Source organism: Molothrus ater, chromosome 17 (genome assembly GCF_012460135.2).
Source record: "Molothrus ater isolate BHLD 08-10-18 breed brown headed cowbird chromosome 17, BPBGC_Mater_1.1, whole genome shotgun sequence".
Taxonomy (NCBI): domain Eukaryota; kingdom Metazoa; phylum Chordata; class Aves; order Passeriformes; family Icteridae; genus Molothrus; species Molothrus ater.
In genome coordinates, this window is record NC_050494.2 from 8871828 (window position 1) to 8942487 (window position 70660).

Sequence of the window (70660 nt, forward strand, 5' to 3'; positions counted from 1 at the left end):
CCATTTAAGCTGAGAACTGCAGCCCCCTTTCCTTTTGTGCTCCCTGTCCTGCACTTTCCTGGGGGAATTTGGCCAGGTAAGAGCTGAGCTTGGTGCCTGGGGTTGGGGGAAAGCTTGAAAGAAATACTTTAGCTAAGACAGCCTTCCTAAAATCAGTAACATACAAACTTCACAGGGCTAAAGGGTGTGAGAATGAGTTTCCCAAGCTTTCCACATGGAGTTTCTGATCTCCAGACTCTCCCAGGCAAGTCCTGGTTTTGTTCAAGTATTTTGACTATTTGTCTGTGAAAGAAGAAACTTTATATCTGCAGTGCTCACTAGAGTTTTTCTTATGGCTTACAAAACACCTTAATTTTGTTACAAACTTACCATGTTTTATTTTATAATAGGCAAAATGCAATATATATAGCAAAGATATGGCACAAGTAGCATAAATTTTCTCTTGTGAAAGAAGGACCAGTCTCTTTATTTCCCCATGAGGTTTATTTCATTACTCACTCTTAAATAAATATGTATTTGACACTTAACAGGAACAACTAGCTCAAAATGATTTCTAACACAAGTTCTCACAGTTGTTATAGTATTTGTATGGTGTGCTGTTTAGCACTATTTTTGAGACTCAAATCTTCCTTTTGGTCTAAATTTAACAAGTCAGAAAAGAGAAAATTTGTGGTGGGGTGGAAGATGGACGATCCTTCAAGATGAAAAGGAAGCCATAACACACAGGAACATACATGAACATTAAAAATAGTTTCTTTTCTCTTCCAAATACTTATCCTCTGTTTTACTGATGTTTCATTGAAAGTGCTCATTAAACAATTCTCCCTAATAACTCAGTGATAAAGAACTGAGCTTTGCACTCCTCTGGAAATTGGTCTCCAGCCTGTCTGTGCTGTACAGCAGATGGCAATAAAGGACCACTCTGTGGCAGAAGTACACCCCTGAAAAGGAAATGTTCTGCCCTTAATAATTCAGAGGGTGAAATTCAAAATCAGGGTCTAGAAATGCAACTCTGAGAAGCTGATAGGAGCAAAGAGGGGAAATACAAGAGTTGCAAGTGGGCAGGACAAACCCTGCTGCTGCTGAGGGTTACAAACAGACCACACATTACATGTAAACCAAACAAAGACATTGTGCATTCATTGGCCACTCCTACAGTCTGCCAAGTTTCTCCTGAAAAACCCTGGAAGGAAGGGACCTGCCAGCCCCAACCCCCTGTTCAAGAAGTTCTGCATTCCAGCAACTTCCGGAAACTTTTCCGAAAACTGTCGTCCAGGAAAGCGTACAAGAAAGGATTCAAGCACGAATTGGCATAGCTTAGGCTGGTGATGAAGTAGGATATCCAATGACCATGGAGGTCTGGGGTAAGTCAGTGGTCAAAGCCACGATGGTGGCCAGGTGGAAGGGGGTCCAACAGAAGAGGAACACAGCCAGGACTATGAAGACCATAATGGTGACTTTCTTCTTGGCTTTGTCCAGGGCTCTGGCGTTGGAGTTCAAGTGCATGTTCCTCAGCTTGTAGAGCATCATGGTGTAGAGGATGCAGATGGTGGATACTGGAATGGCAAAGCCAAGGATGAGGGTGTAGATCCTGCTGGCTTTGAACCAAAACCTCTCAGGCTTGGGGAAATTGAGACCACAGCTCTTGATCTCCAGGTCGTCGGTGTAGACATTGGCAAAGATGATGAAAGGGAGGACTATGATGGTGACCAGGATCCAGATGCACAGGCTGACAATCCTGGCTGCTCGGTACGTGCGGTGGGGCATCCTCTTGGACCTGACCGTAGCCAGTACCACCAGGTACCTGTCTATGCTCATCACTGTCAGGAAATAAATGCTGGAGAAGATATTGTAGTGGTCTATGGACAAGATGACCTTGCAGAGGATTTCTCCGAAGGGCCAGTAGCGGAGGAGGTGCTCTGCAATATTGATGGGCAGGACAAGGGTGAACAAGTCATCAGCGATAGCGAGGTTCAGGATGAACATGTTGGTCACAGTCTTCATCTTGGGGGCCTTGAGGATCACATAGATGACAGCAGTGTTGCCTGTGAGCCCCACAGCACAGATCACAGAGTAGATCACGGGCAGGACAACGTAAAAATCAGCTGCCTGCTCTTGGAGGGTGAAGTTGAACCTCATGCTGTTTTCCAGATAGCAGCTGTTGCCTGCATTGCTGCAGGAGCTGTTCAGATCATCCCAAAAGGAGATGTTTCCCATGCCTATTGGTCACAGACCACCCTCAGATACCACTGAAAGCCTTGCTAGCCCAGAAGTGAGAGGTTTTTTGTTTGGTTGGGATATTTTCCCCCTCCTGTGAGAAGCAGCTGTTACCTCATTTAGATGCAGCTTATTTTCAAAGGTGAGTTGTGAGGCTTCATGCACCACCTAACTTACCTCTCCCCCCTGTTGGAGAAGTTAGATTTTGAAGTGATGATGGGAGAAAAAATGTTTGGAAGACATAAGGCTCCATGAACCAAGAAAACAAGAGAATAATGACTTTCTAAATAAATCAAGGAACTCTTCTTTCCGAGAGCATTCCGGTGAGCTTTGGCTTTTCTTTGCTGGGGGAGTTGAGCGGCTCCTGTTCAGCTGTCTACAGTGAGAGTTCTTCTGGGGCTGACAGGAACAAGGAGGCAGAAGGGGGAATTTCGTGCCTGGCTGGCTGTTCACAGCCCTTGGAAGACCTGAGGGATGGCTGCTGTTTCTCTGGCACAGCTCTTGCTTTCCATGCCGCAGCAGAAGCGTTCCAGTGGTTAATTAGCGCCTGCCTTTGTGTCGGAGTTCAGGCTCTTCATGGACTGGGATTTCACAAACAATGAAGAAGTTTCTGACACTGCTACTCCCCACTCCCAGGGTCCCCTAGCAAAAGAAGGAGGGGGAAAATAGTTCAGGGAGTATTTCTGAAATTAATGGTTAAAGGGGATTACCCTGCAATCAAAGTTCACCTTTAAGCAAGGGTGGGTTATGAACTTACTCACTCTGAAAACCACCCCCAGTACAAGCAACTGGCAGCACCCCAAATTTGGCACAGACGGACAGACAAACCTGTGAATCTCAGAAGTTGAGGATTAATCAGGGAAGAGGGAGAAAAGTACCCTGAAAGCAAATCCACTTTAGAGACACAGCAGGAATCATCCCACCTGTAGCAGTTACCACATCCATCACTATTGCCTGACCCATACTTCCAAGGATTCCTCCACAGGGAATGAACAAACAACCGACCCCTATCCCCCCACAGTGAAGATCAAAGGTTTGGCAACCGGTCCCAGGCTCTGCGAAGAGAAGTGCCTCACTTCTGCCTTTTGTTGTCGCACAGCAATAAAGTGAGCGGGACTGCGGGCGCTGGGGATGGGGAGTGAAGTGCCCCTTACCTGGGAAGCGGCTCCTCTGCCTCCTCCAGCACCTGCTGCTCTCACTGCTGAGCCTCTTCCCTCTGATCCGAGCTGGAGGAGGGTCTCTGGGCTGCTGACGTACCGGGATTTGCAATCAGATCAACACGCTGCTTCAGTGTGTGCGTGTTGTGTGTCTGACCAATTAGCACTTGCTCAGATCAGGGAAGGGGGAAACAAGGGTTTTCTCTCTGCAGGGTTATTGAAATAGTAAATACAGTGGATGTTTCCTTCAGGAATGAGGGAGATGCTGAGGGACACAGGCAGCACCCAAGACTGGCTGAATGAGGGATGCATGAAACGGTGGGAAGCAGGGGATTAAACTGCTTCAATAGGGAACAGTGGCTGGCTTTAACAAAGGGAGCAGGAGGAGGGTGAGCTACATTACAACGTGCAAAATAAACAGACGTACCTTGCCAGATCTGTGCCGTTTTCAGCTGCTCTGGGGGAGTTTGGCTGAGTTTCTCCAGCTGGGTCTCTGATCTGGCTTTGGAAATTCAGTGAAATCCTTCAGATGTGCTCAGGAGGTGCAGGAGTCCCGTGAAGTTTGTCAGAAATGCACCCCAGGTTATAGAGCAACAACATAAGATCACTTTACCAGCATGTCCCTAAAGAAGAAAAAGAAAAAGGAAATCAAGAGTCTTTTCATTCTCCTTTAGTCTTTTAAATATTGCCTGACCTCTGTTTGGAGACAAGGCAAGGGAAAACACAGGAATCCATCACTGCCATGCCTGGCTGAGTGCATTTAACTAGGAGGGCCAGCTCATAGATCTGAGCCAGTAACCAAGAAGTGTGTTTGACTTTGCTTCTCTTCTTTGGATGTTTTTATATTCTTCTGGCAAGATTATTGTGCACCAGTAGCTGGGTGGGAGTAAAACATTTCATTGCACTTCTTAAGGCTGTGGCTATAACTGACTTTTCAGCAGATGGGATTTTTTTTTATGCCCAACGTACAACTCTTCAAGATACTTTCTGTACCTTGGCCAAAATCTAACCAGACATTGGGCTTAAGGAAAATGAAACAGGAATTATATTGTCCAATAATATTGCATAGGAATGATATGGATGACACTTCTTCAGATGAAACACCCCTGGAGCTTTCTTCTTGCCTGTTTTGGGAAAGCTGGTGTGGTTTATAAGGAGTTGTAAATGAAGCAAGGCTTTGGTTGGTCTGCAGGGGGAATGCAGTTTCCAGGAATTGCTATTGTCTTTTTTCGGAGAAGAACATACAGGAAGGCAGAAAAATTCAGGAGAATGTGATGTTACATTTGCTGATCTGTAACTATTCCCTGGGACAAAAGGGTTTTAAAGTATTTTTCATCCACAACTCTTTGAGGCTTTCTGTTTTTCAGCATAAAGTATATCTCTGGTCTCTGGGATAGTTTAAAAGCTGTTCTTTCTCTTCCCAAACTATATTATCTTGGCATTGGCATCATGCTGCCATGGCCAGGGGTTGTGTGCCTGGGTGCTGTGTGTTTGAGGGGCTGGGAGCTGAGGGGGCTGCAGGAGCTGTGGTGCTGATGCTGCTCCCTTGTGCTTTACCGTCTGCCTTGTGCCTTACTCCTCATTATCCACAGTGAACGTGCTCTCCGTGCCTTGGTTAGGATGTGCTTGATTAAAATAACCTGTCAGAGATGAGATGGAGACTAATTAAAGCTCACTGCCTGGTATGGGTAGAGGGGCTTTTGCTTATATGCCCCAAAGAAATTACTGGCACTTGCTTTCAGAGCTCCTTGCCTGGTTCTCCAATAAAACTTGTTTGCTTTGGGGAGGACAATGGCCAACAGATCTAAATTCATGTGGGAAATTGCTTTGCAGTAGGAACTGTTCTACCAACAGAGAAAAATATTTCCTCTGTGTGTTTCTGGGCCCAACCAGGGCCAGAGGCTGTGCACAGGGGAAACAGATCTATTTATATTGGTGTGATGGGGAGTGCTTGGAGAGAATGTTTTACTCTTCTTGTCATCTCTGACTGGGCATCCCTTGATTATAAATGTTACAGTGGCATGAAGCCCTGGAAATCAAGCACTGGTTTGAAGATGCTGCTACAAAGGGCATGAGCTGCTTGGACCTACTTTTGTGCCAACAGCTCCATCATCAGCACAGTGCAGCAGGGACAAAGATTTTATTCCTGGCAAATCCATGCCATGGAGATGGACTTTGCCTCTTGAAGCCCATGTTCACACTGTGCAGCTTGGGTCAGCTGTGCAAACAAAGAAAAGGCAGTGGTTTAGGGAGGGGGAAATCCCTGCCAATGCTAAATCAGTGGTGCTTTATTGCTTCCCTAAAGCTGATGTGCTGCTGGCTCCAGACAAAGGCCATCCACCATTTTGGAGTTATGGAGAACCTGTTTTGTTGGGCTCCTGCTGCTGCCAAGGAGTCAAGTTCATCTCAAGGACACAGATATACAATCAATAATCTGTTTACCAAAACAAAATGTTCTCGGCTGGCTGTCTTGCAGTCACTGGTTATTAAGGTGATTTATTTGTATGAAGTGTTCAGGCTTTTAAAAGCATTGCAGGTTAATAATAGAATCAGGGAGTAGTTTGGGTTGGAAGGGACCTTTAAAGGTCATCTAGTCCAACCCCCCTGCAATGAGCAAGGACATCATCCACCAGATCAGATTGCTCAGAAATCAACCATCCCACCTGACCTTGAACGCTCCCAGGGATGGGGCATCTACCAGCCCTCTGGGTAACCTGTGGTAGTGCCTCACCATCCTCATTGTAAAATAACTTCTTTCTTATATCCAATTTAAATCCACCCTCCTGCTGTTTAAAGCCATTTTCCCTTGTCCTACCACAACAGGACCTCCTGTCCTGAGAACTGTCCAGAACTGATCACATCAAATGGGCCGAAATTGCTTCTGGCAAGGTAAAGATGCCTGGTCAGGCTACTTGCAGGATAACACTCACCCACAAAGCTGGGAGGTCCTTCTGCTTCCCCAAAACCTTCCCACCCTCATTGAAGCAGGCTGGCTTAGGCAGGTGATGGTGCTCACCTTGTAGGACACCTCAGGGAACCAGGTGAGAGCTGCAGGTGGGGAGGGGTGACTGCAGGGCAAATGTCCCCATCGGCAAACTGGTGAACTGTGGGCAAAGAAAGTGCTTTGAATGGTGATAATTGTCACGGATCCAGGGGCTGGGGACACATCCTGCCCACGCCAAAGCTGCAGTGAAGGCAAAGGGCTTCAGGAAGTGATTTAAGGAAAATGGGAGCCCATAAACGGCCTGTTTTTGTCAGGGAAAGCACATATCAATAACTGCCCCGTCTGGCTCTGCAGGGGAGCAATCCACACAAACCGTGCGGCAATTTCCTCAGAGCAGCTGTGATGGGGAATAAAAGCTGTAGCCCTGGGAGCTGGTGGGTGGCAGGCTGAAGCTGTTTGCTCCCTGCCAGCCAGGAAAGAGGTTGGGAGGCTCCTACAGTGGGTTAGCCCTCATTCCCAGCGCTTCTTGGAGACCCTGGCTCTTGTACCACACCTTCCCCAGCCCCGTGGTGCTGCCTGGGGCCACCCAGAGGTGCCACCAGCCGTGGAGGGCAAGTGGCATTGCAAGAGGCTGCCAGGCTGCCAGCAGGAGCTGTGCTGGCAGATGTGTTAATGAAGGGAGCTCTGGTAGAGTACTGGTGACAGTGGGAGCCAGGACACGGTGCCAGTCTTGCTGCAATTAATACAGAACTGTGAGAATTTGAGTGCAGAGGGAATGCTGCTTTAAACACCCTCATTTCTTCTCCCACTCCCCGCTGGTCTGGCTTTGAGCAGCCTTGCTCCAGAGAGAAATTAAAATCTGCTTCCATTCCAGGATGCTTTTATTCTCCACCATTTATTCCTGCTTTTCTCCAGGGCTGGAAGTGAGTGTGTACTTTGGTTGCTTTCCTGCCCTGAGCCAGCTCAGTCTGTTGAAAGCAGAGCCCTTTGGTAGAGGGAGGTTTCTGGAAGTGAACTGTCCCTTTTCCAGTGCTGCTCATCACCTTGTGGGGTGTGAGGGGCTCAGGGCAGTGGCCTGGGCTTCCCTTGTGTCAGTGCTGCCACAAGGAGAGGGCAAAACCTGTCCCACGGCTCTGACTGTGCCAGAGGTGCTGCTGCCTCCTCCTCCTTAACTCTGGAAGCAGGAGAGGCTAATCTGCTGCATCAATCTATGGGTTGGTTAGTCCTCTGGACTTGGAGCTTTTCTGCTTCCCTATCTCAGAATTCTTCCATCAGCCCATGTGAGTGACAGCTTTTGTGTCATTTGCCTGTGGGAGCTGTGAGGAAAAAGCCTTGGATGTGATGGGACCTGGTGCTGTAGTGCTCTGGGGTACAGCTAATTGCTTCCTTTTGGAGTTCTCTTGACCATGGATTTATTAACAGGGCTCTGTTTCCTGCTGGTTGCCTTATCAGATGTGCACAGAGCGTGTGCAAGGGGGGTTCCACAACACAGCTGAAGATTAAGACATAAGGAGGAACCTTATAGTTTGAAAGGATGAGAACCAAACCAAAATCAAAGGATATTTTTTGCCTGAAGTTAGTGTGAGTCAGCAGGTAGGAATCAGCTCTTCCCTGGATCCCTGTCCTTCCTGTGCTGCTGGCAGATGAGGGTGTCTTGCAGTGCTGTGATCCATCAGCATTCCTGGCAGGAATATACATGATTTAGTTGCTATTAAGCTGGTTGTAACACAGCTGCTAAGAGCCCTTGGTATCTGCTACATCCAAGTGTGAGGAGTTGCCACTTTGACTTTTTTAATGCCATCTGAACTTTCACTTGTGAAAAGTCACCCCTTCTGTCATTGCTTGACCTGCTTGGAAAAGCTGTGAGTCTTTACAAGTATGAGCACTGCCACAGGGCTATAATGCATCCTTGGAAAAACAGCCAGGAGCCCTTCAGGGATCTCACCGGGGAGCAGGCTCTGTGCAATAGATTCCAATATCTCTAAGCAACAGCTTAATGTGTTGCCTTGTCTGCTTAAGTAGCAGAGCTCCTCTGGCCTAAAAGCCTCATCACAAGAGGGTTATGGAGTGCAAATTGCTGCTGAATGAATTTGCTGCTTTGTTCACTCTGGTTTCCCCTCCCTTTTGTGTTATGACAGTGAAATGACTCATCTTCACCTTAATATTATGTTTTGGAGAAATGGTCCAATATTTTGTACCATGTTCAATGTAAAAAACCCCAAACCAACAAAACAGATGAAATCTGTTTCCTGAAACAACGTTTTCCAGTGCAATTACACAGAGCCAGCACCTTTCTCTACACTCTTTTGGCCAACAGACATTGTGGAGTACAAAGTTTACAATACCATCAACTATTGTACGGAAAAGAGGGAAAAGCAGAAGGCCTGGTTTGAGCTTAGTGAGACTTGATTCTGGCTTTGGACTGCAATGATTTATTACAGCTCTGTTTTACAATTAATGCCAGCCTGACCTACTTAAATAGGACATCATAATTCTTGTGGCCATGTATGTGGTCATGAAAACTCAGCACTAAGAGCGTGAGCCATGTTGGTTATGCCAGTGTGATGGAGAAAAATGTAATTTGGATAACTCAGGTGAATTGAGTAAGAAATGGTGTGCTATAAAACTCATAAAAATAATTTAAAATGCAAAAGATAAAAGGAAAAGGGAAGGGATTACTGCAAGATGGGGTTTATGGCTGGTGCTCTCTGCTCATCTGCACCCCATGCTCATGGCCATCGTGGGGATGTTAGGGACTGGATTCAGTGACAGTCAGGAACACCTGGCTCTCCTCTCTTTAACATCTAATTTGAGCCCCAAAGCAAACCCCCAAATTGAATTCCCTGGGGACTGAAGCTGTGTGTGAGGTCTTTGACTGGGGATTTCACGGCATACTGGGTAAGTGGTAAAAGCCCCCATCAGAAATCATATTGATGCAAATTATAGATAACCACACCAAAAATAAGTTTTGGATGCTTGTGGAGGAGAAGCAGGAAAAGCAAAGAAATAAAGATACTTCTGTGTTTTCCCCAGGGAATAATTTCTGAAGTGCAGAACTCACCAGGCCATGCAGGGCCTCCTGCCAAGGGGAATGATTTCAGACAAGTGCTGACTGCGTGGGAGAAGGTGTTTTGTGGTGGAGGGCTGAGTTATCACTGAAGTTTTTCACTTCTAATACTTGGTAATATCAGTGTCATTTTGTCAGTAAGGAGCACACTCAGTGTCTAAGACATCTCCATCTCCACCTGCTTCACAACTCCACTTGAAGGCAGATGAAAATTTTTTCCTTGTAAATGACCTGTTTTCAACAAATTCTGCAAACCCTTACTGAGGCTCCTTGCCATGAAGTTGATTTTCTATTTATTTTTTCTTTTTTTTTTTTTTAATAAGAAGAATTGCTTTCTTCTTGCAAATGTTAAGTAAATTTTTCCCTGCCTGGGATGTCAGGATGTGCGCATCCTGTACAGAAACACTCCCCAACTGTATCAGTAATCTTTTTGTACTGCTCAGTGAGTCCTAGCAAACTGCAGAGCAGTTTTGTGTCTCTGCAGGTTACTTGGCAATCAATTCTCCATCTCTGATAAATCCTAATTTACAGGGAGGATGTGACGAACTCCCTCCTCTGCAATCAGGAGTTGGCAGTGCCCATTCTTCTGTGGATTTATGGGTTCAGCAGAAATAATATCATAGGAACAGAGGTGTTGTGCAGCATTCCTTCTTGGTTTGCTCCTCATTTTGTGGGGCAGATAGCAGCCTTCTATAGCCCTAAAAAGGGCAGGGAATTTTCTGGACTGGGAAGAAAAGCATCCATGAGAGAGGCAGAATATGGTGCTGTTACCCATGGCTAGTGTTCCCAGCTCTGTTTCAGATTTCCCTCTCTTGCTGCCCGGGGGCACCTGAGTAATGGGTGGTTTGTAGTGATGTTGTCCACATCAAATCAGTCAAAGAGTTTCTGGACTTATTTCCAGCAAGAAAGCAAACCCTGTTCTGCTGGTTGTATGAGGGGTAAAAATTATTTCAGGCAGAGAGGGGCAAGAAAGAGGTGAGAGACCAGTGAATATTTTCCTTGTGGCTGCAGGGAGGGAGAACAATTGTGGTGTGGAGATGCGTTGTGAATGTAAAAGCAGCAAAGGCAACCCAAACAGCGAGTGAGCATCACTGGAGCTGCGCCTCTGTCAGTGAGGGATGGATCCCTCCTGCTCTTTCTCCTGCCAGAGGTGCTTGTGTGGGGCTGGCTGTCCCTGTCATTCACCTTTTGATTGCACAGCCCTTCCTTAGAAAACAGTTGGCTTTTCAGACTCTCCTGGGCATTGAAGGGAGTCCAGGAGATGTGGGGTGAGCTGATCAGTGGGTTTGGATGGTCTTGGCTGTTAGGTGTTGCTATGTTTCCTGATGATGGTCTCCAAAGCAATCCCTGGCACACTGCTTTTGTGGAAGACAGAACAGCTCAAGAGAAAAATGTGCTTGAAATTCCCTGTTCTGGGGAAATGCAATGAATTTTCTGCTAGGAGCTGCATGTGAGCAAAGATGGAGCCTGAATTAGGGATCTGCCCTTGTGGGGATCCCTTACACTGACACAAAGCTCTCTGTGCCTCTCCAGAGGGTTGTCACCCTACAGAAACATGTCACTTCAGGGCAGGGAGGGGGATTTGACATCACAGCTGTGAAAAACGTCGAGGGAAATTCTCTTTTTATGGCCAGGAAAACCAAGGTGTGTGCCTGCTGTGTTCCATGAGCAGGAAATCAATTGCTGAGGGATTTCTGCTGGGAGATTTGTGCTTTATGAAATTCATGCCAGGGGCAGAGGACTGGGGAGCTGGAAATGATAGCTCTGTCTTCCTCCCCTCTGCTGCTTTAATTGTTTGTAATGATTTAATAAGCCGCACTATTCTTCCCTGCAGCAAACACAGGCATGTGGCATTTTATTACCTTTATTAGGGCTCCTGTTGGGAATTTCTTTGCTGTGTTTCCTTCTTTGCAGGCTTGGTCCACAACTTGGAGAAGTCAGTGTGAGAACTGGACTTTGTGCTGTCAACATTCTGAGTGTTGAGCCAGCACCAAATCCATGCAATTCTATGGGAAGAAAATAATAAGGACAAATGACATGATTTAAACAAGGAAATGCTCTTGGCTTTGGCATTTTATGTGCACAAATGCACACCAGGAGAGGAAGAGCAAAGCAGGTACAAGCTCCCAGTGCTTGCAGAAGAATGAATGGAAATAACTTCCTGTTTAGGCTGGAAATCAGGAGAAAATTTGTACCCATCAGAAAGGTGTTGAAGTGGAGCAGCTGCCTAGTGACAACAGACAGGTGGAGAAGTGAAATCCCAAATTAAAGGCTTTTAATGTGGAGTTGTTTGGATGTTGGGGTCTTTAGAAGCAGGTCTTGTGAGTGCCATGGGCAATGCAGGTGGCTTCCCAGGGGAGCATCCCTGTCCAGTGCCAGGGATCTGCTGCCCTGGTCCCACAGAGTGATCTGGGTTGTACCTGATGGCCCAGCAGAGCTTGGGGAAATGCCTCCGTGTTTTTTGGATTTGAATGGCATTTGGGTCAAATCCAGTTTCTCCTCTGAGGGATGGAGTCTTGAGCTCTCACAGGTTTTGCTTGAACATTTCTTTCATCTGCCCCCAACCCCAAACCCCCCAGCAGAGCCCCTGCTCCTGCCACTCTGTGTCTCCCACAGCTGGGATGCTCAGAACTTTTCCCTTACACTAAAAGAACTGGAAATTGGCTGGGTTTTGTTGCCTCTTGGCAACAAAATTGTCTCCTATTGTGCAGCTCAGGGGGAAAGAAACCTCTTCCTCCCTTCAGTCTGCTGCAACAAAGTGTTTTGTTCCTCTTTGTGAAGAGCTAGGAAGAAACACTTCTTTTTAAGATGAGGGAGCCCAATTCAATTCCCTTATCGTTTTGAGCAAAATAACCAAGTTATTTATGTTGAAAGTCACTCCAAATTTTTGAAGAGATCTTTTTAGAAAATATTTCTCTTGGTGACTGATTATGAGTGGGTATGGGAAGAAACTCTTTGCATTGAAACACTCAAAGCAGTAATTTCTTCCCAAAAAGTAGATGTAATTACATTTTTTGGGTGAAAAAAAAAATAAGTAGTAGTGGACCAAAGGAGCTTCAAGCTGATCTCTATTTGCTGCCAATGACTGAATTAAATGCACAGGGTTCCTATCAGCTCTGCCTGACAAAATGTTGCATTTGGGTTATTGGGGGTTTTGTCAGAAATCTTTGTAGCATGAATAGTTCATGGACTTATCTCTGCTGGCTTCAGCCATTCCTGCTGTCCATCATATCTTGTTATTATAAGGCAGCTCTTTTCATTATGTTGTCTTTTAATCCAGACATCTGAGCCTTTTTCTGCTTCTAGTGCCCAGTTTTCAGTAGGACAAACATTTTCTTATCTGTGAGTGTATTCAGTGGTGGCCACACAAGTGAAGGCAAGGAGCTGGCAGGTGATAATTTATGAAACTTTCTATAATGGGAAAAAACTCAGCATTCAATTTCCATCTCCTTAGAAATCTCTATTTTTTTTCTTGTCTCTTGTGCTCTTTGTGGCTGGTCTGAGTTTAGTGCTTGGAAATGCAATTATATGTATTCCAATTTGAGAGAGAATAATCTTGTGCACAAAGCCAAATAAATTTAACTTTTCAATATTAGAGCAGTTTGACATCCAGGTTGGGGACCTGGCCAGCCTCAGAACACAGAGTTCGTCCAATTTAGGTGAAATTTCATTCATTGGAGACAAAGTAAAATTGCCTCTTATTTGCTCAGCACTAAAAATCCATCTGAAACTCATTGCCAAGACTTGCTGCTGAATGATGGGATTAACCCCTGCAATGGCACCATGAAATGAGAGACTGGGAGAGGAATAATAAAAACTGCCATTTCCAACCATGTGCAGGCCCTGATGTCCTGCTGTTGGCTTGGTGCTCTCAAAGGGGCTGATTTTGATGGTTTTAGAGGCGCTAAGCTGGGCAGTGAAATGCACCTCAGGCAGCAATTGCATCTCTGGTGTCTGCAAGTGCCTTCATCTCCCTTCCTGCTCCTCAGAACTGAAATTCTGCAAGGACTGAGTGAATCTGGGGCTTTGGGAAGGCCCGGTAGTGACAGATTTTGGTGAGATTTGAGTCAGGAGATGGAAGCAGCAGCAGAAGGTGCTGTAATCTTCATCCTTGTGCTCCTCTGCATGCTGATGCAGTGTGAAGGAGGCAGGGATTCCATAAAGCACCTTCTGTAGCTCCTGAGGGGAAAAAACAAGTGGCAAGTTCTTTATTTTGTTAGAGTTTCAGGCTGTGCTGCACCTCAGGGCCAGGCTCTGCCTCTCTCTGCTCCAGCTGCTGCTTCCAAGCTGTCCTCTGTGGTTTTGATTTGCAAACCACCTCTCTGACCAGCTTCCACTTTGCTTTAAAAAATTCAGCACCACGTTTGTGGCTGAACGGGTCCCAGAGCTAGGGAGAGGGATTTGAGATGCAATTTGCATCACAGAGTTGTTACAGCGGGGAAAATGTTGCATCCCTCCTGTGCCTGGAGCTGCTAATCTTGTTCTGAACATTGAAAACCTCTTCAGCTTCTCTCATTATACCTAAATTTGATTACTGCTTTGATTTCACACCTCTTTCATGCGGGCTTTTCCTCTCTCCTTGGCTGGAATTGTCAGGCCTGAAAAGAGAAATTTTGTCAAGCCTTGGGACAGTTCCCATTACCTATCCCTGCTCCTAATGCTGCTTTTAATTATCTTGGGAACCTGAGCAAGAGGGGAAAATGGGAGAAGTTTAGTGAGAGGAAAAGTAAGGCCCAGAGACCAAAGTGTAAATGCAGATTCTGGGTTACCAGAGTCTGCAGTGTTGTGGGGATCTGGGCCGTGCAAACTGATGTTTTTCTCTGTGAATGGCTGATTCCTTCTGTATCTTCTGAAATTCCTGTGCATTAGGGCTGGTGCTGGAACTGCAGCCACACAAACTCCCCATGGAGCTGTGTGGGACACAGTGGGAATCATTGATTTGCTGCTTTGGATGAAAAGTTGTGACATGAACCTCAGTGTCAGGGAGGTGGCACGTTAATGCTGCTGCTGTCAGACAGTGCCCACACACCGTGTCTGGAGACAGCTCAGGAGAAGATGAAGAAAAACCAGGATTAAATCCCATGTGCCACTGAACTCTATCAGAGATAAACTGCTTGGAGTGAAGTCTGTGAAGTGACTGGGGAGAGCTGGATGAAAGGGACAGCTCTGAGAAGTGTGGGGTACGTCAGTGATGTCCTAATACTGATCTTTGCACAGAGATGAAAAAGTATCAGTTTGCATGGCCTGAATGTCAGGGTCTGGAAATTGTGTGTTGCAGAAGCTGTGCTGAGCTCATCTGGCTCTGAAATATCATCTCTACACCTTAGCCAGGAACAGCATCAGAGTTCTGAGCAGATTAATAAAAATCAATCATAACCCAGAAGCAAACCTTGGCAGTACACATCTGTGGCTGGTGAGGACACCAAAAGCTTTCATTACTGTTCTTGGAGAATGAATTCAGCAATAAAAATCCTCTCTCTTGGCATTAGAATGCTTTAGTTTCAGCTCTTGCCCCAGACTATCAATGTCAAGTGTTTCCCTGGGTGCTTGAGGGTAGGTTCTCCCCCATAGCTCTCTGCAGGTTGGTGCTAATTCAAGATGTTCTGTCAGGTTCAGATGTTTTGGTGCCTGACCAGGGAGTGCAGAACAGGGATTCCAAGTGCTGACATTTGCTGTACTAGAAAGTCCAAGGGACAAATTGTTGCAAATAACACCTTTAACTGGGAGGATCAATTCCTGTTGTGCTTGTACCAGAGTCTGGGGACAGAGGGGGTTTCCAAGGGCAATCTTGGTCCATGTAGGGCTGAGGCTCTGCAGGCTGCTCCAGCCCCTCTGGGTGCTCAGGAGCAGGGGTTGCAGTGCACCCTCATCAGCCCTGGGGCTGCCCAGGAAGAGCCATGGCTGAGGCTCTGCAGGAGCAGGCAGGCTCAGCCCTGCTCCAACACGGGATCCCATGGCACAGGACATGCTGGGATCTGCCCCTGCAGCAACCAAGTGTGTCCAGAGAAACTGCAGGCAGAGGGTGACCTCAGTCAGTGGGACCCCTCTGTGCACAGGGACCCTCACTCCTGGCGTGGCTGTGCCAGCTCCTCCAGGGACCTCCAGCCCTGGAAACCTGGAGCAAGTGGAAACCACAACTTTGCAAATGCTGCCTGTGCCCAAAGTAAATGCAAAGAGAACTGGGATGTGAAAAAGAAAATTTGTTTATTTCTGGAAGAACAGCAACAATACCGAACACTTCTACAATGTAAGAATATTTCTAACAACAGCAATCCATGGAACGTATATACATAAGAACCTATCTAGTAAAAATATATGAAACGTATTTACAGAAGACAAAAAAAAGTCCTAAATCCTATTCCTGAAGAGAACAAACTGTAAAACATATGTACAAAAGGGTGGCATTCCTGTCCGGAATGTCCATCAGTCCTGGACAAAAAGCAAGTGGTCACTCCAGTCAGGCACAGAGGGCTCTTCCATGTGCCCCCAGGCTGGCACATGCTGGCACAGCAGGACTTTGCTGCCAGAGCTGAGCCTGGCTGGGTCTGGGCTGGAGCTCGTGTGGCCCAGAGCGAGCGCAGGACAGGCTGCGGATGGCACCAGACTCCAGCGCACGGGGTGCCACGTCCCTGAGCAGGGACCAGCCCAGCTCCAGCCTGGCAGCAGGGGCCCACTCTGCCTGTGGGGACCACATGCCTGTCCTGCTGCTGGCATTGGTCTTCATGCCAAGATCATAGGCTCTTCCTCATCTTTCTCATCGATGTCCATGTCTTCAATGTACTCTTCCATTTCCACTTCCATCTCTTCTTCCACATCTATATCCACCTCCATCTCTTCCTCTCCAGTGTCTTCCTCCATCTCCACATCCTCCTTTATATAAGTCTGGATATCCACCTCCATCCCTTCCTCTCCAGTGTCTTCCTCCATCTCCACATCCTCCTTTATATAAGTCTGGATATCCACGTCCATCTCTTCCTCTCTGTCTGTGACAGCCTGCAGAGGTGGCAAAACCTCAGAGTGGGGTCCCTGTCCCACACCATCCCACAGAGCTGCACCCCACCTGGGCAGCTGGTGGTGTCCCCCTCCATGGAATGGCACCATACCTTCCTCAGGACAGACATAAGCATCCTGCAGTGGTGGATGACAAAATCCAGGCACTGGGGAGCTCTCAGGACTGATGGAGGGAGCAGGTGACAAGAAGGGCGACAGGGGTGGACAGGAGCAGAGTGCAGCGTGGGCTGACACAAGGGCCAGTGGTTGAGTTGTGCTCTTTGCTGGGTGCTGGCAGTTCCACCTGGAACGGGGGATGTGACATCACAGTTCCCAGGAGCCCAGGGCCAACTGAAGTGGGCAGCGGGGATCCCTGGATGGTTGGGCTTGGAAGGGACCCTGAAGATCATCTTGTTCCAAGCTGAGCAATCTTCCCCCAGGCCTTGGGGGAGCCCTGTTGCCAAGGATGGGGCACCCACAGCCTCTGTGCCCAGCCTGGGCCGGTGCCTCACCACCCTCAGTGTAAAACAGCAGCTCCCTTAGATCCAGCTTCAATCAGCCTCCTGCACTTGAAAGCCATCCCCCTTGTCCTGTCAGCAGAGGCCCTGTTGAGCACTCTGTCCCCTTCTTTCCTGTGGGACCCTTCCAGTCCTGCACAGCCACAGAGAGGCCTCCCAGGCTCTTTCCAGGCTGAGCATCCCCAGCCCCAGCTGGACAGCAGTCAGTCAGATCAGGGGATGTCAAGGCTGAAGGGTAGCAAATAGGAACTGAGAGATGGAAGCTTTAGACCAAGGTTTGCCTCTAAATTGTACAAAATTAATAACAGTGGAGGGAAAAGTGGTGGGACACTTGTTCTTTCTAAATGGTGAATTTTATTTTATTTTTTTCTTCTTTTCTGTCATGCTGACCCAGGTTTTTCTGCTTGAAAGGAAGCTTGGCACAATGTCCACTGTCTTCTCCATTTCTGAAACACCAAGCAGAGTCTGGACAGGCTGATGATGCAGAGCAAAACCTGCAAATATACTGGTGATCCTGAGCCTGGGGGTGCAGCTAAACCCAGGCAAAAGGAATTTCTGGAAAGTTGAGCCTGGTTTACATTTTCTTGAGTTTGGCTATGCCAACTTAACCAGTCATTTATAAAAAAGCAAATAAAAAGCTCAAACCAAAACAGACAAAAACCCAAATAAACAAACCCACGCAAACCAATCAAACAGATAAAAAACCCCAAATAAAACCAAAGGGAATGAGGAGTTAGTATTAGTTGTGAGGATATCACAGCAGGCAAATGGCTGCTTCCCACAGGATCACCATAAAAAGCCACATGTAACAGCTGCTCCAAAATATACCCAACAGGAGAAAAATAAAAAGTGATACATGGCAACTTTGGGGGCAGCTCCACATGAAGGTGAAGGATGAGCCCTGGTACATCCAGCATTCCCCACCCTCCAGGCTGCTGTTTGCTCCTGATGAAAGACCCTTGCAGCACTGTGGCCCCTCTCAGTGCAGTGTAAATCATTCCCACAGCTCTCAGCTGAGCCACTGGCATTGCCAGAGCGAGATCCAGGCACCATCCTGAGCATCTGTGGAGTCCTGAGCATCTTCATGCCTGGAACCACAAAACACCTCAGGCTCTCCCTGGACTGGGTTTACAGGGGTGGTTTCCGTATCCCTGTGAGATCTGTTCATCCCTCAACATGTCTGACTTTGTGTACAATGATGCATTTGGGTTCCTCCCTTGCTCCTGTGTGCCAGTGAGAAACCATCCATGTGAATGGAGGATGCTGTGAACAGGAACATTTATTCCTGGATTGCCATTTTGCCTCACTGTCATTCAGCTGAACATTGTCCTTATCTAAGAAGGACTTACAAGAAATGTGTGGGAATTTTGGCTCTGAGAGGAGCAGCAAGCACATTTTCTACACCACATTCCCAGCAGATGCAATTTCCCTGGCAGAACAGTGATTGCCATTCATCTTCCTGGGAAGAATGTGGAGAGCCATTCAGAGATCCCAGGTTCAGCTGGCCTTTGGCTTTGTGTACCTCATTTCACATGGCCAGTTTCAAGGGCCGTTAAAAGAGGCACATGTTTGCCTTGCTATCCACAAGTGCTGTAGTTATTTCCAGAAGAAAACCAGAAATTGATTGTCCTGTGGTGTGGTAGAAATCCCACCACAACTGTGACTCTGAGAGCAAAGACAGCCTGTGCTTTTTGGGGCTGTAACAGCTGACTGTGTGGCAGAGCAGTTTTTACATTATTTTTAGAGTCCTGAAAACATTGTTCCCAAAACAATCTTTCTCTCCTGTCTTCTGCCATAAACTGTGGAACAGAGAAAATGGAAAGGAGCAGAGGTTTGTTTAAATTGGCTGAGGGTTTTTTAAGTCTTAAAATAGTGTCAGCTTGATGCATGATCCTTTAGAAATTGGATTAGTAGCACCTATTTCATCCCACCAGAGAGGTGGGATTGAAGACTTCCAACAACAGAAACATTGGATGTGCAAGAGCTCAGCTTTCCACCCCTCACACAAGTATCTTGCTTGTACTATTTTAAGCAGCCTCAGCCAGATATATTAAAATACTGCTCCAAACAACAACAGAATGAAAATGTTCCACCAAATGGGAAAAAATAAGAAAAGTGGGTGGCAGCCCTTTCTGAAGAGCTTGTGTTGATTTTGCAAAGTTGGATGCAAACAAGGTTTGTCATATTTTTTTCCTAGAAAGAATGTAGATATTTAATAGAAATCTGTGTCTGAGGCTGCTAAGTTGGGTATGATTTTAGATCTGGGAGGAGCAAAACAGGTTCCAGAGAAGCTGTGCTTGTGTCACCATTGGAAGTGCTCAAGGCCAGGCTGGATGGGGCTTGAAACAACCTGGTCTAGGGGAAGGTGTCCTGACTATGGTGAATCCATGCAAAGAAACTTCTGGTTTTCCTGAGATGCTGCCTTTGCAAGGGGAGCTCACAAATACCCCATCTAGTCTGAAATGCCCTGAGCAGAATCCAGCTGTGCTTTCTCCCAGGTGATGAGGGATTTTCAGTTGTATTTTATGGGGGTTTTCAGAGGGCAGTGCAAGAGCAGCTGAATGTGTTTGACAGGCAAAGAGGGCCAGTGTGGCAGCAGCTTCATTCAATGGAGCTTGTCCTCCTGTGATCCTGTATCACCTGAGGCATCTGGGGCTCTTGAACCCGGCAGCTGGGCAAGTTAATCATTGTAACAAGTGATAAATTAACCTGCTCCACTCTCCTTAGCATGGGTGTGATGAGCATTAGGTAAAGCAGTGAGCACTTGCCAAGATGGGAGCTTGTTCTTTGCCAGGGAGAAGGGAGAAAATATTGCTTGGAGTAAATAAAGCAACTCTGCTTCCCCAGGAAGAGGAAAAGCAGCAATTAAACATGTGAGTGCTGCATGGAATAATTTGCACGAGGATATATCTTGTCTGCTATGCAGGAATGTTCCCAATAAACCATACTTCTCCTGACCTTTATTTTTCTGTTTTTCTACCACATCGTACAAGAGACTCTCGATTAAAAAAAACCAAAACAAGCACCTTGTGGGGTGGCATTTTTTCCTTTCTTCAGAGTGCCTCTTTCTTTTGTTCCCTCCAGAGCTCTCACTTCATTTCTGCTGTTGTTTGGAGCACATGCTTACCTTTTTCCTGATCCCCTGGCCTTGTTTTGCCTCTGGGTGTCATGGACACTATTAATTGTGGGATTTTTCCCTCCATCTCAAGTCTGTCTCTTCAAGAGGTTTACCTTCATTTACCTGTTGGAGTGATAGATTTTTCTCACCTTTTATGACTTAGTGCTTTTTCTTCATTCTCTAAAACCAACTTCTCACTTGCCCTGTGGCTGTTAGATGCCATTATAGGAGCATTCATTCTTTCTCTGCTGCTTGTCTGAGCTTCCACGGGGAGCTGAGAGCTCTTTGGGGTTAAACTTGGCTCACTTCAGTGCCTTCCTTGATGCTGCCTGTGTACTTGGACACTTGAAGGGAATAAAGTCTTAGTGTGGAGATTACAGCTGTGAAATAATGGCTCTTTGGAAGAAGGCAAGAATGCTGCTGTCAATCTTTTCAAGGATAAACTGAGCACCTCGTTTTGGGGAGAAACAGGCTCAGCACAGCACAGAGGCGGCTGCTGCAGGTTCCCAGGTTTGGAGGGAAGGGTGCAGCTCCTGGGCGTGTGTTTGTGGGGGGCTGTAAGGTTTGTGCTGGGTCCCTGGAGCAGTGGGAACACCCCGCTGGGAGATGCACGTCAGGAAATGGGTGCACAAAGGGCCTGAAGTGTGACCAGCTCTGGTGAAGGTTTCCATAGGAAAAAATATTTTTACTGGGATTTTGGACAATTTGAGGCTCCTTCTCATATCCTTTGCCTGATGAACATTCCCCCTTTGCAAGAGAATCCTGAGCTCACACAATGAAAATCCCTGACAATTTTTTTTTTTTCTATTTTTCAATGTTGTCATCCCAGCAGGAGTCAGAGAAAGAGAAATTGTGTGATCTGCCTGTCTTTAACTTTGTGACAGGAACAATGCCATGGGCAAGCTGGTCAGAGGAGCATCACTGCTCTGTCCTTAATTTTCCTGCACAACTGAGGATGATTTAAGAAGCAAGGCACAGCCAAGACCTTTCCTCCTCCTGTGCTCATCAAGCAATCAGTGCCTCATCACACTTCAGCTTCAAACACTTCTTTTGCATCTGGCTGACCTTGACTCCCCTCCCTGCATGGGAAGATGAAGAGGTGGAAGTGTGAAAGATTGGGATTTTATGGGTGAGTTGTGAAATAGTGGCTGGTGCAGGCTGGTTTTGTGGAAACAACGTTTGCTGTGCCATGGACGATGAGAGTAAGTGGATTAAACAGGAGATAAAAAGGGCAAGGCACCCAGTTAGCTACTGTTGAAAATGTTGGAAAAAAATACATGTAAGGAATATGTCAGAGATGGTCATTAACTGCACTGCAGGGTCAGAGCTCCTTTAGTAATTGGCCATGTAGTGAATACTAGAAATGATTTAAAAAGTTCTTAATGACTGAGGGCTTCTAGTGAATGGTTGGGGGAAACAAAGGAATACTGTTTCTGGCAGAACTTTTATTATCATTTAAGCGTGATCCTCTTTCTGAGATAACAGTTGCTTTGAATAAACTGAAATATCTTTTCCATTAGCTCTGGCAGGAGCTGGATAAAGCTCTCATTCAGGTAAACTTTAATCCAACATATGTCTGTAGAATAGTAAATTTAATGAGAGTCATCAAACCTATTGGATGAGTAATGATTGTGCTTAGGGCAAGAAGAAATAGTAATTAGGAGTGGACAAACCATGAATTATAGTGGGGAAATTATAATTTATGGTGGTTTAGGGGAAATAATTAACTAAGGTAAGATAAAAGTCTACCTTTGTTGCAGGCTAAGCTTTATAACAGAATTCTACTAGAGCAAATTTAGTAGTCCTGGGCTCCAGACAGACCTTTAGATACAAGTTTACCTCTGGTTTGAGAAAGCTCAGGGCTTGAGCAGCATTTTATGGCTTTGCTCTTGACCCTTGGACTATAAATGCTCCTGTAAAATTAATGCCAAAGTTATGGCTTCTACAAATTTCTAAGAGTTCCAATGGAGAAAGGTCCACCTGGACTTTGGGGACAGTTTCTCAGAGCAGAACATTTCAAGTGCTATTAAACTGCATTCAAACTCTTTTATTGGGGCATAAATTTCACAGCCTGGTCTATCAGTCTGACACGTTCTTTGAGAAGAGACAAACTTTACAAGCCACTTTAAAAATAATTTCACTGCCAGGTTTGCAGCTCTGAGAACATTAATAAACTGAAATGGCTTTTCACCCTGCAGTAGTCACTAAGTAATTCTGATTGTCTGTAGGCAGACTAATGAAACCAGCTGTTAACAACCTAATGAGAATTTTTACCAGCCCTCTGCTCCACAGACACATCCTTTTTCTGTCCCTGATTATCCTGCACCCAGTGCTTCCAGAGAAGTTTAGTGTTGCTTGATGGTCAGGTAAAAACTGCTTTATTTTGTAGCAGTGGTGATGCTTCACCTGGGCTGCTGCCATGCTGGGGTCACATCCCAAAGTCCAGTTTCTGCAGGAGCTGGGGAGCATGGGGAGCTTTGATAGCACAGCATGGCAAAGCTGGAGTGGAGGGATTCTGGTTCAGTGTGCCCCTCAGTGGCAGACAGCATTAGTTATTGATAAATCTTTAGTTCAAAGATAAGGTGTTGCTGCTTTGGCTCTAATCTGAAGTTGCTTGCAGTACAGTTTTCCCTGGCACTTAAGATACTGTTTTTCTCTTGCTTTGAATCCTCTGTCATTCCAGCTGACCTTTAAAGGTCCCTTCCAACCCAAACCATTCTATAATTCTTTGGATCCATGATGAATAGCAACATGTATTTTACCCTTATTATGGATGATATTACATCATGTCTGGCCTTTTGGGGCTCTTTCTTCTCCAGGTCCTTGTGACTACACTCCCTCCTATATGCTCTTAATTTTTTCTGTTGCTTACCAGTGAGCATTTTCAGTTCTGCCCCCCGTGTTTAGATCAAGTTTTCTGTGACTCACTGCCCCAGGTCAGTCCAAAGAAGAGCATTAGGAAGTATCCAGCTGTATTTCCTCTTCTTCCTTCTGTGTACATGCTGCTGTTTTGAGCACTCTGGCTTTCTGAGCTCCCTCACATGTCTTGATCCTTTTCTGGATAACCAGAGGGATATCAGGATTAAATCTCAGCTCTGAGCTCTGGCTTTTGAAGAGCCCCAGTCATCCTCTCCCACTCATCTCATCCTGGCCTTGATGGAAATATTATGCCTTCATGGGATTGTTGTTCAGCTTTGGGGCATTCTGGCACTACTGTTCAGTGGAAGTTTTTGGGACTTGGAAAGGTTTCCTGGTTTGGGAATGACAATCCCAAATCCTAATGCTTGATGGGGGTTGCAGTTGCCTGGGTAGTGAACCCTCCTGAAAAACATTGTTGGTTCTTTTCTCCTTGACTTTTCCTTGACTGTTTTCATCAACAGATTAGGAGGTTTGGGGATATCTTTTCAAAGGGAATTTCAATGAATATCCTGTCTGGCATTTCAAAGGGGAACGGTGGTGGATTTTTTTTTTTTAACCAGCACCTGCTTACAATCCAATTAGCTAACTGCCTTTAATTAACCATAATATATTCCAGGAGAGCAGAATAACAAGGGAACAAAATCAAGTGGTGACAACTCTGTGACTGAACCTGGACTTCCCCTTTCCCAGGTGCAGGATTCTGGGCAGCCCTGCAACCCTTTGCTGTCCACTTTGAGCTCTGCCATGCAGTGCCTTGGGTTTCTGGCAAGGGAAAAGCATCCAATCCCTCAGCTCCAGGTTCACATCTGCAAATCCAGAGGCCAGTGGGTATTTCTGTCTGTGGGATTTGCACACTGGATGCCCCAGAGGATTCTGGTTGTGAGCTTTCCTCAAAAATATGGTGAGATGAGGTATGTAGGAGTCATTTCTTCAGAAGGGCAGGAGAAACCTCTGAAGGCCTCCCCTAAAGGGCCTCCTTACCCAGCAGTCTGACACAGATTTGCTTCTGAAGAGCTTTGTAATTTGTCCTTATTATGTTCTATGTGTGATTTAATGAAAGCCTCTTTCTCTACTGTAATTGAGCTCTTAATCTCATCTGAAAAGCAGAGCACAATCCCTTCAGAGATGGTGTTTGAGTAACAGCCTGTTTGTGTTTCCTCTGCTGTGGTGGTGCTCATGGAGCCGCTCACTCCTTATTTAAGAGCAGAAAATAAACAGATTTCTCTGAGTCAGAAATACATCAGTGATGCCACAGAGAGTAGGTTTGAATAGAAAACTCTTCCACTGCCCAACTGAGCAAGCAAGATCTTCCCTGGTTCTGCAAAGAATAGGAAGAAGTGAGTTTTCCTTAGTGAGCACCTGAGGCCTCATGCAGGTGATGCTCAGCAAATGGCACCTGGGCATGGCAGCTGTCAGCAAAACAATTGGCTCTGGGCAGGTAAAAGTTGGCAGGAGATAAGAGTGGAAAATCAAAACAACAGGATGCTGAAAAACTTGTAAGAGGAATAATGACTTCAGTGAAAATCCCTCCATCTTAAAGCTTCAAAATGCATTTTTACAAAAATCCACAAAAGTGTCCTGATTTTGATCAATCTGATCTTCCTAAACAGCATTTTACAATCAGAACTAGGAGTTGAGAGGACACTAAAGAAGGCCCAGCAGAGGATTTTTCATTGTGACCTTAGTACATATTTTTTGCTGTGCTGTAGTTTGGAAGGAGGCCCCAAGCTCCAGCTGCAGCCTGGGGAGACCCTGTGACCTAAACGCTCCTCAAAGGTGCTGTGGGACTGAGCCAGAACCAGAATCTGTAGGGAACTGGGTAAAATACTTCCCCCTAGAAAACACTTGAAGCTTGATCCACAGCTCCCAGTTCAGACCACAGGCAGTGCCAGTAGTCACCAGTTTGCTGCCTGCTCTGTGCAGAGCTGGTGGCTGTGAGTGGCATAGCTGTGGTGTGAACAATTGGCTTTTTGGGGCACACAGAACCTTCCATCTCTACTGCCTTGTCCCCACTAGAGAGTGGATTTTCCTAGAGAAATACCTGGAGAGTGGGAAGGATGAAGAGCAAATCATTCCCTGCCAGTGGATGCTGTGCTTGTTGCCAACACATGAGTTACATCTGGTAGGAGTCCTTGCTGTCAATCCACAGGGATTCCAGGCTGAGATCAGCTCAGCTCTGTCATTTGCCAGGGGAGTGAGGATCAGACTTTGCACCACACCTCCAGAGCTGGGGATGAGTGGGTTGAATCACATCCAGAGACAGGATGAGGAATGGGTCGTGCTTTGTCTTGCCATGCCCAGCAGATATCCTAATTTAAAGTTGTGCTGTCTTCCCAGATTCTGCTTCTTCCTCTGAGAAGACCCATCCATTTTGATGCTGTTCCTTTCCACCCATCCCTCTAAAGATCTCCATTACTGCAGTAATTGGCACTATTGGATCAACCTTCGATGTGATGAGCAGTGGATTTTTGTAGTCAACATACCCATTTAAAGTGCCACAAATAAAAGATCAATTACTTCTTTCCTGGAGAAGAAATTAAGGTAAAATCTCTCAATGTAATGGGCTGAGTGTGCAAAGCTAAAGAAGTAGAAGAATTAAATGAGACTGTCTCCTGAGAGGAGTCAATTTGTCAATTTAGCAAATTAGAGAGAATATGCTTTCACCTTTGAAGTAGTCAGGTACCAAAATGATGTCACTTGGAGTAGGCAGGGCTGGGAATTGCTGCCATGGGCTTTGACAGATCTGTTGGCACAAGAGCCCATTTGCTGCAGCCAGCCCTGGAAGCAGGGCCTGGAGAGACAGCTGGTCAAGGGCAATGTCTCTGCCTGATTTTACAGCATGTTTGACAGAGCTTTCCCTTCTCTTGGCAGCCCTGTGGGTGGTGTCCTGGGTGAGACCATCCTGCCACACGCTGCCGGCCTGGTGGCACCAGGGTGGCTTTGCATGAGGCCTCTGGGCCTGCAAGGGCCCTGTGTCCTCAGCCAGAGCTGGGACAGGTTAGAGGGAATTTAATGAGTTATTCAGCAGCATCAAAGGCCCTGGGAGAAGTAATTAGTGCTGTGAGGTGAAAGCAGAGGGTTTAATGCTTCTTGGCAGAGGATCAGGTGCTGCTGCAGAAACTCCCACCCAAAGTGTGGCAGCCCGAGGCATCGGGGAGAGGGATGAGGTCCCACCCGGCTTCTTGTCCAAAATCAGCCCAAAACACGTTCCTCCTAATGCAAATAACTTCTTTATGGTGCCTTCTTCCAGAAACAGGGCAAAAATTGGGAGAGGGGGAACACCAGCCCTGAAATGCTGAGGAAAAAGAGCTCTGTTCCACAGGGATGCTGTGGAGGGGGCCGGAGGCAGCGTGTGCCAACTGGCGAGTCCCTTCTGCAACTGCTAACATGCTCCTGATTTTATTTAATTAATTAGCAGCAGGGGGAGAATGTGTAATCAGGGTTGTGCTGCTGGAGGAACAGGAAACAAGACGTTCTCTGCGCGCTGGAGCTGCTCTCAGGCACTCGTGGCTGTGCTCGCCAAGGTAACGGGGCAGTGACTCAGAGGAGGAGCAGGAGCAGCTGCTGGCACCCTGCCAGCCCAGCACTCGCATTTTGCTGCTCCCAAGCACGGACCTCACGTCCCTGCAGCAGCTTCCCATCCAGGAATGGTGTGGAAAAGTGTGCTGAGCCCCCGGCATGTGATGACATCAATTTTCCACATCAGCCCTTTCTTGCTGTGTTGCTTCCTCCCCTAGTGAAATGATGTGCTGGGATCCCTTTCAGTGGGGCTTGTTACTAAGAAAAAAATTAAGGGTTTTTCTGCTTTTTGGCCCTGATTTTGTGGCATTAAAGCCTGTGCTTTCTTGAAAAATGTGGTCAGTCCTGCCACTTTCTCAGGAGCGGCTCAGATACCTGAAGTTAAGCAGGTTGATATTTCCCAGGTACCTTCAGCTGTAATTGCAATGTAAAATACTTTCTTCCTTTTCAGTCTCAGAGAAATTATCTATTATTTGATTTCTGGTACCTACTTATTTTGGTTAATTCCTGCTAGTCCCCTTCATGTTCCCTTGAATACTAAAAAGAGGCTAATGCTAAATACTTGACAGAATCAGGAAAAAGTTTGGGGATATTTGAAAACCATCATGTATTGCTGCCCTCCCTTAATTAAGGAAGGTTCCTTTCTTTTTGTTTTTTTTATTTTTTGGGGTGATCTTTTTCCCCTTTTTTTTTTTTTTTTTTTTTTTGCTAACTGTGCTGCTGCTATCTCACTGCCAAGCTCACAAAGGAACCCCAAGAAATCAGCCAGCCAAGCAGATAAGGAATCAGATATTGTACAGCACAAAGGTTTAATAAATACAGAGAGCTTGAAAAAAAAGGGTTTAAAAAAAGGGTTGCAAAATGGTGGGAAGCTGCTAAGGTTAAAAGAAAGGGGATTTAGGATAGGATTACAAAGGGGAAACCCTTTTCTGAAGAGAAATAAAATACCTTGTGCTCTAAAAAATCTTAATTAATTCAGGGCAATTATAGAGAAGGAATAAGGATTTGCATTAGGTAAATGGGAGGCCTTTACAGCCAGTGGACTCTGTTCAGAGCCCATTGCAAAGCTGTGCCCGGGGCATTTAGGCTCTGATTTTCTCATTGTTTTTTGGTCTCTCTCACATGAGGAATAAGAGGGAAGAGCTCCGACCCAGAAAGCATTTAACAAACTGTGGTAGGCAGGACTTGCAGGGTCTAGCTGGCTGCTGACCCTCATGGTGGCTTTGCTCCCCCTGTCTGTGTAACTGAGCTTCTTTCTGGCCTGTTAGAAAAGAGCCAATCTTTAATGAAAACGCAGTTAACTCCAGCCTCGTTAGCCCGGATCGTATTTCACTGTTCCCTGGAACGCAGGCAGAGGTGGGACTTGGGCTTGTTTCATTACAAATGCAAAATGCCACCGGGTGGTCGCTCTCGGGAACTGACAGTGCCTTACACTCCAGCCTTTGTCCTCCTGGAATGTCAAACCCTCGCCCAGATCCATTCCAATGACTCCATCAGCCACCCTGCCACCCCAGACAGGGCAGGTCTCTGTCCACCCTTGGCCCTGGCAGTGCTGATCCCTCCTGGTGATGCCCTCCCCTTCTCCTGGCAGCGCTGGAGGGATGCAGAGCTGGTCTCAGGGAACCACAGGGCCTGAGGCTTCCTGTGTCATGGCATTGTGTTGATAAAAATTAATGAACCTTGTAGCTCTTGTCTCTCAATTATTGAACTCTGGCTGCTTGCTGGAATTGGTGAAGGATGTGGAGCTGCTGGAGCCAGTCCAGAGGAGGCTGTGAAGATGCTCAAAGGGCTGGAGCAGCTGGGACTGTTCGGTTTGGAGAAGAGAAAGCTCCAGGGAGACCTCTGAGCTCCTTCCAATGCCTGAAGGTGCTTGAGGAGACCTGGAGAGGGACTCTGGACAAGGGTCTGGAGTGACAGAACAAGGGGGAGTGGGTTCAGCCTGACAGAGGGCAGGTTTAGATGGATATTGGGAAGAAATTATTTTCTGTGAGGGTGGCAAGGCCCTGGTACAGGCTGCCCAGAGAAGCTGTGGCTGCTCCATCCCTGGAGGTGTTCCAGGCCAATTGGACAGGGCTTGGATCGACCTGGGATAGTGGAAGGCAGGGGGGATGGAATGAGAGGGTCATTAAGTTCCTCACTAACCCAAACCAATCTAGAATTCTATGGCTGGGCTGCTGAACCCAGCCAAAAGAAGAGCTACATTGCCGAGGTTAAGTGAAGAAGGGGATTAAAACCACCTGTGTTTGCACTTTCAATCCCTTCCAACATCAATTAAGATCGTTCTGATAAAGACTCGGGCAGTGCTCAAACAGCTGCTGAAGCTGCTCCCGGCTGTATCTCTGGGTCGGATCACAAAGGAGCCTTTGTTGTTCAGTCATGGCTGAAATCTAAATCTCAACAGTGCAGCTCAGAGGGTGACATGTGCTGGCACTGGGGCCACTGTGTGAGATTTGTTTTCAGAAAAATGGGAGATGCAGAGGAGAGGTTCCTGAATACAGTAACTCTACCTACACCCAGAACTGAGGCATCTGCCCAGGGATTTCATATTCACTGACTGAGAGGGAAATCTAATCAGGGCTTGCTAATTTTCATGAAGTCAAACACCTGGGATTCGCTTCAGACTCGCATTTTCCTGGAATAATTCAATACAAACGTTGTATATTTATACACAGGCACCTGACTTTTCTGTTGTTTGATGAGACTACAATTTGTCTTCCTCTTGTGGTTCCTGCAATCCTTCCTCTCCTGTGGTTTGCAGTTGAATTACCAACCTCTACCCCAGGAATATTCATCTGTTTTGTTTTGGATATTGTCGTTCTTCAAAGGAAAGCAAACAATGCCAGTTTAAGCCAACCCTCTTCCCAGGCAGATTTTATTGGAACCAAATCCTGCCTCAAACCAGAATCCAATCTCCTCTCCATTGTTGTGTATCTCTATTATTTTTCTCATCATTACTTTTCCATTTCTTATTACTATGCAGCTCTCAGTCTTGAGCAACATCATTCAGAATTATACAGAAGTCACACAAGCTGCTTTTCTATTCTTACCTGCTTGTTACCTAATCCCAACCAGCTCTGTATTGAACATCTGCTTTTACCTGGGCTGACAGGTGTATTTTTTAGATGCAAATATTGCAGATCAGGGATGCAGAATTTTTCTTACTCTGTGAATCTGATCAAGGTCCTTTTCCAATGTGTTGCTGAACAGTGAATTCTCCCTTTATCCCAACAACCTCCAGTGCTGCTTTTGGCTAAGATAAACCAGACAGTGCTGTTTGGAGTCACTCCCCACCTGTTTTTCCATCTCATCCAGTGTCTGGGGTAGGATGGTTGGTTGGGGTGTACAGACAACTGCACCTTTCCCTGCTGATCCAGCCTGGATCATGGCAGGTTGGATCCATGGGATCCATCCTTTGCCATGCCATGTGATCCTCCATGCAGCAGGGATAAAATGCCCAGCATTGGGGAACCCCAGGTGCTGCAGCAGTGATATTTTTGGGAGAAACACAGAGCTGTGCATGGCCAGCTTGATGTCTGCACTGGTGTGAGCACCAGGCCTGATGTGCTGAGCCCACTGCTCACCCTGGCTGGGACACTGAGTCAAGGAGCTTTACAAGAATTTTTTAGCTTGGAAAAGCTCTCAAAGTTCATGGAGTCCAAGCATTCCCCCAGCACTGCCAAGCTCACCACTAAACCACAGGTGCCACATCCACACTTCTTTCAAATCCCTCTAGAGATGGTGACTCCAGTGCCCTGGGCAGCCTGTGCCAGTGCTGGACAACCTTTTTGGTGAGGAAATTTTCCAAATATCCACTCTAAGCCTCCACTGGTGCAACTTGGGGCATTTCCTCTTGTCCTGTACCTGGGAGGAGACACTGTGCACACACACACAGAGGGACAGATGGGCACGGGAATGGGAATTCCCTTGGACTCCTCAAGCAGAAACCCATGTGAATGGTCCTTCTTTTTGCACAGCAGGTGAAAACTGAAGCAGTGAGATGTATCCTAACTAGGGAGGTGGGGGTAGAAAGATGCTTTGAAAGGGGATAAAACTTGCTTTCCTCTGTGAGCAAGTCCAATTTCTTTCTCTCTCTCTTTTTCTTTTTTTTCCTTTTGGCGCTGTGTTATTCCTCCGTGGGCAGGAGGCTGCAGGCATTTCAATTTTCTTCAAGTCCTTGTTTCAAAAAGGGCCCAAAATATGTTCTCTTCCCAGAGGCAGTAAACAGCAAGTGCACAATGCAGCTTCTCTAAGCCTCTCTTCTCCTGTCTCAGGGAGAAAGGAATTCTCCAAGCCCTAGAGCCTGACTCACTCGCTGTGTGAGCATGAATTAACCAGGAATGTTCGAGAATTATTCCTGAATAATTCATGAACCTGAATTAATCATGCATTTTCATGAATTATTCATGAATAACTCATGGAAATGCAAGGTTTATTCATGCTCCAAAAAACCCAAGGCTTTTTCTCTTCTCTTCTGCTCTCTCTCCCTGTAAGAAACAGACCTGAAACAAGCTAAGGAAAAAAATAATATATGTATATGGGAAACGAACAGAAATAATAATGCTGAAACAAAACAACCAGGAAAAAAGAAAGCAAAAGCTCTTTTTTTTCTTTGCAGTGGGGACAGCAGGTGGGAGCTTTCCAAGCCAGACAAAGGAGACCTGACAAGGACCTGTGGTGAAGGGACAAGCCCAAGGCAAGGAAGTGTCCGGTGACCTCCTCTCCTGGAACAGGCAGCAGAGACCTGGAGAGACAGGAGACATCTTGCACGACTCAACACCTGGAGCAGTGCTAACCAGGCAAGGAGCAGCTCTGTTGCTATCAGGATTGTGATCTCTCTTTTTTTTTTCCTCTCTCTCTGTTTGTGATTTTGTGTAATTTTGTTGCATTCATAAGGGTAAATGAACAACTGGTTTGGGGAAGGAAGATGAGTGTGTTTTCTTTAAATGTTAAAGGAAAACCCCTCCAGAGAGCTGTTTGGGCTGGGGTTGTTTGCTGTCTGGAATGTGGAGCTCTGTTTCTGGGAGGGAGAGGGCTCAGCTATGCATTTATCCCAGTTTCTGCTCTGTAGCATTCCCTGTCTTTGGGAGAGGGCTGGGGGCAGCTGCCTGCTGCAGGGAAGGGGATGTGGGGAGACAGGCACACAGATATTTTGTAAATGGTGCTTCTTGATTAAAAAAAAAATCAATGCCAGGGCGTGTATCAGTCAGGAGAAAAGGGTTGGAGAGAAGCAGGTGTGAGACTGTGCCAGCAGGGCAGACTGGCAGGTTTGGGGAGAGTTACAGTTCCTGCAGGGAGCTTTGCTGCAGCTGATGGTGACTGAGATAGGGATGGAGAAAGTTCTCCAGAGTGAACTTGGACCTTCCAAGTGAGAGAAATCAAATCCAGGCAGGACTTTAATGGGGGTGTGGAGGCAAACCAAGAAACTGGAATAAATTGGGTCCTAGGTGCCTTTTCTGCCAGCTCCAACTCTCCTCTGCCTGCCCCAGCTCCTTCCCATCTTCTTTGGACTCTGTGGCCATTGCCCACCTGGTGCCCAGCACATGGGCTCAGCCCTGTCCCCAGAACCCTTCAGCCAAATCCTGCTGCCAGGCAGAGCAGGCAGGACTGGGGTGATGCTGCCAGGGCCCTTAGGAGCTGGAAAGAAACTGCTCCTGAGCTCAGCAGCCCTCAGCTGCTCCTCTGGCACGGGAGCTTTTGGAAATCCCCACCAGCCTGGCTCTCCAGTTTCTCCAGTGATTGAAGTGTGCAGCTCCAGGGGCAGAAAGAGAAAGCTCAGTGGGCAGAGCAGTGGGCCAGGACTTAGGATCCAGCTCCTTGCAGCTTTGTTGCTTGACTGCCTTAGACATATCCAACACTGGTCTGTGCCTCAGTTTCCCCATGGGTGAAATGAAGGGAATTTTCTGTTCTCCTTATCAAAGCATTTTGATGTTCACTGGGGGAAATAATTGTGCAGGCAAAGGAACGATCATTTCCTAGAATACCCCTGGGTCTTTTTGAGTCTCTTCTCTGCACTGCCTTGCTATCACAGCCCTGCACTGGAGCAACCTGCTATAGATCCTCTGAAGTCCTTTGAGCTGTGATGGTTCACAGGGGCAGAGGAACCAGCCTGTGTCTGCTCAGTGCCTTGTTCAGCATCTGCTCAAAGTGTCAGCTGTGAGGGCTGCCTGATCCCAGGTGAGACCTGGCATGGCTGTCACTGCAGAGGACACTTGGATGCACTGGAGGCATGTGGTGCTGTGCTCAGCCAGACCCAAGGCAGCCTCTCGGCAAAGGGCTTTAGGATGAGGCAAGCTTAGAGGGGTGGGAATGGGAGCAGAGAAAAAACTGGCAGAGAAAATGCAGTGCCAAGTACTTTATATCTGCAGGTTGTGCTGCCCTGGGTAAAGCACAGCTTGTGAACACTCCCACCCACAGGAGAGCCCAAACCCCTGTGGTGACATTCCCATCCTGTCCCTCTGCTCCAGGTGGGCAGCCCTGATGTCAGGCAAGCTGTACGTGCTCATCAGCTGGCCCGATGGCAGCCGGGTCATCAGCATGGAGAACATCAAGGAGCCCCGCAAGCCCTTCCACCTCTACACTGTGGGGGAGCAGGTCCTGGCCCGCTGCCCTGGCTTCAGTGGGCTCTACTGGGGTGTGGTGGAAGGCATCAGTGGTAAGTGACACCCCCCTGGCCTGGGTTTGCAATTTGGGGCTGCTCAGAAGCAAGAAGGAGTTTAGTGCTGAGAGATCTTCTCTTGCTACAGAGCATAAAGGTATTTTGGAGAAGAAGCTGCTGGAAGATCGACAGCTCCTGGAGAAGTTAGTGAGTAAGGGCTTTTGAACATTGCACTTTTCTACTTCTGTGGGGCTTTTTGGGTAGGAGGATGGTGAGCATGTTGTAGTGGCATTATAAATTTCATATCACTGCAATCAGTGTACAAAGCACTGAGTGGGAGTGGAAGGTTCACACATTGCTGCCCCATTGCACATCCTGAGCATCTCCCTTCCTTTCAGAAGAAGAACCAGCTGTCCACAGCATGATGCCGTCCCCACCAAAAAAATCCAGGAAAACCTTTCCAAAATGGACCCCAGGGAATGCATCCAGGAAACACCCCAGTGACAGGACCTATCCTGCAAAGCCACTGCTGAGGGTGGCTGAGGCCAGCCTGCCCCACAATGCCAGCAGCTCCTCCATCCTCAAGGACAGGCGTGTCCTGGGAAGCGTGGCAGGGAGCCCCCGCTCGCTGGCAGCTCCCCCCCACCCAGCCAGTGCCTTCACATCTCCAGCCACCTTCATCACCATGGCCATGCCAGGGCCAGGGACTTCCCAGAGTGAAGAGGACAGGGCTGGTCCAGCTGCCAGAGGTAACCTTGGGTTCTGGCTCTGCTGCCTGGTCCTGAGTGTGACAGGGTGGGATGGGGACTTGCAGAGCAGCCAGAAAACCTCTGCTTTGCTCTGGGGCTGTATGGGCTTTGTCTGAGGGCTATAGAGGTTAGAGATAGCATTTCCTGGTCCTTTCCACCTGGGAGATCTGTTCCAGGAGGGCTGTCTAACGGGAGATACAGTGTATGGTCTCTGCTCTGTCTCCTGGCCTAGCAGTTCTCTCCCCCCAAGCCAAAAGACAATCTGAATGAATGCCTGCCTGAATAACTGAAATTCCCAAAAGCCCTGTGTCTCCATTAGTCTTCTAGATTTGCCTATTTCCCTATTTTCCACCCACTTCTACACCCATTAAATGCACTTATGAAAATGTGCTAGTGTCTTATTTACCTGCTGACTAACAGCAGCATCCAGAGACAAGTTGGCTCTGCTTGCCTTGCCCCCACCATATCATTTGCACTGGGAACAGAAGCCCTTGAGATCCCACCTTTTTCTAATAACAAATCCCCATTGATGAGTCCTGGAGAGCCTGTCTGGATCACTGTTATGCAAATGGAATGAACGTGTTGCCATGCAATCTAGCAGGGGTGCTTAGATAATCTGCACCTTTTCAACAACTGATTCTTCAGCTTGTCTCCCACCCCTGCTGCAGATTATGTTGCCCTTCCAATGAAGAGGAAGTCAGATGGCATCTTGTCCTCGTGCCAGCAGCAGATCTGTCTGAACAGGTAACACCTGAAAGCACAGTAAGGAGCCTGAATGTTTCACACCACACATATTGATTTCTGTCCACTCTGTCTCCATTCTCTGCTAGTGCTTGCTTTGAGTAGATGCTCGTGGAGGTTAAACCCAAAGCACAGAAGATAATAGGAATTTGTGTGGGCACATACAGCAAAAAAATGAGCCTGTCCTCTGAAGTCCTGATTCCATGGTGGGTCAGTGGGAGGTCCCCCGTATCTGTGTGCCAGGGGAATGCACAGGAGTTTGTTCACACGATAACCCTTTATCTTCCCTCTCAGTCTATTTTATTCTTGTTGCAAATGAAACCAGAGTTGACTTTGCTTTGCATTCCAGATAATTCTCTTCAGGAATGAATCTGAAGATGAGCACAAATCTGTTTGTGGCAGTGCTGTTTAACTTGCTTGTTTCTTCCAGCTGTGAGGAGCGAAAGATTGATGCTTTGCAAGAGATGGATGGCTTCGAGAGGGCTCACAAAAATTTCAGTCCTGGTGAGATGGAAAGGTAATTAGCAAAAGAAGGCACTGTGTTCTCCTCCTCACTACAAGAGTGAGCAGTGAGATCACAGATGGGTGGCAAAGTGGGGCAATTTTAAACTCCAAAGTTGCTGAGTCTCTTTACAATTGAGCCAGGTGTTTCTGATTGTAGGGCTTGGATTTAGAGATGCAAGAAGGCTCTAAAACACTGCAGAAACTACAAAGCTCTTGCCTATAACAATCAAAACATTGGTTGTGTGTTCCTTGTTTTATTGCTCGTTACTTTGATGGCCAGTATCCAGTGATAAAGTGATGCTAGGGACAGTTTGCTTGCAAAGAAATGGGTGCCAAAAAAATTCAAGTTATGGTTCTTGTATTGTCATTTCCCACAAGTCTGTTGTTTAATACCACAAATATGTGTGTCCTGGGACTTGCAAGACAGGCTTTATGTCTTTCCTTACAACTGAGAAGAAAATTGAGCATCAAAGTCTCCATGTATGCATGCCCAGGGGGAGTTGAGGGTTAAACTGAACACTGAGGGTTATTTCTGAGCACTGAAAAGTCCAGACCATGTTATTTTCCTCTCCTGCTTTACTCCTCACCCAGGATTGGCTGGAAGGGCTGGTACTCTGTCAGAGAAGTTGTCCTGCCCTGCTGGCAGAAGGCATCTAATCACTGCTTGGGTGGAGGAGCTACATCCACTGTGAGGGCATGGTGTCTTCTTGCCTTTACACAAGCAACTTCAATTTTTCAGGGTGGAGAAGACGGAGCAGCTGGAAAGGATGGTGTTGGACCTCCAACAGGATGTCCTCTCTCTGAAGAAGAAGTGCAGAGGTTGGAATCCCTGTCCTTCCAGGAGGAGCCCCACCGACAGCCGTGTGAGGTGGTGGAGCTCTTCAACGGCTACACCAAGGAGCAGCTGAAAGAGACCATCAGGTTTGACCAGAAAATCAGCACAGCCTGCAAGACTCTGCTCTACAAGCTCTTCACCTCTGACTACATCCAGAGCCACTCCATCACGGGGCGCAGGGGCAACACCTTCCGCGAGGCGAAGCCCATGATGGACGAACGCTGCATCAAAATCATCAGGGTGCTGCTGAAGCAGAAGTTTGGGGATCACCTCAGTGACACTGTGATCACAGAGAAGATCCAGAATGTGCAGAAAGCCCTGAGGCAGAAGTTTAAGACAGAGTGTCTCTGAGTTCTGGGGGATTTGGTGTCTCCTCCTGCCATTTCTGTGTGTGCCCCTGAGCAGCTTTCCCAGGAGAGATGAGCTGAGCAGCTGCTGCTCAGTAGATTTCCCCCAGAGAGCCAGCCCAAGTGAACCATGTGCTAAACACAGCTCAAACACTGCCAAACCTCTGCTTCCATTAGCTGAGCAGGAATTGGGCCCAGCTTGGCTCAGTTTTTGCGCTCTACAAATTCCTTCCCATCCAGTCTGTGTGCAAACCTCACTGTTGGTGCATGGAATCACCTCTGTGACTCTGATGATGTGCTCAAAGGCTTCAGGGCTCCATTTGGATCCAAGAATGGGTCAGGAAGGTAGCCCTGTTCCACACTGCAGAAATGTTGGCTTTGGGGTAGGGAATCCAGCTGCAGACAGGCTGTGTCACCCAATGCACCTTCTCTCTGTCTGCCTCTGGTTGCTCGTTCTGCCTGTGGGACAATATTTACTCTTTCCTCACAGTGAATGTTTTATTTCCAGCACTAACAGAAAGGCAAACTCATTAAAACGACATCTTAAAACATTCAGAAAAAGATAACTTGATTTTTTTTCTGTTTATTTCAATGTAGCTGTATGGAGGAGTTGTCTTCCCTAACAAAAGCCTGCTGAACAAGAGAAGGGGTCACCCATGGAAGTTACATTAATTTTTCTTTCAAGAACAGATTATTTCCATACAGGAGAAATCCCAAACATTTTTATGACACAAAAGTGAGGGATGGAGGACAAAATATGGCCCAACTTTGCTTTGAAGGCATACATCTTGTGGACACTGTCACTATTATTTAAATACAGTATTTTTATCCTAGATAAGAAATGCCAAGTACAATCAGTCCCTTTGCTGAGGGACTACAGAGAAGGTCTAGAAAGACACATATTTTCCTAAATAATTCAGAACTGGAGTGTGGGTGGGTTAAAATTGTTCTAAGTGTAAAAAAGAATGAGATGCTGACACTAGTCCAGCACTTAACAGAAGTGCTGCAAAATACCAAACATTTCCTTTTACAGAGGCTTCTCAGACAGGGAATTGGTTTTCTCAGCTTAATTTTTAAATTATTCAGGAAAAGAAATGCCAGTGGGTTTGCATTAATCAAAACATTTGGTTTAATTTATATGTTTTGTTGTGTTTTCAACTATTTAATTTCTTCACAGTTACATGAGAAATAATAATGCAAAATAAATGTATTGGAGAAACAAGGAGCTGTTTTGAAAGGGAAAAAAAAGGTGTTATTCTCAGAATTTTCCTCTCCCTTCAGCCTTTTTTTTTTGAGCTCATCCATTAAAGTGGGGTTGATGCTGTGATGTATTTTGGTTCTGAAGGGAGATAGGCTTGCCAATGTTTCTGGCACTATTTTCATCAGATGTTTCTAACAGTCATGTTAAATTGCAGAAGTAACAACTAAAGATATTCCTTCTGGTTTCCCAGTGCAAATGATTTTCCTAACTATGGTGCAAACACATTGGGGATGATTTTTCCTTTGTAGGGATCTTGGCCTGAGCACGACCTGGAGCAGGTCTGCTGTGGTCACTTAGAGCCCAGAGTGAAGCCAGTCCTGGAAAATCCACTGGAACTGAGCAGAACTGCCCTAAAACCTCCTCAGTGCAGAAACACACCTTGAAATACACCAGCCCTGCCAGAAACCTGGGACCTTAGGCTGGAATCGCTGCTCAGGGAAATGCCCCAGGTGATGTTTTTAATGTTAACTTATCAAAGAGAAGATCAAGGAGGCACAACCAGCCTTATCCTGCAGAACCTTAAAGCTCACCTTGTTCCACCCCCTGCCATGGGCAAGAGCACCTTCCACTCTCCCAGATTGCTCCAAACCCCATCCAACCTGGACTTGGACACTTCCAGAGATGGGGCAGCCACAGCTTCTCTGGGCATCCTGCGCCAGGGCCTCTCTCAATCTTTCCTCCCCGATGTTCATCACATCCCTCACCAAGCTGCAGCCTGGAAATCCAGCTCATAAATGTTATTTATTAAAATAAGTGCTGCTGCTGTCCTCCCCTGCTGAGCCCCCTCTGAGGAGCTGCAGCTCATTACTGTGAGCGAGGGGAGAAAAAAGAGCCAGGGAATGGACCTGCTGTGGGGTGCCACGGCTCCCGAAACACGTGGCTCTAATCAGCTCCCCTAGAAGCAGATGAGCTCGGTGACCTTTCTGCTTGAAAAACCCTGCTTGAAAAACCCTTTGGTAGCTCCCTCAGAGGTGACTTCCCAGCCTAACACACTTGCTGGTGTTCAGGAGTGCTCCTGGTAAGTGGGCTGATGGATGCTCTGCATCTCCGTGGGCAGCACAGCCACAGCGCTAATGAGCCAGCACTCAAATGGGCCCTTCTCGCTGTAAAAGTTGTCCTCAGATACTCTCAAAGGCTTTGATATGGCAGAGAGGGTTGAAGAATGGCAATGCAGGCGGCTTTTTGTCAAATTTCATTTTTGAAAGTGTTTGTGAGCCCGAGGCAGCGTTTGCAGGCTAATTGAGAGCACGGGCGGCCACTGGATCAAACGTCAGTGCCAGGACGCCGGTGCTCTCACCTCTCTGAACTCTCCAGCTCTGGCTAATCAGCCTCCCGAGGGAGGATCACACAGCCTTGGCATGTGGCATTCCCCAGGCGATGCAGGGGTCAGGGCAGATAGAGGAGGAGGATGAAGGTTTGTGCCAGAACTGCTTCACTCGGGGATGTTCAAAGCTGTGTCTCTCTCTAAGCGGTGAAGGGCAGCTCCATTGAATGGAATTAACTTCCCACTTGAAATGAATTACCAGGAAAAAGTGGACAGTACTTGCTGTTGAGATTAATTACTCTGCTGAATCTGCAGCATCTTGTTAAAAACGGTGCTCCTGCTCAGCTTCTGGGTGAGTTGGGTGCAGGAGGGTGTGGACAGCAAAAATGAGCGTCAAAACTCACGGGAGGTCTCCAAGGAGGTTTTGCATTCAAAAGGTTCAAAAGCAGGAGAAATGGTACCTGTCAACATTTGCAGAAGCAGGACTGGAATGGAACATCCAGAGCTCTCTCTCTCCAGGAGGATCTGGAGCAGCAGGGCTGACCTGGATTCAATTGGGATGTGCAGGGACCTCAATGGGCTGTGGGGCTCTCTGAGGGCCCTTGGTCCCCAGCACCCCAAAACTGCAATGGGGCCCTGCCACACCCCCCACACCTGGGTACCTCTCTGCTGTTTCCTTAGGAACCAGCTGAAAGCTGCATGTTGCTCACTGGCAGCAATACACAGATTTTCAGGGAAAGGTGGGAACCTTTCCAGCCTGCTCTGTATCAACCTTTACATTTTCAGCTTGTCCAGCATGAGGCTTCTGAAATTTCATAAAAATCATAGAATTGTTTGAGTTGGAAGGGAAGTAGAGGAAGGAAGTAGAAAACTAAAGGTTTTCTAGTTTTACCCCCCTGCAATGAGCAGGGACATCAGGTTGTTCAAAGCCCCATCCAGCCTGACTGTGGCTGTTTCCAGGGATGGTTCATCAACAGCTTCTCTGGACAACCTGTGTTAAAAAAAAAAAAAAATCCAGTTGTAGAGGTGCTGCTGGCAGCATGATTTTTTTTTTTTTTTTTTGTGGGAAAAAATTCCCAGCCCAAACAAGAGGGAGATTCTTTGGTGTTTAACCCCATTTATTTAAAATTAATTTCCTTGACCCTGCCAGGGGGGTTCCATGTTCAGCACAGGCAGATTTTAATTTTCCCATTACGTGGTCTGTAGGAAGCACTCACTGCTGAGTCTCTCAATGCCTGCACTGTGTGCATCCCCCAGAAACCAAAACACATTCACTTAATGACATGCAGACTGTGAGCATCAGATAAAGGAATGTTGTTAAAATGGAGCTGAATCCCTCCCTGGGTTTTAATCTAGGCTTAGAAAGCCTGGCTGCCTTTCCATGAGCCCCAGACAGCCATCCCTGAGCCTGCCTGGTGTTCCAATCTGGTTGGATGCACTTGGAAAAATCCTCTGCACAGGGGGAGTGGTGCAGTGGGGGGTGGAAGTGTCTTTGGTTTGATACCCTCCCATCAGGCAGCTGCAGGAACAGGGAGATCTCAGCTGGGGGATAAAGAAATACCAGAAGGACAAGCCTTGGCCTGTGTGAGCTTGGAGCTGTGTGTCATTTCCTACTATAACCCACACACAAATACTGTGACACGGGAAGATTTTTTTTTTTGTTCTGGTAAGTCTTTGTCTTGTTTTGTTTTCAAAAAGCCAGTAAAAATAAAACAATCCACATAGAGTATGATCCCAGAGCTATATCTGGACAATATTTTTATAAAATTAAGTTTTTATATAATTTTACTTTCTTCTTGAAATCATATCAGGTTTTGGTTTTTGTTTTTTCATTTTTGGGGTTTTTTTTTTTTGAGAATGCATTCCCATGCCTGAGAGGTGAGCAAATACATCAGATTTTGTACTTAAAGCAGTCTTTTATGTCTCTGCCTCAGTCATATATTATTACACTTCACTTTAACCAGTATTTCTCTGTCTGCAGTACATGATTACATTATTCCAGCTCTCCATATCTCTCCATCTCCTCCACCTTTTCAGAGCTGAATGGAACTGGGGAGATCATTATTAAAACACAGAAAGCAAAGAAATAAAATTAACCAGAGCACCAGTTCTCTTTGTGCTGAATACACTGAGGAAATAAAAGGGCCTTCCACTTCTAATAAAATCTGGATGTGAATTGCCTCATAAAAGCTTGGATGAATTATATTCAGAGGCTGAAAAGAGAGAAGAGAGAGAGCTTGGAGCCCTCCACCAGCAGGACGCTCTCCCTGCCTTGGTGTGCAGCCCAACGGAAATGCCAGGAGGGCTTTGGAATCAGGTGAGATGTTCAGCTCAGAGGATGAGCTTCAGGCCTGGATGAAGCACCTGAGTCAGAGTGCCACAGGCTGTTCAAGCCCCTCCCAGTGAAATATTAGTGCTGAGGAAGTTGCTGGAGCTCTTCCCGCCGCCTCCTGAGGTCTCAGCCCTCCCTTTGGCTCTTGCCCAACTCACTGCATGGTGGAGGAAGGACCCTGCAGAGGTGTGGTGACTTCTCAGCCCTGTTCTTGCCCCACTCTGATCTCCCAGGGTCCCAGGAAGGTTTTAGGGTATGGAGAAGGCTTCTCAGCTTCATCTGTGTGCTGGAAGATGAAGGTGGTGAGGGACGTGCCCCCGGTGTCCTCTTGTCACAGCACATTCCTGCTGTCCCAGGACACTGCTGCTCCCAGGAGATGCAGTCTGGTGATGTGCTCACCTTTAAGGATATATCTGATGGTGCTGGCTTTTCTTTTGGCACACAGGTTGAGCTGAAGCCAAGGGGACTGTGCCTAACTGAGTAATGGAGAGATTAACAGCCCAGAAAGGCAGGCCTGCACGGTGCTCATTGATTGTTTCTCTCAAATACAAGGAGAGCAGCCCAGAGTGTCAGGCATCTGAGGAGAGAGGAGACTGCAGAACTGATGTACCCCTGCTAATGAATAATCGTTAAACTCCAAAGGAGTTTATTATTATTGCCATTAATTCTGGGTGTACTGTGCCTGGAGACAAGGAAGGTGGAGAAAGATGAGTTCATGACCTACATATTACAGAGTAGATTTTATCCTGGTAATATGAGAAAATCGATCATTTCTTAAGTGAGAGGACTGATAAAATCACTGACTTCTGAGGAGCGACATCATTGCTTTTATGTGTTCAACAAGCTCACTGGGATGGTGCTGGAGAAGGGTCAAATCCCTCTTCTGGGCATCCTAAGGGTCAGGAGTCAGTTTGTTCTCAGTTTCCCAGAGGGAGGAGGGAAGCAGGAAGTACCATCAGCATTCACACCTTCACTTATATTAGAATTTCTCCTCCATGCTAACCATGAGGTTTTACTTACCCTGAACTCAGAATAAATTGCCAAAAGTCAAGGAAAGCCATAGGAAGATCCCTCCAGCCATAACAGCGATGGACCCAAGACAGGGGTTTAATGTTGTTCCTTAAGGTGTTTTGGATCAAGAGTAAAATACCATCATGATCTCAGAACCCTGCTCTTCTTCACACTCCCCAAATGACTCCAGCACATTCCTGAACAAGAGGACTCCTTCCTCTCCTGGAAACTAAAAGTGAAAGACACAAACCACCCACAAAAAGTATCTGTTGTCATTTGTGCAGACCAAAGGGGAGGTGCAAACTGCTCTCTGCCTTTTGGCTCTTTGATCAGTGTATTTCCAAGTCTCTAGAGCTGAACCAGGAAGAAGTTGGGTTCGCTTTCTGCAGAAGTGCTGCCTTCCCATGTGGAGATGTTTCAGTATTTCTTGGCTCAGAATGGAAGGAGCAAATATGAATGCATTCATGACCCCTCCCACGAGATCTTTAGGGTGAAAAATGGAATCACTCACTTCAATGGGTTGTCTTGGTAGACAAGGTGTCTAAGTACACCTTACTCTAGCCTAGTCATGAATCCAATAATTCCTATTTATATAATAGGAATTATATATATATATATATAATATATAATTATAATTATATATATAAACCCAGTGCTGGTTTAGCCAATGCTCTGAGGAGTGGTCTAGGAATGCTTATTTGTGGGTAGGAAAGTAATTCCTGAGAAAGCCAGGAGCAGAGCTACTTTCTGGTGAATAATTTGAAAGTTGGAACTGTCATCCCCATATTTTTCCTATCAATGCTGCAGACTCTGACCCACCTTTTTGTGCTTGCACAGCTTGGAGGGCTGTGTTTACCAGGTCACTTGAGAGCCACCAATACAAACCAGGGAAATGCTGGCATTTCCAAAGAACTGAGAGAGGGCTGGGACCCAGCAGCACTGATCTTTGGGAAAAATAACCCACTAACCCTGCCTGCCCTGGCAAAACTGTGTCATAAATCTGGACTAATCTTTGGTGACAAATGGCCTGGAAAGTGGGAAAGGAGAGAGCTCATGCTCTTTTGTAAGAATAAAGATGAGTTAATTCTTGATTAGGAAAGACAGCAAGTAGAGACACTTCCAGCTGCATGGACATTGTCTTGACATTGCCTGTTAAATGCCTAATGATGACAGTTACTGTGAATTAGCTACTGAATATGTTTTATTGTGTTTTGTGGTCCCCAGGGCAGACATGCCAGAGACTTTTAAAGAGAATAAAAACAGAGAAGAGGAGGCCTCCCTATGGCTCATTTTGAATTTGTAATGTCTGGTTATTAATGGTATTGAACAGTCAAAAAGCCACATGTGGCTCCCATATAGAACATGCTAAGCCTCAGCATGTTGTGTCTTCATAAATAAAAGCATGGAAAAGTGGATGGATCCCAAAATACCTGTACACAGGATTATTTTTTTTTTTCATTTTCCAGGCTGAAAAGTGGGGTAATGTTTTTGGTAAGCTGTTGAACTGGCAGCTCTTCCCATCCCTTTCCCAGGATGCCAATGCAGGGTCCAATTTTCATTGCTGAAGTCAGTGTGAGTTTTCTCAATACCTTTGACCATCAGAAATTCAGATACAAGGAAAAAAAAAGTCATCAGAACTCAGCAGGATCCAATTTTCCATCCCTGAATTTCAATTTGACAACAACAGTCCATAGAAAAAATGCAAATATGATTTTTGCTGCAGACAGGAAGGAGAGAGGGTGCTGAGAGCTCTCGTGTTGTTTGATCGCTTTAAAGCCTTTCCTGCAGAAACCGAAATGGTGAAATTCTGCTTGAAACGTGCTGGGTGCATTTACAGGCAGAGAGATGAGACCAGTAAATCTTCTTCAGCTTGGAGCAGCCTCCCCCAGACCTTTATGTTTATCTACTTAAATTCAAATACAGGACTTTTTCTTTTTTGTGTGGCTCATCTGTGGATTCACCCTGAGTGCTTCTGGTTTAACCACCCAGTTCAGGGAAAGAAGAACCAAAGAGGTTCCAGCTCTTTCCCCCAGCCCAGCCTTTTCTGTCCTGTGATGTTAATGAGGGATAATGCTTCATGAGGGTTTTTCACAGGCTATTGCTGCTCAAAATCACTTTGGTGCACTGGGACTCTTATTTTCTGGGTATATCAAGAGCTTTCTGCAAAGCAGAGGAATAAAGACAAATGGAGTGTTGTGGCTACAAATCCCTTAATGGCTTGACCTTTGTTTCTCTCAGAATCAAGTTTTAAAGAGTGGGTCCCTCACCAGGCACAATGGGGATGCACAGCACTGCTTTGTCCCTCTCCTCCATAACTCACACTTCCAAAAGGCAATAATTTCCATTCAGACTGAGGAGTTGGTGGGAACTGCATGATGATTTTTCTTTTCCTGGTTAAACCTATAAAAACTAAGACTTATGAGCTTATTGCCTGGGGTGGAATTAGTTGTGAAGAGAAGCTGGGGCAGCTCTGTGGCTCCATCCCTGGAACCTCCTCATTGCTACAGTCAATGTGTTGGGCTCTCAGTAGGGGAGGGATCACTGGGGTTTGGGTAACCAAGATTTCTTTGGGAGTGGCAGTAGGTGAGGCATTAATGCAGTCATGAGAAATGGGAAGGACTTTCTTATGTAACAAATATTTTTCTCAGTCTGTGACAGGGCAAGCCCCTCTCCCCAAAGCTCTAATAAAGCCTTGCAAGCAGTGGTATGAACCCCATCACATGTGGCAGGGAGCTGCTGGATGGAACCTGGGCAGGGGGATGAGGTGAGATAATTTCTGAAACCCTCTTGTCTCTCAGTGCAAACCCAGCAAGTCCTCCATGCATCCTCTCATTGATTTTAATGTCCCTTCCAACATTCCATGGTTGGACCTGCAGTACCTGCTTGTGCATATGTAGGTATGGATACTGGGATTTCCTTCCCAGAACCTTTGTGTTCTTTCACTTCTTCCCCAGTTTTTCTGGTCCCATGGGAGACTGGAAACAGGAGCGGCTGCAGAAGTGATGCTTCACAGCCAGGCTCAAACCAATCTGGGCAAGCTGTGCCCTGTCAAAGCAGTGAGAAACCTGACAGTGGCACAGAGTGCTGCCTTTTTTCCTTCTCATTTTGGCACAGAGAAAATGCTTTTGGTCTCTCCTGCCCCAAGAGGGGTGGGACGCAGGTGTTTGACAGAGCTGTGAGCACGACTCGAGAGCCATCAGCTCCGTGGGCGCGGTGCAATATCCTCACTGCCCGTGTCCATTTGCAAAGGTGCTTTGAGGCAGCTGCATTCCCAGCTTGCAGAGGCACTGGCAAGGGATTTCTGGGCTCACACTGTACCATTTCTGAAGGGATAACAGCCCTGGATGTTAAAGAGCCTCTGAGGGAACAGGAGCAGCTGCGCGATGTTTTTGTAGACCGAAGGTGCAGCTCTGGCAGCCCTGAATCTGGAACGTCAGCAAACAGATTAAACAGGATGGTTTAGCTCTGAGAGCCAGCCCCTGGCTTGCCACTGAAATTGATTATGAGAGGCTGTAATTGAAATGAAGTCTGATGTTTCTAAATCTCAGAGGGTTTGGAAGCTGTGGGTGATGGTGTGCAGGTGTGGTGGGTGCAGCTCCATCCCAGTGAACCACTTGACTTCTCTTGTAAACATCCACAGACCATCTTGGTTGCCATTTCATTAGGAATTAGCACTTGCTGGCTTCAAAACCTAGAGTAAGATTATTAAATATTTGTTACATCTACTTTCCTTTGCCCTTTTGTCTGTGTGGAGAAGGATGAGTTTGTGTCTGGTTTGGGGTTTTGATCACAATTTTTTCCTTATCTCATGCAAGGAGTCCTTATAGCCTGCAGCTGACCACGTTTTACAGCCCACTCTTGCAGAAATGGGACTCTGAAGAGCCTCCCCTCAGTCATCACCCACCAGTGATGACCAGTAGCACCACCCCAGGTTCAGTTCAGCTTCTGAATATTGAAATACTGTCACCCAGGTTTAGGGGTTTCTTAAGGAAAAGAGCAGCACAACAGCAATGCTTTCCCTTTCCATCTACTCAGCACAGAATGAATTTAGCTCAAGTGTCAACTTCTATTTTTCAGAAAGAATTTTACCTCTTTCTTTGCTGGACATAAATGCATCTGTTATATTTTCTTATTTGGAAAAGAAATGAAACAAACCCCTCACTTATTCTCATCGCTCAACTTTGATAAAACTGTAGCGTAGAAAACTCTATATATTAATAGTGTGAATCACTTAAGCGGGGTATAAATTTCCATGATGCTTTTAGTGTAGGCAACTTATCAGGGGCTGCCTTTTAATCTGTTGTAGCAATCTTGAACATTAAAGCCAGGTTGTTTCATAAAGAGTTGTGTTCCTTTCACTGGGGAGGTTAATATCACCTGTGATTATATTTGACATTTGGGCCTGGCATATTATTTTTCATACTGTGTCTGAGCCTAACTACCCACTCCTCTCATGAGCAGGGTTTGAAGTGGGTACATTTCAAATCTCTGCACACATCCATGAGTGCCATCCTAACAGCCTCATCACTGGAAATAAGAAAAGACAATTTAATGAACAAAAGAGGGAGGGTGAATTCAGTAAGTGAAATTTCTCTGGAGCAAGCAAAGGGTAAATGTTGTTGTTGTGCATTCCTGCTGAGGAAACCACAGAAGGGGAGAGGGTGCTGTGCTGCTTGGAGGAGCATCTCCAGAGCATCCTCACTGGAAATACCCCTCAACAAACGCTGCTGAGGTGCAGCTGATGTGCAGCCAGGCCTCCCAGCTGCTTGCAGGGATTCCTTTCAGAATACAACCCACAGCATGGCTTAGGGTCTCCTCTCCCTGAGAAACAGGGATGCATTTGGAGGGACAGGAGCAGGGGCTGATGGGTCAGACTGAGAACATGTCCTGTAAAGTCTCTAAAACAGGCTCTGGCTGGCAGGGCTGCTTGGGTGTGAGCCTGAAAGGACCCTTCAGAGCTGAAGATAGTAAAACTAATCTTGATTTTCAGTGCTGGCCTGGTGAAGCTGGCAGGTCTCAGTTAGGGTAAATGCCTTTTGTTCAGTAGTCAAGGGAGCCCATGGCTGATCCTTATATCCATGTGTATTGATCTGCAAAATTGAGCTGCTCACTCTCTGTTGGAGCCCCACCAGCTCCTGTTTGTCTTTGCTGAGAACAAGGAGTTGAAGGTGGAGCTCTGGATGCTGTTCTTGGACATGAATAACTTGAGGAACTTAGTGCCACCAGCAATACCTAGAGCTGAGCAGATTCTTGAGGAAACCAGGGCCTTTCTACCTAAAGTATTAGTTCCTAAATTGTGAGTTCCTAAAGTGTGAGTTCCTGGGCTCTGTGCCTGTCATTAGCCAGCTCTTTGCAATGTGTTGAAGCCAGCAGGGCCTTGACCTGGCCTTTAGGTGTTTGGTTTTGTTAAATCACTGTCCTATTTTAGGCTTTGTTTGTTCAGCCTTAGAGCTTTGGTTATGTCCCAACGAGCCCTGGAAACAGAACACTGGACTGAGAGGGAAGAAAGGGATCAGAGGAGATGACAGAGCAGGAGAGGGAAAGAGTAAGTGGAATTAAATTACCACCAATTGCTGAGGCACAGCAATGCATTAGGGGATTTCATGGAGGATTCAAACAACTGGGCTTGAAAAAACTCCCTTCCCAAAATTTCATGACATCAAAGATGCAATTTCCACAGTCCCAGCTTTTGATTTATTTTCAAAGGTAGCTGATAATGCTGCCATAAATTCTTCTCCCTTTGTCTTTTGTCTGATCCTGACACTGAGGCTGCAGTGGAGGAAAGACTCCAAGCAGTGAGAACGGCAGCTCTGCCCTTTGTTTCCTGCAGTGCAGGGAATTTGAGACAAAAGGCACTCTGTAGGACTACAGGAGCAAGCCTAAGCAGGCAATGAAAGAAGGAATGCCCAGATTCCAGGCTCTCTGAGCACTGCTTGGGTGAAGACCCCAGTCTGTGGGATCAGAGCCCACTTCCCTTTGCTTCCTAACCCAGCCCAGCTCTCCCTGGGGATGTTGGCTAGCAAGGGTTCTCCTGAAATGGAAGCCCACTTGACAAATCTAAGCACAGCTTGGCAAAAATGTCATCAAAATGAAGCCATTTGGATTAATCACAAAACACCCTGAACTTAACACGGCCAGAATTTTATCCTCAAATCCCCCTATTGCTCTCACACATCAAAACAGTCCCAGTGATGGAAAATGAGGGTGGGAGAGGGCATCAGGATGTCACAGAAATCTACTCCTCCATCCACCTTTATCTGATCTATCATTTACATTCCTCTCATAGACTTGGAGACTCAACTTTCCCCACACAACTGGCTCTGGGGAAGCCTTCCCAAAGCCTGACTCCCACCTGGTGTGGGTTAGGGAAGTTCCAGAGGTGAGTTCAGGGTACAGATAACCTCGCCTGTCTTTTGAGAAGAGATCAAGTGGAATATTTTTGTTTTATAAGACACACTGTTGGGCAAGCTGATGGCTTTTTATGTATCAGCCCCAAATTTTTAAACCCACCTGTTTTCACCTGTGGCACAGCACAGCTTAAACAGAGCTGCTCTTGGAGGAGCCCAGGACTGTTCAGGGGGAGGGAAATGCACCTCTGGACCCCCTGTCCCCTTCCTTCTTGTTCCCCACTCACATGCTCTGCAATCAGACATGGTTCCAATCAGAACTCCTGTACTCATGTTCTGGGGTTTTTTATGACTGCAATTTTGTTTAACATTGCCCCTGAAGAGCTCTGTAGTGTTTTGCAGAGCTCCAAGTACAAGAGCTCCTTGAATCTTTCCCCTAAGTATTCCTGCTGCTGTCAGGAAAGAATATTAGAAGAGTGTGGTCCTGCCTTCCCCTCTCTCATTTGGAGGCTGTGATTCATGTTTTACAGCATCCTGCTCCCATTACCCAGCTCTGCTTTCTGGGAGTTTGTTCTCTAGCATCTCATGCAGCAGCAGGGCTAATGAGTTTTTATCTCCCATGGGTTTGTATCCTTTATCTCATATCTGCTCTCTCTGATTTCAGCCACCCTGATCCTGTATCCGGCCCCTTGGCCATCCTGTCCAGATGAGACAGGGCAGAGGGAAGGATGTTTTCCAGCTGCATGGATGCAGGCTGGTCCACCAGCATGGCCCAAGTGGCCAGCAGCACACTGCCACCAGAAAACACAATTTTTGGTTGTTTCATTTACTTTAGTCAAGCCATACTTTTCACAAAAGTTGAATTTCAGACCCTTCCTTCCTTCCTCCCACCCACCCTTCCCCTCATAACTGAGTGATTTTAAACACTGGCAATGAACTGAACATGAGAAACAGCCAGATCAGCCAGGACAGTTGCAGAAACCTCTTCTCCTTTAGAAACCAGGATAAAAATCCAGCTGCAAGGACTTTGAAAATGCAGGGAGAGGATTCTACAAACAACTCCTACCAGGGAATGCTTGTGAATGCCATTTGATAAGAGCTTGTCAGCATAGTGGGGTGGAACAGCTGAACTTGTTAATGAAAATGCCTTTTCTATCACCATTCAACCATTTTGCAAGGCAGGATTGTCTCAAACAAAATTATTTTTGTAAAGAAGAAAAGATTTCTCTACTATCACATCTAATTGTGGCATTAGGGAGCAAAATATAATTTTGAATGGACTTTTTGGGAGGGAACTGGTTATTTATAGCCATACTTTGTAAAAATTGGTCAGAGCAATTGTTTGAATTGAAAAGAAGCTCATTAATTTTTTCTCTCCCTTTCCTCTGCCAGGGCAAACAGCTGCTCTTGGGCTGTGCCCAGTGTGGAGCTTTCTGCAGACCAGTAGTGCCACTGCACCAGTGTCAGGCTGCAGCAAAAAGGAGGCAAAAACATCATCTGGATGATCATTGTTTCATTTCAGACTTTTTTGGTCAGAGGAGGAGACTCTTGAGGTGAGGGTGAATTAGGAACATCCATTGCTGGTGACTTCCCTGGGTTTGTGTGCTCGAGCTCAGGGCTGGGCTTTCCATCTCAGGTGTCCATCACAGGAGAGCTCCTGGTGGCCCTGGAAATCCCAGCCATGCTCCATCCCTCCTGCTGGAAGGATGAGCTGTGCTCCCCTGGATCCCTGTCAGAGCCCATCTGTTGGAACCCAGCACATTGCTCTGGCTGCCCTGGAGACTCAAGACCCTGGCAGGGGCTCAGAGACCTTGGCACGGAGTCAAAACCACCTGTGCCTTTGATTTTAACCCATGGAAACAATTCCCAACTTTGTGTGAGGAGTTACAAGCCAGAAGGGTCTGAATAGAATGATAGTGAATTTATCACAGGGTGAAAAAGTAGAATTTTGGGGATTTAGAATGGGGGTTCAAGAGGCAAGATGGAGGAATCTGGGTGTGTCCTTTCTCCTTCTTCTTCTTGTCCTCCATCTTCTGCTGTGATGGTGACACTTTTGGATTGGTTTAGAGTAGAAAGACACTGTCTAACATAGGTGATAGGTACTGGAAAATTATTGTAAATAAAGTACTTGTAGTTTTTAGTATAAAAAGATAACAGTACCCTGAGGGTGGTCAGTGTGCCTCAACCTGACCTGCTGGACAGATCTCAACAGGTCAGAGAAAGAGTGTAACAGATAAGAGAAAATAAACAACCTTGAAAACTAGAGCCGAGGAATCTCAACTTCTTTGAGTGCAGGGCTGAGGAAAAAGACTCTTTAATACCTTGGGAGCCATTTCAGCAACAAACCTGACACCCATCCTCCTCAGGCCTCCTGCCCCTCTCCAGCTGCTGCTCTCAAGCAGGTCTCTGCTGAGCTTTGCCTTTGCTGAGCTCTGTCCAAGCTTTCCAAGGAGATAAATGCTGGCACAGGCCCTGCATTGCTAATTAGCAGTCAGTAAAGGAGCCAGCATCCCCTGCAAGGGACACTGGCGATGCACTGACACTGCCTGGGGTTGCATGGTGATATCTGGGATCAGAGCAGGGAGAGCAGGGATTGATTTTACTGCACATCTCCCTTGTGAAACCTGGAAACTGGCATGGAGGGGCATCACCAACACATCAGCACCTCACCTTTGCTTCTGGCTGGTGCAGCCCAAGCTCATTCCCAGGCCAAGATGCTGTTGGATATTATCCCATGGGTGTGTAAGAGGAACAGGCACTTTCAGGCTGTGATGTGGACTCAGCTCACCCCAAGCTGGCCCCAAAGCCACCCCAGAATCCTGGGAACTTTCCCCTCTATCAGATTTGTTCTGCAGCTGAGCTGCTGGGGCTGGAAAGTGTTCAGCATCATGTCCACAACTCATCTTGCCACACAAGTGAAGCCCAAAAGCCTGGTTAAAATATGAGGGGGGAGGATGGTCCTGACAGTTCAATTAATGCACAGACTGGGACATAAAAATCCATCAGGAAATGTTATGTACATTTGTGAAATGGCACTTGCTAGGTAGGAGAAAATGTAATGATGGTGCTTTATTTGAGAATTATTATGAGCCCATTTCACTGCCTGGGGAGAGCCAAGGGGGGAGTGTGGCTCTGTGCTTAGATCTTCACACCAGCTTCTACTTTCAACTGTTCAAACCCAGCACCACTTTAAACTTTTTGAACAAATAAGAATGAAAACAACACTAAGCCCTTCATTGTGAAGTACAGAAACACCATTTTTCTTTGTAAGTCATCATAAATTACAGCTGCAGAAGCAAACACTGCTCCACCTGTGTGCCCAGTAAATCAAACTAAGCTCCTATAAAATACAATGCTCTCCCCACAGACACAATGTCCTTGCTGAAAACCACAAGGATAACATGAACTGACCAAAGAAGTGAAGCACTTTAATCTTTGTTTTGAAATCCCCTAAACTGCAGCCCTGCCACTGCTCAGAGCCACCTGCTTCCATTCCCCACTAACACAGCCCAGGCTATTTAGCTCCAGCCTCCAATTTTGCTCTTCATTATTTGCTGGCTACTCAGAGCTGCTCCACTTGGGAAAATTGCTGTTTCCATGTGCCAGCCTGGCTGTGATGTGCTTTTCACCAACTGCTTGGCTGCTGTGCGTGCATGAATGCATCCAGGTGCAAACAGCTGGGGAACCTGTCCTGCAAATATGCACAAATGTGCTTCCCTTTGGGTTATTCCCTCCCTCTCTCCTTGGCTGTTCTGGAGAAGTTCTGTCTTAGGGCTGTGCTGGGAAGGGGGACTCAGTGTCCCTGTGGGTGCAGTGGGGTGAGGTGAGGTGTTCCCTGGGGTGAGAGCTGGGGTTGGTGGGTTAAACAAGCAAAGCCCAGGCTGGGCTTTCCCTATGGGAGGAAAGGTGAGAGCAAACCATAGCTCAGACTTTGTCTTCCAAAATCTGGCAGTGCTGAAAACCTGCTGGTGCCTGGGAAGCAGGTGAGGAAGATTTGATTCCCATGGGAGTCTCATTGTCCTAGCTCAGGAAACTTAATTTCCAGCAGTGCCAGCTTTGCTCTATGTGAGAGAACATTTTCTGTATCAGACAAACTCAGGCAGGAGAACCCACGGGGGAATCACAGCCAGCAAGGAGGGCAGATGGCATTTTATAACTCCTGCAGAATCCTTAATCCCACCCAGTCCCAGGAAGGAATGGGAGCAGACAAAACTTTCTCTGTGCAGCACAAAGGTGTTACCAGAGCAAGCTGGAAGTGGGAGCTCCTGGCATGTCAATATTTGGCTGGGGGAGATGTGGGGGTGTCACTGATTGTGTTGTGGCTTTGATGCATTGTCACTTCAAAGCACCAAACTCCCCAAATAGTTCAGGATCTGCACAGATGTTGGCAGGTGATGATAAATCCGTGCAGAGATGGGAAAACCCAGTCTTTGGGGAGAGCTTCAAAGCTGCAGCTGAGAACATTGCAAATGTTATGAAATATTTCAAAGACTGTCAAGTGGGAGCTGTGCCTTTAGATTAGGTTAAGAAATGTGTGGGCAAATTTTGTAAGACTCTCCAGCATTTAGTGTGGATTATGGAGTCTCTTTTAATCTTGAAGTGGCTGCACTTTTCTTTTAGTTTTCAAAAAAGAAAAAAAAGCCTCAAAGAAACCTGACAGAAGTGTTTCTCCATAGGCTCAGTTTGAAGACAACTCCCAAATGACCGCAGTTAGTGAATTATACAGAGCCTGTTGCTCACAGAAATGGGCAGATGGGTCGCATGGGTCCAGCTCAGAACCTGCAGCACTCCTGGCACAGGGAAGGACGCAGCATCAGGAGACAGCAGCAGGGGGACCACAGCCTGCTCACAGCTCCTCCTCCCATCACCTCCTGTTTTGCTGCTCTTGCTCATCCATCTTCATCTTTCCAGCTCAGTGTTTTCCCAGCCTCACAGGAGCGACACAGAGCTGAGAGAGCAGCCTGGGCCTCCTTGGCTGCTGCATTTCAGCAGAGCTCCTCCCTTGCTGATACAGCTCTGGAAGGGTTTGCGTTGGAAGGGACACAAAGATAATTTAGTTCCAACTTCGTCTGCGACTTGCCCACCTTCCAACCGTGTCCAGCCTCACCAGAATAAATCCCAGTGCTGTGTTTCTTGCCGTGAATCCCCTTTCAACTCTGCTTTGTTTGACCTCCCCTGCCCTCCAGCCAGATGCGGCACCCGCCTAAATTTAAGTCCCATGAGTCAGCGCTAATTTTTTGGCAGGGGAATATTTTTATTTCCCGTTAGGCGGCGTGGAAGCCCTCTCCACACACCCCAAGGACCAACAGCTCCATTAGTGGTGTCACTGTAAACACACGAGCAGCTCTGGGCTTGCGGGGACAGACTTTTAGCAGCGTGCAGTCACCAGAGCCAGCAGCTCTGCTCATTAAAACAAAGTCAAGGACCGGCTGCTAATGGAGTGCCAAGTGGCTTTTTTAATCCTCCTTTTCCTTTCTGTACACAGGGAAAAAAAAATAGAGTGAGCTTCTTGAGCCTCCTAATTGTAAGCTAATGTGTTACTCGCTCAAAAACCTGTCAAAATCAAGAGGAAAGAATTATAATTTTGATGTTCAACTGCATGATTTCTTTGTCGCTTTGAGTCAAAGCATTGTTTTAAATTATTTCATCCATCAAAGATAATTTAGCAGAGATTAAAGTTCAAAATGAGTTTAAGAAAAGATAAAGAACCATTTGGCTTGTCTTAATTCCTGTTGTCTTTGTGGGCGTTAGTGTGAATAAAATAGAATAATACATTTGGTGCTGGAGAGCAGAAAACTGGAACTTGAGCCTAAAAACCAGCACGTACTTATGGATGCACAGTTTATTTTTTCAGGAACACTTTATTTCAGATACTTAAGGAACCCAAGACATTACAGAAATGACAAAAAAAGGAGAAATATCTTGCTTTATAGCAGCTCTAGAGCTGTGGAGGCAGATATTGCTTCTCTTGAAGGCACTTTGCAGTGTGGGAGCTTTGGTCTGTGCATTGGGTTGTAAACTGGCATTGTTGGTACCTGCTGTACACTCAGACATCTAAAGGTGATGAGCAGGGGGCACTGAGCAGGAGTGAATGAAAAAGCTCCTTTGGGATTTCATTTTGTGATAATTGTGGCATTCCTTTCTGGTTAGAACAAAGCATTTCTCCCAGCAGTGAGTCCTGTGCTTTTCCCAGGTTTCCAAACTGAGTTCATGAGCCTTCAATGAGGGAAACCGTGTGAATCACTAAAATACAATGTGTGCAAAGCTCATTCCCAGGCTGTGAGGGGCACTGACATCCCAGAACCACACTCCCCCCATGGCTGGGGCCAAGCACAGAGATAATGAGGCTCAGCCCTGCTGCTGGCAATGCCTGCTGCTTGCACAGGTGGAATGAGGGCCTGGGAGACAGCATCCTGAATGGATTTGGGGGGTCTGTCACACCTTGGTTGGTGCTGGTGCTGGTGCTGAAATGGCATTTCCCTGGTGCTCAAATGGCATTCCCTGGTGCTGAAATGGCATTTATTTCCCTAGTGCTGAGGGGGAGCAGGAGGGACAGTGGCTGCAGTGTCAGCTCTGCAGCATCACAATATTCCCATGGAAGCCCCTCCAGGAGGTTTCCAACAACTTCATCTTGACCCAAGACAGGGCTGCTGCTTCTGTTTCTGTTTAAATTTCCCACTGAGGACACATTTCAGCAGTGGGATGTCGTTTTGCTCCCCAAACCAGCTGGGGTGGGATTGTGGGATCAGATATAGAAAACCAGTCCTGGTCCTTTCTGCATCTGAGCAGAAGAGGTGTAACACCTGCATGTTTGTCGCAGGCATCTTTCCATGAAAAATCCTTTCCTTAGGATTTTTCCTCCTGAGAAGCTGAGAGGCCTCAGGAACAAAATGTAACCAATGGTTATCTGCTGCTGTGGAATGCAACAGGTGCATCTGGGATTGGCTCATGTTGGTTTGTTTGTAATTAATGGCCAATCACAGTCAGCTGGCTCGGACTCTCTGTCTGAGACAGAAGCTTTGTTATCATTCTTTCCTGTTCTATTCTATTCTTAGCCAGCCTTCTGATGAAACTTTTTCTTCTATTCTTTTAGTATAGTTTTAATGTAATATATATCATGAAATAATAAATCAGCCTTCTGAAACATGGAGTCAAATCCTCATCTCTTCCCTCATCCAAGTACCCCTGTGAACATGGTCACACACATTAAAACAGAATTTATAGCAATGCAGCATAAATAAAGTATGTGGATGTAGTGGTCTTTTTGTAGGTGTGTTAATGGGGACATGGAGAATGAAGATCTGCAGGGATAACATGAATATATTGTATATTTATGCCACAGAAAAACCCCAGCAAGGATTTCCCTCCACTTCAAACCAAAAGCCCTATAGAGGGATAAAGGAGAGGAGATTTATTCCCAAAGTTTGCTGTGTTCAGCCACAGGACAGGTCAGCAGGAGGAAGGAACTCAGCCTCCTCTTCCTCAGCCTGCCCTGAGCAGAGGGAGCTCCACTATTGGGGGTGGGGAAAGAAATGAGCTCTGATCAGGTACAGGTAATTAATGAATTCACTCCCCCTGCCCCTCCTCAGCCTCTAGCCAGGCAGCCCTGGAAAGGAGCAAAGCTGCTTCTGGTTGAGGTGATGGTAAAAGTGATTATTTTGTCAAGATTTTGGCCAAGATTCACTTAAATGAACACCAGTGAGGCTGTAGGGACAGAAGGGTGTTTTTTTGCTGTTTTTTCACTGCTTCTTGTACCTTGAAGTGCTGCCTTTAAGCCATCAGGAAGGTCCCTAAAAGCCTCTCTGGGAGAATAGGGGAAGAAAAGCCTCTTCTCTGAGCAGCGGTGGGAAGTCATTGTGCAATCAGGATTAGTTGGTGTTAAAAGTCAATATTCTGTGCAGTTTTCTGCCAGGGATGGAGCATTTCAGAGGCTGTAGCTACAAACTCTTACAAAGCCCTGTGTTGCTTCCTGAGGTGGGCAGTTTTACCTCTTCTTTTCTTGTCCTGTGTCCTAGAACAGGAAAAAGAAAATTAAATGGGGACTGGTCATCCAGTGATGAAACGTGGGGGTGAAATGGGAGAGTCCCTGAGAACAGAGAGCTGAAGGAGAAGGGAAAGTTAATTAATCCATCAGGCTGAAGTCCCCAGTGTTGAATATTCTCTTCCACCAGAGTGTGTTGACAGTTGGGGCCCATGAGCAGCCCGAGGATGACAACCAACAGGAAACGTGGGACCAAAATGAAGGAAGAAAGCCTCAGCAGTGTTTTCTTGGTAAAACTTGTGGCAGATGCCACATGAGAGTCAAGAGAAATGAAAGAAGCAAATCTGAGGCGCCAGGGGAGGGAGGGGAGAAGTGAACATTTTTCTAATCCCTGAATTTGACAGCCAGTTTATGTGAAATAAACTCTGAAGGCTCCTGCCTTCCCCAAGGTATTTTCTTTCTAAATAGATCTATAGATACACTAATTAGTCAATTGAGAAGCACAGGAGTTAATCCCTAATCATGTAAATGTGTTGTTTCAATTAATTAATGCACGTGGCACTTGTGCTCTAGTGATCGGCACCCTAAGGAAAGACAGAGGAAAATAATCATATTTAACAGTCTACTCCCATTAATTCCTCCAAACACTGATGGTGTCAAAGCTTCCCATGGTCTTTCCCTATAATTCAGTGTTGTTCTGCAGTGGTGTGTTATAAATTAGCCAGAATCACAGGCTGGAAGTGTTAGTTTTGGAAAAAAGAGAGAATCAAAAATTGTTTGGAGGGATTTTTTAAAAATTTTTTGATGACTCCCTAAAGTGGTACAGAGGAGGGGAGAAGTGAAACACTATTTAGTGGGTGCTGATGGGGCTTTGCCAGTCTATAGGATTATAGGGGGGTTGCTGGAGCAAGCAGAAAGACCTGGAAGAACAAAACAAATCAGCAAAGAGAATATTTTCAGCCATGAAACAACTCTTCCCTTAATTAAGCACTTCTCTACTGCCCTGCCTAAGAGAGCTGCCCAAACCATTTCTACTGCTTTTTTTGCCAAATGTTAGCATTTCAGCTCAGACAGTCATGATGAAGGTTAATAAAAAGAACAGGTTTAAATAAACCTGAGGGGACTGTAATGTCCATTTTGTGCTGTTACTGAGAACTGGAAGCACCAGAATCAGAATTAAAAGCTGCTTTGTTAAGGAAAAGGCATAAAAGCAATATATGAAACAAGGCAAGATGGATGAGCCCTCCAGAGCAGACAGCACAGGATGGGGCTCACAGGAAAGTTCTGGCTCTTTGCAAGATAAAAATACCCACAAATGGGGGACAGAGGCATCTGTGGAGGCAGTAATTGCCTCCTGACCAGGCAAAGGCTGCTGTTATGAAAAGGCAGAGCTCTGTTTGGTTTGTCTCTGTGGAGAGGTGTGATGTTTGCAGAGGTTGTTCTGTTTTAGTTTCACTGACCAGCAGCAAACATGCCCTTCTTGCAGCCCATCTTTTGGGATTTGGGGCTCCAGGGTGAGGGTGATGCTCAGGATGGAGGAAGGGCAGGTTGCAGAGGTGCAGGAGCCAAGTCCTGGTGCTGCTGGGGGTCTGTGCTTTGCGGAGTTTGGGGTCTGCAGAGCCCCTCGTGCTTGTCCTGGCCGCAGCCCCCTCCTCAGCCACCAGGCACCCCCAGGCTGGGGTTCTTCTCCACCATAAATACAGCTATTGCCAAGAATTGGAGAATTAAGGGAAAGGGAGGAGTCAGGTGAATTGCAGAGGCCACTGTGGCTGTAAAAATTGGGGTTTTTGTCTCTCACCATGTAGCTGTGGACTGATCTGAGAGGGGCACTGGCAGCCCAGGGAGCTGAGGTTCAAGGCTCTTGGGGTGCATTTGATTCTGGCTGCTTTGCACCTGACTGCACTGCTCAAGGTTTCATTAATCCTCCTGGAAACACCATTTTTTGGAAAACTCCTTGGAAATGCACTGCACAGGGCCTGGGGGCAAATGCACATGGATCTCTTTGGCCCCATGGGCCAAATCTGTCTATCATAAATTTCATTTTTTGGAAAATTTCTTTCCCTTTCCTGGAGAACTCACACTGCAGCTTCCTCAAAGGCTTCCTCCTCCTCCTAGAAAGCAGAGAAAGTTCCTCACACATCAGCCAGGGTTTCCCAGCTTTCTCAGGCTGATGAGGGGGAAGGGTTTGCAGTGACCAAGTGTGAGCTCTGCCCTGGCTCTGCAGCATCCCAGCACAAACCCCAGCCCACAGTGGCTGAGCCACTGCATGTCTGTGTGACGCTCAATGCAATTAGAAACTGTTTTTTCCTCAATTTATAGGGGGGGTAGGGGAATATCTGAGTTTTCTGTGGCATTTTTTCCCACCTGTTGCTACAGTAACTGTTTTGTCAGGCTGCTGATTTGGGTATTTGAGTGACAGGAGGTTTAATTTTGCTTTAGCAAATTATCCCTTTTCTTTGAGAGCGATTTCCTCTGGTGAAAAATCCCTCCTGAAGTTTCCCCTCACTTCAGAGAGAATTATTTTTGATGATCACATCTCTCTGATTTCCACAGGGAGCACGAAACCTCCCATTTGTCCCCTTGCTGGACTGGCTGGGATTCACCTCTCTCCTCTGCGGACCCATCTCAGGGTTTGTGTCCTGATTTACAGCCAGAGTCAGCTCCAAGCTGGGCTGTGGGGAGGGAAACTTGAGCCCTGAGGAAAGTAAATGGATTGCAGGGAGGAAAATCAGAGACTGCTCTGAGCCCAAGGGCATCACTGCAAAGCACAGGAAGGTGCTGCTCCACCCAAACTAAATCAAATTTGCCTCTGCCCAGCCTGGAACAATGATGGCAGCAGGGCTGAAAGTTGAATTTTGTGTTGTTATTTTATACTTCTTCCTCAGCTGATCAAGAGCTATGACAAGATAAAGCTGTTGATTTTTTTTTTTTTTTCTTGCTGGTTCTTTCCCCTTTCTTTCTTTTTTCTTTTTAAAAAATATAATTGTTCTGAAGATTAGAAACTTACTGTTAGTCTCCTGCTGAAATGTATTTATGACCAGTTCATTGCCAGTTGTTTAACTGAGCTGGAGTGGGGTGGATACGGAGAAGACAGGAAGAAATTTCCCATTTCTGAACAGCTTGGAAAGAAATCTGAAAACCTGAAATCCCAGTTATTCCCCCCATTCACTTCTGGAGCACTGTTATAATTTACAAAAACAACATTTCCGTGCTTGAGAGTTTGCATTTTCTTTCCCAGTTTGCAAATCCCTCGAGCGGATTTAGAACTCCCTAATAGCTCCCAGCAAAACTCTCTGAGTGCAGACAAAAAATAATCGGGGTTTTTTTCTGTTCTGTTCACCTGTGCCCAAACCCCTGAGAGCTGTTGCTCCCGTTTTCCGAGCAGATTTCATCCTGATTCATTCCCGTTTTAGGGAGGTGGGGAAGGCTCCGGCATCAGCATCCCGAGCCGGCAGCGTTTGGTGCCTCCAGATGAGCGATGGAGCTCTGCCACCTTCTGGGGCTGTCGTCTCATCTGCCTGGCAGGTTTCACACCCAAAGATCCCTTTTATTTCTTTATACCTTGCAGGGAGCTCCAAAAACAAATTTGTGAGGCATTGCAGGACATGGCTGGAAATTCTCGGTGGGACAAGGATCCCTCAAAGGTCAAACCTGGTGCTGAAGTTGCATTTTCAGTGGAACATCTTGGGAGAAAAGTGACATTTTCATTGACCCCAGTGCTCTGCCCTGGTGGGGTTTTGGTGCTCCCAGTGCTCCTGTGCAGGATCTGGATGTGGAAGGGGAAGGGTGAGCTCTGCAGGGCAGGAGCAGAGGGTGAGTGGCACCTTGGGGTGTTTGCTGGTTTGGGAAGGTGCCTGCTGCCAGCTGAACCCCACAGGGATGTGGGGCTGTGCCATCCTGGGGGTGCTGAGGGCTGGTCTGTGCTCACACACAAAGTGTCACCTCAGTGTCACCTTCCTCTGCCTCAGGAGGCTGAGCAGGAGAGGGACCTGGAGCTCCCTGTGTCCACCCCAGCCACTGGGGGATTTTTGAAATCCTCAGATTGATTGAATCATGGAATGGTTTGGGATGGAAGGGACCTTAAACTGATCTTGTTCCATGCTCTGCCATGGCAGGGAAACCTTCCACTGTCCCAGGTTGCTCCAAGCCCTGTCCAGCCTGGCCTTGAACACTTCCAGGCATCCAGGGGCAGCCACAGCTTCTCTGGGCATCCTGTGCCAGCACCTCAGAACCCTCACAAGGAAAAATTCCTTCCTAACATCTAATCTAAATCAACTCTCTTGCAGTTTGAAGCTGTTGCCCCTTGTCCCATCACTGTGGGAGCTCCAGCAATCCCTCAGAATTCCCTCAGGTTTTGAAGATCCCTTTATCCCACAGCTGGGATGCTTTTGATGATGTACTGTGGAGCTTTATGAATCTGATCTACTGGACAGAAAACAAATGTTCTAAAGCAGTTATTCCGGGGTAAAACTTTATTTTAGGAACATTCTATCTGTCCTAGGAGTAGCAGAGAAATTCTCCCATCTCTTCAAGTTTACACCTGAGGAACTTTTCAGCCGCAAATAGTCAAGAGTTGCTATTCTGGATGTTCAGAACTGTTCAAAACAAATAAAAATAACCCTCCAAAGCACAGAACAGATTTCTGATCTCTGCTGCCTTGGGCCTGTGGGACTTTGCAGGGGAATAAACTCCCACAGATTTGATTTGCTTTAAAAGAATATAGGTGCGAGATTTGGAAGTAAATCTGCTCTGTTTTTGTTTAAGTGGTTGCTATTGTTTGCTCTGCTCTTTTGGGAAGGAATGACTCACCACCTGAAATCAGTATGTGCTCAGAAAAGGTTTCAATTTAACTAAAAAGTCAACAAAAATCATCTTCAAGCAACTATAGACTATTTATGATGTCAGGTCTCATTTGTGGAAATAGAGAATATAAAAACACTTCCCTCCCCCAACCAGAAGGAGTTGTAATTCTTAAAGGAAATAAAGCAAACAAGGGAGCTTGAGCTAACAGCACCAAACTGTAGGATAATCTGCAGGATTATCCTTTAGGTATTGATCTCAAGTAAAAGAGGAGCAGCTGCAGAATCCTCTCAGGGCAAAATAATTGTGTCTGAAAGCTTGTTTGCCAACTGATCTGTATCCAGAGCAAAGGAATTATTTTGGCCTTTGGGGGGGCAGGGGAAATGTCAGACATGATAATTTAGTTTGCTGCTGAGATGATGCTGGGAAAACCTCACTACCTGCTGAGGCTCTGCACCACACTGAGTTTCCTCTCAAAATATTGGCTTTTGGAATTTTTACTCCTTGGGGAAGCCATGCTGTCCTGGTGCCTTCTCAGCTGTGTGACCGTGTTCACTGGGGTCTCAGGCTGAGGGAAGAGATGAGGATCTGACTCCATGTTTCAGAAGGCTTGATTTGTTATTTTATGATATATATTATATTTAAAACTATACTAAAAGAATAGAAGAAAGGATTTCATCAGAAGACTGGCTAAGAATAGAATAGCAAAGAATGGTAACAAATGTTTGTGGCTCAGCTCTCTGTCCGAGCCAGCTGGGCTGTGATTGACCATTAATTACAAACATCCAACATGAGCTAATCAAGGATCTACCTGTTGCATTCCACAGCAGCAGATAATCAATGTTTACATTTTGTTCCTGAGGCCTCTCAGCTTCTCAGGAGGAAAAATCCTAAGGAAAGGATTTTTCATGAAAGTTGTCTGCGACACAGCTGTTTCATGGAGGGAAGGGGTTTCACTTTGCAAAATCCTTCTGGCACTGCTGGAAATGGGTGTTCACAGCCCTCTGCTCCCTCACTCCCTGTCCTGTCCCGTGGTGGGAGCAGCCCTGGGGTGACCCTGGGGTGGCAGAGTCCCTGTGCAGCCCAAGGGATGCTCCAGGCAGGCTCAGCAGTGTGGGCAGAGCACACAGATCTGGGTGCTGCTGGCTGCCAGGCTAAACTGAGCTGATGTTGAGGCTGGGACTGTGAAATTGGTGTTTTATGCTGAGTGTGGCAGAGCAGGGCTGTGGAGGGGGCAGCTGGAGGAGGGATGTGCTCAGCCCAGCACCTGGGGGAGATGCTCTGAGGTCCCTTTGTGCCATCCAACAAACCTGGCTCTGTTGCAGCCCTGAGGCTGGAGGAAGGCAGAGCAGGAAGGAATATTGCCTGTCCTGGAAGTGGCAGCACTACAAAGCCCGCATTGAAGGAGGGGGATGAACTGAGAGGGTCCTTTTAGTCCTTGGAAACCTTCCTGAGCGAGTCTGAGGCACTTTGGAGTTGTATTTGCTTGCTGAGGGATGCATTGACAGAGCCTGACCTCATTTCCCCTGGAGCACAGACCGCTGTGTATTCCCTCTGCTCTATTACCCCACAAGCTCTGTCACTCCCCTGTTGGTTTGAATCCCCATGCATTTTCCTGGGTGGGGCCTGCCCTGCTCTCTTTACTTGTGCACCCCCAAGCCAAACCCCCTCAAAGCTAACTTCAGAGTCATTTATTATTGTTCTTTTCAACCCCCCCTTGCATTAGATTAGATCCCTTTGAGCTCTCCAGCATGAACCCTGTTGCCAGTTTATGGCGGCTCTGGCCTGGGTGGCAGCTCCTTTGGGAAGCCACTGCTTTCTCTGGCTCCTGCTGCAAATCCTTGGTCACCTGAGGGCTGTGTGTCCCCCTTGGCTGGAACAGCTCTGCCCTGGCCTTTTGGTGTGGTTTGATTTCCTCTCCCCTCTCTCTTGAATGGAGAAGGGACCCTCTCCATCGAACTCACCACCCAAGCTGCACAGGGAAGGAGAAACTGCAGATCCAAAAGCTGCCTGGGGAGGATGAATGTGCAACTCAGTCATGCAGAGGAAGCCCAAGATGATACAGAATGGGGTTTCTTGACTCTAAGCCAGGAAGTTACTCAGCCATTCTGCTCCTGTCTCCTTTCCTCCTGCAAAGGCTCTGCATGGTGCCCAGGGAGGCACAGATGCAGGGATGCTTCCATTTGCCATCAGCTACTTCTGGAAGGAAGATATGCAGGAGACTAAAAATGTCAGTGCTCCTGGAGGAGGAGCAGGACTGAAATCCCATCTGGAGCTTGCAGAGCAGTTTTCAGTGTTGAGGGGGATGGCACTGAGAGGACCTTGCTCCCTCACGTCATCACATCTGACCAAGAGACCAGGGCAGGGAGGTGAAGACCAACCTGCTTCAAAAACACTGTGTAAGGGCTTTCAGTTCTGGGTGAGCTTTGGGAGGAAAGGGGAAGGGTAGGCATCTTCCTGGACACCCAGCCCTGGATGTGCATGTCTTGTTCCCAGTGTTTGGGCATGGCAGAGCTCTATTCCACCAGGACTTTGGAGAAAATCCCTGGGGACACCAAAAATCCCATTGGAGGGTACAGTGTGGTGATGGGAACCAGGGCCACTGGGGTTCAGGGGCTCCTCACAGCAGGGAAGGACTTTTAGCAGTGACAAATTAGGGCTGGAAAACCCAGCTCAAAGAAGCCCCAGGGAGGTGCCTGAGGGGGTTCCAGCCTTTGTCCTCTCACTTCAGCCAGGGAGAAACAGCTGAGCAGGACATCAAGCTTGAGGCTGGCTTTGGACCTCTTCTGATGGAGAAGATTTTTCGAGTGGGGACTCAGTGTCCCTTTCCAGTCTCTGGGGGATGTGTCACTCGTGTGCCATGGAGTTCTTTCCATCCTGCCTGTTGATCCCTGTGCCCGCCGCCCTCACATCAGTAGATGGCAGCAGCTTCCCGGGAGCTGGTGGAGGAGCCTTGGCTGGGAAGAGCAGGGATAGACGCTGGAGTTCAGCCTTTCCCTTCCCTGCCTTCCCCTGGCTCTCAGCCCAGCCTCCTGCCGCACTCCGAACTGTAGATGGCAGCAGGAAAGAGATTTTCCTATTTCTTTGTGACTTCTGGGTAGGATGTTCCTGCTGCTGGCTCTTGGAGCCTGCTGGCTCTGGGTTTCTGGGTCAGCTCAGAGCCCTGGCTGGACTTAGGTCACTTTGAAGGCTTTGATGAATGGGTTGAGAGAATTTTCTGTGCATGCTCCTGCTTCCAGCAATCTGCATGGGAAACTCCTGCAAGTGTCCATGGGGATGTGAAGGGGAAGCTCCCAGCAAACCACACAGCACCGCAGTCCAAAAACTGTGGCACAAACTGGTGCCTCACAGCCAAGAGGGCAAAGTGGCTCCTGGTGAAGGAGACAGGGTTTTAGCAAGAGTTGTGCAGGCAGAGAGATTTTGCCATTTCCATCCTTGGAGGTTTTCAAAGCCTGACTGGGCAAGGCTCCAAAAGCCTGAGTTAACTTCAATCCCTGGTCAGAAAGGAGGCTGGATCAGGGATATGCAGAGGTTTCTTGTCAGTCTCCGACTTTCTGCTCTGCTGTGCTGATCACACTCAGCTGGGCTAATGTAACATGATTTTCAGTGCTTTGTACATGACTGTCTCATCTGTGACCCCTTCTTGAGCTGGGATAGATGAGTCTTCAGAAACTCCATCCAGGCTGTTTGACACCTCACCAATAACAGTCAGTGTGTCCCAGGTGTGTCTGTAGGATCCTGAGGCCACATCCATCCGTCCATCCATCCATCCATCCATCCATCCATCCATCCATCCATCCATCCATCCATCCATCCATCCATCCATGTCTCCCAGGTACAGCCATAAACCTTCCTGAGGTGCTTTTGAGACTCTGTTGGTGAATTTTTTTAAGTTTCACTCTTGATCAATGCAACTGGAGTTTAGCAAGCTGATGTCCTAAGGAACTTGGATCATTTGAAGAAAATACCACTCATTGGAGGAGGAAATGTCACTGTGACACTTGCCAGCTAGGAAGAAAAATCTAGATTAAGGTGAATCACAGAAAACGCTGCCTTGAAATGAGAGCTGTTAGCTATTAGAGTAACTCATGAGGAGAGAATATTTAGGCTATTTAATGCACCATAAATTACACAGGAATTCTCCTGCTTTAACTCAGTAGTCATTTGATTTAAATCTGCTTCTCTCCCCGGCTTCCTATAATTACAGCATAACTACCAGCCACGTCCCAGCCACCTGCAGTGCCTGTTCCCAGTGAAAGGGACTCCCAGATGTTCAGCACCTCTCAGCACAGGTCCCACATCCATGGGGTCTCTGTGCTGGAGCTGCTGGGTCCCACTCCCGCCCCGCCAGCGCCTCTTGAACCGCCCGGCTGCTTTTCACTCTGCCTCTCTCTTTGTGGAGCTGGGAAAGCATCCAGAGCAGCTGTGTTAGGACCTGTCAATCTCAAATTGCAAAGTCATAAGGAGGGAAAATAATCATCGTAATAATAATAATAATAAAGTCATCAACTTGTCTTACCCTCTAAGAGAAAAAAGGTTTTGGTTGGAGGTTTGCATTAGCTATAATTTTCTCCAAGCTGATTTCTCTCTGTGATGCCACTATACAGCCTCTAAACGATGCTCAGGCGAAATCTCCTCTGACATTCATCTCTGTTTACAGAGCTCATCCAAAAACAAGAGGCCTTTTCTTCACTTTATTCAGCATTGCCACGACTCGGTTGCCAAGGCATCAGCCTTTGATTCCTGCAGTTTGGCTCTCACCAGCGATGCCCCACACTTCCCCATCACTTACTGGTGAGTGCTGCCACCCCAGCATGGACCCGGCAGCCGATGGCACCGTGTCCCCAAGGTGGGACATCTGTCCCTGGGGGGCTTTTTCCTTGGCCTGACATGGGGACCTGCCTTCAAGCCTGATTTTTCAAAGGCTAAAATGCAGGTGGAAAAGGCTCTGGAAAAAATATTTTGTCAGAACTTGTGCATTTATGGCTGTTCAGCCAAAATCAGCTTAATTATTCTCTGGCAGAATGGAAGGGCTGGTTGAGAAGACCCTGAGGCAGGGCTCATGAAACCCTTGATGGGTCAGGAGCAAAAGTGTGGCTGTTGTAAACTCTCCTGTCTGCTCACTCTCCCAGCCTCACCACCTTCCCCCCCTGAAGCACATCTGTCCTCCAGCACCCTGGGATTTCTGGAAAAACAGCATCTCATTGCATAACCCCCTGTCCTGAGCCAATCAGTTGTTCAAGGTCTGAGCTGATCTTGGATATGAGAGCTCTCTCAGCAGCCCCTCTAAGCCCCTCATCCCTGCACTGCTGCTGAAACTGCCATTATTTATTAATAGCTCTGAATCCAAGTGTGATCCACGGAAAAAGATGTTTCTCCTTTTCTGGTTTTCCACCAAAAAAGAAAGAAACCTGTTTTAGGCTGCACAGCATGCCAAGGGAAAAGAGTGGAGGGAAGCAAGCTGGGAAGGGACAGAGAGTGAATCTTGATGCCTTTAAGTCACTCAGATGAAGTTCATTTCTCCTTGTCTGTACAAGGTTGGACTCTTTGCATTTTCATGGTAAATTTGTTTACCGAGCCGTTGTTGAAATTCTGGAAGCAGAGAAAATGCATTTGCTCCATAACCTTTCCGGATCTGACAAGTCCTATAAAATCTATTAAAGCCTTTAATGAAATCCCCGCTCGGAGCCAGCTCCCATGAATGAATGTGGAATCGGAATTTAAATTAAAATGTTGTTTTTGTAGTCTGTGGGCTTTAGCCTTGACAGAAATTAAAGGGACAGTTCACATTTTGGGATCTGTTGCTTTCTCCCTGTAGTTTTTTACTGCCATCCTTCCAGAGGATGGGTATTTGAAGCTCTTTTCCTCCTGCTGAGCCTGTGACCAGTTGTGAGCACTCAGCTGCAAGACCAAAACCTGCTATACTGAACAATTTTCATTAGAAATGAGTAAATTGCTTAATAGGCAGCGCTGTCCTTTAAACAGGATGCAGAATTCTCATTACAAATGGAGGGGTTTGGGTCCAATCCCCACTCTGAGGAGCACAGAGCTGGCTTTGCTGCAGGGATAACCACAGTGCCACCATGGTCAAGAACATCCTCAAACACTTCCCTGCCATCAGCCACTTGAGGACATGCTGTGGCTCAGCCCATGAGGCTTGGCACTGTGGAGACACTTCAGTAAGGAGCCTGATGTAAATCCACTGGCTGTGCTTGGCTTTGCCTACCCAAGGATTTAATTTCCATATGTAAATACAGGTCTGCATATGCAGGGAGTGTGCAAGCAGTTCATTATTTTTGATCTCCTCTGCACTGAGCAAAGAGAAGTGTCCCACAGTGGAGCATGTGTCTGAGCCTGGAAAGGAAAAGGCTGCTCAGGGCTCGGATCTCCTTCTGCTGAGCTTTGACCCTGCTCCAGCCTGGCCCAGCATGGGTCAGCAGCAGGTCAGGGTTATCTGGGTCTCTAACTCCTTCCCCCAGTGACAATTTGCCAGGGTTTGCTGGGTTTGGCTTCCCAGGGAGGGATGCCACCAGCTGTCCTCACTGCCTCTTTGGGTGTGTGTTTTCCAGCAGGAAGTGACAAAAGTCTGCCTATGTTTCCTCATAGGGGTTTATTCCTTTTTAACATATTTTGGATTTACGTATTTGCCCAAAACTGCATCAGCTCTTTCCATACCCTGCAAGGAATCATCTCTTTACCTGGGGAGGAAACATCCATCCTCCTTTCCTAGGAGCCAAAACTGCTCCAGCTCTGGAGCTCCCCAGCTGCAGCCGCTCATGCCTGGGCTGGGACCTCATCCAAGGTGAGGTACCCAATTCCCTTCATTTTGGGCATTTGAGATTCTATTTATTCTTCTCACAGCTTGCACCTCGTTCTGTTTATGTTTCCCCCTTTTCAAGGGTTATTTTTATCCAGAGGGGCCCTTTGGCATGGATTTATGCCATGTGAGGGGCTCCTCTTGCCAGGCTGAGGAGTCCTCACCCAATGCCTCAAACCAGATGGAGGATGCCTGGTACTTCATGGTGCCATGGGCTTGAGTGTTACTCAGCTGTTCCTTTATGCCTTTCCCTGCAGACTGATTCCAGAAATACCTTCCCAATCCCCAAGCCTGCACTGGTCAGTGTTAGACTGCAGGGTCTCAGCACAGTGACTGTTAAGACCAAGGCAACAGGAGGAGGGTTGCAGACCACAAATAAGTGCATAATAAACACATGTAAACAGACATTTGGTTCATGGCTGATAAACTTTCATGGTCCATTTTATTGCTGTGTGTGCAGAGGAGGAGGGCTCAGGATGCTTCTGGCTGTGGACCAGCCCCTCTCCCCTCTGTCCTGCAAGAGGTTTGGGTGGGATACCAGGTCATGTATCCCAGAATGGTTTGGGTTGGAAGGGACCTTAAAAGACCATCTCATTATTGCATCCCCCTCCCATGGGCAGGGACACCTTCCACTATCCCAGGTTGCTCCAAGCCCTGTCCAACCTGGCCTTGGACACTTCCAGGGATGGGGCAGCCACAGCTTCTCTGGGCAGTTTGTGCCAGAGCCTCACCATCCTCACAGGGAAGAATTTCTTCCCAATATCCAATCCAGTGCTAGTCTCTGTCAGTGTGAAGCCATTCCTCCTTGTCCTGGCCATGCCCTTGCCCAAAGCCCCTCTTGATCTGTCTTGGAGCCCACTTAGGCACTGGAAGGGGCCTTAAGGTCCCCCCAGATTCTTCTCTTGCCCAGGCTGAGCACCCCCAGCTCTCCCAGCCTGGCTCCAGCTCCTGTAGCATCCTCATGCCCTCTCCTGGACTCCAACAGGTCCACATCCTTATGCTGGGGGATTCCCAAGCTGGGCACAGCACTCCAGGTAAGTCATGGACTCATTTGGACCATGCACCAGTTCCTCCACACTGGGATCCAGGAAGATCCAAAGTGTGGCTGAGCCAAAGGAAAAAGGTGATTTCTGGCTTGGGGGATAGCATAGAGAGAGGTTTCATTCTGCAGGATGCTCAGCACCTGAGCAGCAGAGGAGGCAGCTCATCTTCCAGGGGAGCTGCTGCTGTTGAAACCTCTTTGGGCCAGAAGAGCAGCAGTGGGCAGGAGATCCTCCAGAAGGCAAGAGCCTGTTTTCAGTGCAGGAAGGGAGGGAAACTCATAAGTGCAATGTGAAGTGAAACAGAAAATGCCTAAATTTGTTGGCAAAATGACAGGAAGAGGGAAGAAAATGCTCTTTCTATGTCAATGTGTTGCTGGAAGGATGGTGAAAAGTTTTCTCCTTGTTCCTTTTTCTTTAGCTCAGGTTATTACAAAGCAATCCCTGATGTTACTAAGGAAAAAAAAAATCATTAAATTTCACTTTGAAAATGTCAAAACAAAATGTTTTGGCATTTCTGAAGTGAAACATTTCATTAAAAATGCTGCATCTGAGTGTTTTGACATTTTTAAAATTCACTCTCTTCCTCCTCCTCCCATTTTCTCAGCCTAAATTTGTTAATATTTTTAGTCCTTCTAAAACTTAATTTCCCAGCAAACATAGTAGCACTGAAAAAATGAATTGCATCTTTGTGTATACTGAAAGCTGTGAGCAATGGGCAACCTGGGCAGCGGAGCTGAGGTTGCCAGTGTCTTTAACCTGGACTGTCATTTCTGTGGTGCAAAAGGATTGTGTAATCATGGGACTGTGCAGTGAGAGCTTTATTCCCTTTTGATTCCTTCAGAGCCAGGCTGGTAGGAATACCTGAAGTGCAAAAGGTGGGGAGTGGAGCTGGAGCAGGCTGGGAGCTGGGTGATGGTGCTGATATCCCTTTCCCTTCCTCCTTCTCCCCTGTGGCACCACTGGTTCAAGCAGCTGCAGCCTTGGGACCCCAAAATGATGGCAGGGAATGTCCTGGTGCTTCATCCAGGGGAGAGTGTGGGGATGGAGGGGGGGGAAAGAGCCCTGCAATACAACAGATGAGCTGTTTCTGAGTGTTTCCCACCTGACAGCAGCCACCACCACCCTTCAACCCCCTGGCACTCCCTGGGCATGCATGGGGCCCCTCCAGCCAGAGCCAACTGCTGCTGCTCCGGGGCTGTTCAAAAGTGGGCTGAGTCAAACGCCATCAAAAGCTGCTTTTCAAGCGATGCTTTATGTGCAGGGGAGGGAAGGGCTGGTGGGACATGTCACTTGTGGCAGAGTGTGATAGTCACCTACAAAGGCTTGAGGTGTTTGTCAAAGGGGCTGGGGAAGCCTCTGAAGCCAAGAGATGCTTTCAAGAGGAGAGCATGCCGTGCGCACCCTGTCACTCGGAGATGAAAGGATCCAGGCTCTGCTGCATTGCTTGTTGCTGCAGCCCCAGCAATTGCACACCCTTTCCCTGCCAGAGCCTCAACATGCCTCAATTAAAGGGGAAAATGGAACAAAATGTGGAGGGTTTATATCCGAGTTCAAAGCCCCTGGCTCCAGGAGCTGGGGTGGTGA

General features: G+C 47.0%; 2 protein-coding genes across 2 annotated transcripts; one reads left to right on the forward strand and one right to left on the reverse strand.

The window, feature by feature from the left end:
- Positions 1–352: 352 nt before the first annotated feature.
- Positions 353–3648, reverse strand: NPBWR2 (neuropeptides B and W receptor 2). Its single transcript, XM_036395431.2, is given in 3 exon segments — positions 353–1341; positions 1344–2859; positions 3372–3648. Coding segments are annotated over 2 exon segments (996 nt in total). The 5' UTR covers positions 2218–2859; positions 3372–3648; the 3' UTR covers positions 353–1219.
- Positions 3649–32915: 29267 nt separating this feature from the next.
- On the forward strand, positions 32916–37484 carry LOC118694781 (uncharacterized). Its single transcript, XM_054516710.1, has 5 exons — positions 32916–33101; positions 33193–33793; positions 34462–34537; positions 34965–35051; positions 35778–37484. Exons 2-5 carry the CDS (start codon positions 33466–33468, stop codon positions 35944–35946), a joined length of 660 nt encoding a protein of 219 aa, XP_054372685.1. The 5' UTR covers positions 32916–33101; positions 33193–33465; the 3' UTR covers positions 35947–37484.
- The last annotated feature ends 33176 nt before the right edge of the window (positions 37485–70660 follow it).

Coding starts and splice junctions, on each gene's coding strand:
- LOC118694781 (XM_054516710.1), top strand. CDS start 33,466: ATGATGCCGTCCCCACCAAAAAAATCCAGGAAAACCTTTCCAAAATGG. Junction 33,794..34,461: donor GGCTGGTCCAGCTGCCAGAG/GTAACCTTGGGT, acceptor CCCCTGCTGCAG/ATTATGTTGCCCTTCCAATG. Junction 34,538..34,964: donor CAGCAGATCTGTCTGAACAG/GTAACACCTGAA, acceptor TGTTTCTTCCAG/CTGTGAGGAGCGAAAGATTG.